The sequence below is a fragment of the Phyllostomus hastatus genome, unplaced genomic scaffold (genome assembly GCF_019186645.2).
Source record: "Phyllostomus hastatus isolate PE091 unplaced genomic scaffold, TTU_PhHast_1.1 phas_scaffold_385, whole genome shotgun sequence".
Lineage (NCBI taxonomy): Eukaryota > Metazoa > Chordata > Mammalia > Chiroptera > Phyllostomidae > Phyllostomus > Phyllostomus hastatus.
This window is the reverse complement of record NW_025334026.1, coordinates 6878196-6950284: the sequence shown is the minus strand read 5'-3', so window position 1 is coordinate 6950284 and position 72089 is coordinate 6878196. Positions and strand designations below refer to the sequence as shown.

Here is a 72089-nt window from a genome sequence, read left to right as displayed (position 1 = left end):
CTATGTCTACTTTCTGAAGGTGACAGTGACAGGGTTCTGGTGCCAGTGGGAGAAGGCCAGGTGTCAACAGGGGATCAGGGAGTGGTGTCTTTGCCAGTGGTGGAGCTTCACTAGCAGCTCCCAGATGGGATCTGGGCTTTTGTTGCTGTTTATAGAGCTTACATCATATTTTCCCTGACCATCCAGGAATTTTGCAAACTATCCAATATCTTCTTAATAAATTCCTTTTCTTTGTAAATTAGCCAAAGTGGATTGTGGTGCTTGCCCATAGGACCTTTACTAATATTGACACTTGAAGCAATTTTTAACTCCAGGAGTTTCAGAGCACAGCACCCTCAGCAGGAAGGGACACCAGTATCTACAAGGATGCTGCTATCCCAGCTAGGGCTAAGGCCTGCCAAGGGGCTGTGGATGTCAACCAAAGAGGCCAAAGCAGGGGAAAGAACATGATAGGTGTTCTAGGGTAGCAAACCTGCTAGTTCTCAGGAACACCAGTGGAAGGCTCCCTTTAAGGGTGGAAGATCCTACAATAGCCAGGTGAGGCTATCTTCATGAATATTGACATGACCTTCCATTTACTGACAAGCTGACACAGCCCCAGGAAGCCTGTTGCTCCACAGCAACCCTCACCACATACCAGAGAACCTGCAGAACTGGCCCTGGCCACTGATTGTAACCTCACAATGAGGGCCTCAAGGCTTATTAGAATGCCTGGGGCTGAGAGGGGAAGGATTCTGGAATTTGTTGTTTGTTTAAATTTGTAATTAATGACTCTCAATCTTTTTAAAAAAAAAAACTTTATCGATTTTTAGAGAGAGAGGAAAGGAGAAAGAGAGAAAAAGTGCTTATTGTTCCACTCATTTATGCATTCATTGGTTCATTCTGGCATGTGCTCTGAACAGAAATCAAACCAGCCACCTTGGCCCATTGGGTAACACCCCAATCAATCAAGCTACCCAGCCAGAGCCAATCATTTTTTAAAAAGCTCTTTTAATGCCTTTATCTATAGCAGGTGATATAAAAGCAAAAGGCCCTGTAAATCCAGCCACCCACATGATACTTGAATTCCCAAAATAACCCCCTACCAAGTGCCTTTTCATTCTATCTGCACAATGAAGTGGTTAGAAATGTTATCCTAGGTGTACGGGGCTAGAAAACATCAGCTGGTAACACTCACCCATGCCCATGCTGGCCCCCTGTAACCTATGAAAACAGTGAAAAAGCCAAAAAATTCCATTCTCTTTAAACAATGGTTAACTGCTTTGATGAAAACTGAAAAGTGAATTGTAAATAAAGATTTGGTCTAATTATTTTTATTTATTTTTATTTTTTATTTTAATTGTTATTCAAGTACAGTTTTCTGCCTTTTACTCCCATCCCAGCCCACCCCCAGCCCTCCCTGCCTCCCTCCCACTTCCACCCCCCACCCCTAGTTTTTGTCCATGTGTCCTTTATAGTTGTTCCTGTAAACCCTTCCCCTATTCCCCTGAAATTCCCTCCCCTCCCCTCTGGTCACTGTCAGCCTGTTCTCTATATCAGTGTCTTTGGTTATATTTTGCTTGTTTGTTTAAATTTTTAAAGTACACCAGAACATGTAGAATGTTTCTGCAATTATTAGTCCACTCATTTTGACAAATAAAACACCAAAGAGCTCCCTAAAGAGATAGACAAATCAAGTTCTAATGAAAAAAGCAGCGGGAGTGTCTAGTATAACCAAAACAAGAGATCAGTTAAAAGTTCAGCAGTTAAAAATTCCAGAACCAAGAAAAATGGTCTAAAAGAAAAGGAAGGCCCTAGTTCTTTACTCCTTTAACATTAGGATATTTTTCACAGGCAATTCCGAATTTGGTAAGAAATATGAACTGTGGCCTGGTGGTTGACAGTAAGCATTTCAGAGTTCACAGCACACTCTCTGGAAGACTGTTGTAGCCAAAGTTGTGGAATCGTGCTTGATCACTCCCTTATTCACAAGACTTGGCTCAAATGACTGTTTATAAAAGTCAACTCTAGCCTCAAAAGGCAAAAGATTGTAGAATTGTAGAAGGTAATTTAGGCTAGAAGGAAGGAAGGAAGGAAGGAAGGAAGGAAGGAAGGAAGGAAGGCCTCCTTTTCTCAAATAGTCCCCCCTCATTTGGGGTGATTACAAGATTATAGAAATTTCTGCGAACCAAAGCATTGCCTGTTCGATTCCCAGTCAGGGCACATGCCTGGGTTACAGGCCATGACCCCCAGCAACCGCACATTGATGTTTCTATCTCTCTCTCTCTCTCTCTCTCTCTGTCTCTCTCTCTCTCTCTCTCTCTCCCCCCCTCCCTTCCCTCTCTAAAAATAAATAAATAAAATCTTAAAAAAATAGACTAGAGATTACATTTAAAAAAAACAATTATAGAAATTTTTCTGTAAGGTCTACCCTGAGGACTGCAGCACTATTTTGGGTGTGTGCTTATTGGAAAACAAATCTTATCAATTAACTCATAGAACAGTCAAGATGAAAGGATCTTAGGGAACATGTGTTCCCTAATTTTAAAAATGAGGAAATTAGGTTCCAGAAAAGCTAAGTAACTCACCAAATAGAGAAGAGCAACTCTTAGGTCAGCCAATCCCACAAGGGAGCCAATATGGAACAAGTTAAGCAACACAGTAATGTCTGTACTTCAGGGAACAACCAGTTTGTCCTTTGCTTTTTGCACCCTCTCCAGCATGAAGTATTTCTCAACTTTGTGTTTGTGGAAACTCTTGAGCAGTGCAAACTCCTAAACTAAGAGACACTCACTCCACATATTTGCAATTGAGGGCAAAGGCTGGGATGATTTGGCCTTGCTCCAAACTCCTTTCTTGGATGCATAAGGTGAAAGAAAAAATTACCTTATTTTCTAGTTAGTTGAGTAGAGACAAAGCTCATCAAGTAAGAATAAAAGTTTACTTTTCTCTTGAGGTAAAAAAAAAAGCTTTCAAACCTGAGGAGAGTATTGACTGATTACTACTCTGTATAAGACTTCACAGCTGGCCAAATGGCAGGGACTACACCCAAGCACATATCTGATGTTAATGATAGTTTACTTTGAAATAATTTGCCTGCTTTTCTATATGTTTTCCTTCAGCCCAAATGAAACTTAACTTTTAGTTCCAGATATAAAGTAAAAAAACATGGAAATGCAATACAGCATTTTGAAAACACCAGAGTGAAAGGAGAAAAGTTGTACCTAGAGACATTCAGTGAAATTTGATACTGAGAGACAAGGAAAGAACATGAAGGGTGAAGAGAGGGTGAAGAGAAGAGTGAAGGTTGAGAGTTGAGCAGGTATTTTTACCAGAAATATTGCTTATTGGACTCTCCTCCATTAAAATACTGTCCCCGGAAACAAGATTAATATTTATTCCCTGTGGTTACCAGAATACAAAAAGGAGCATGGGGGAGGGAAGCAGTGAGAGAAAGATTGAAGGAGGAGAGAGAAATAGAAGGAGGATTTGAGCAAAAACTGGGGAAATCCCCAAGAAAGTTAAGGGATAGTCAAGTCTTGCTTCACTGTTCTCCCTTCCAATTCTATTTTGCTCAAGAAAGGATTCCAAGCCCTATTTCAGCTCTCCCTTATATTTTAAATCCGTGCCTGTTCCTCACATAATTGGGGAGGAAAGCCATGAGCTGGTACAATCTGCTTCCCCACCACTTCCAGGATTTTCCTCATGGAAATACGACACAAAGTTAGGCAATGCAAACATTCACTCCAGAGCAGCCAAGGAAGCCTTTGTTCTGCTGAACCAGAATGAAGCTCAACTAAATATGCTAGGGAACAACTTAAGCAAAATAGAAAGAAAAAATGATTTTCCACTTCTAGATATAGTAAAATGCATTAGCGATAGCTTTGGGGTCTAAGAAAATCCAACATGTAACAAAAGATCGTTTTCATTATGACCTAATGAGAGTGTGGTTGAAGCAAATTAATAATGAATCAAGGTTGACAAAGGTGCCTACCTACATATTTTGTTTTTTTAAAAGCTGTGTCCTCCCCTTTCCACTTTATTATGGTATGATTGACAATAAGGTCTGTACATATTTAATGTACAATGAATTGGGGATAAAACTGTGTCCTTTTGGGTCACATGGTAATTAAATGCTTACACATTTTTAATGTACAGGAATGCTACCTGGATCATTTGAAAGGCAGTGCATAATAATACTAGTACATATCTAAATTTAGCTGTTTTGTAGAGAGTGCTATCTTTGATTAAAATAGTGAGTTTATCTCTCTCAGGTCCTTGCTTCCAATGACCAAATAAAGAAAGAACAGTGGTCATGCCAAAAAAAAAGGCCACGGCCAAGTGCAGCCTATTCACTGCACCCAATATGTGCCCAACAACAAGACCATCAAGAAGGTCATCATTCAGCCCTGGCCAGATAGCTCAGTTGTTTGGAGTGTTATCCATAAACCAAAAGACTGCAGGTTCAATTTCTGATCAGGGCACATATCTAGGTAACAGGTTCAATTCCCCAGTTGAGGCACTGACGGGAGGCAACTAATTGATGTTTCTCTCTCTTGTCAATGATTCTCTCCCCCTTCCTGTCTCTCTAAAATCAATAAACATATTTTTTTAAAAAGAGGAAGTGCCTCATTCAAAACATAGTAGAGGCAGCAGCCATTAGGGACATTTCCATAGCAAGTGTCTTTGACACCTATGTGCTTCCCAAGCTGTATGTGAAACTACAGTACTATGTGAGTTGTGCTATTCACAGCAAGGTAGTCAGGAGTTCTCATGCAGCCCAGAAGGACTGAACACCTCCCTCATTTAGACCTGTGAGTGTTGCCCCGTAACCTCCACCAAAGCCCATGTAAGGAGCCAAGTCTTCAAGGACTGAAGAAAAGTTGTCTGGAAAAAAAATAAAATGGAAATTGTACTTAAAAAAATAGCGAGTTTAAAAGACTCCAATTAGAGCTATGGCAATGCGCTAGGCCATAAATGGTCATAGCCAGATCAAGACAATGATGGTGGGAATGAAGGGGAGGAGAAGGCAGAAAGGAGAAATGTTTCAAAGAAACAACCAAATAGGACTTGGAGAATATGTCGATGTGGTGGCAAGGGTGAAGGGAGAACCAATGAAGGCTCCCAAGTCCCCAGGTGTGGCACACGGTGTGCCAGTCACTGAGTTGGCAGATGAAGAGGGAGGAATGAAAGCATGCTGTCATGCAGCCAGTCAGCATGCTCTCACCAAGTGCCAGCAGAGGACCCTGTGTTTGCAGCTGGCTGCCGGATTGTGGGCCATCAGGCAATCACCAACCCTGACTGCCTGTCTTCTCAATCACAAAATAAAATTGTTTTAAGAATCCAATACCGTCATTGTATTTAACAGTTGGTGTAGATATTCAGAAGTCTTCAGACACAACTTCTGGCCAAGATGGAGGCGTAGGTAGATACACTGTGCCTCCTTGTACAACCAAAATAAGGGGAACAACAAATTTAAAAACCAAAAACAACCAGAACTGCCAGAAATTTGAACTGTATAGAAGTCCAACAACCAAGGAGTTGAAGAAAAAATATTCATCCAGACTAGTAGGAAGGTGGAGACAGAAAGCCAGATGGAGAGGACTCCCAGCACGGTGGTAGCTGGAGGACAAGGTGGTCCCACATTTGTGTGAGGATAAACTGGGAGGAGCAACTGGGGAACGAAGCAGACCACACAACCCAGGTTTCCAGCACGGGGAAATAAAGCCTCAAAACCTCCGACTGACAGTTTTCCTTTCCCAATGAAAGCCTTTAGTTGTATATTAGGTCCTTGGTTGTGCTGATGGCCAGAGGCCAGGGACCTCCTCAGTCCCTTTGGGTTTGCCTCTGTCCTTGAGTGTTTCCTCCTGAAGTTCTTCTTTGGGAGTTTCTGGTCCCTTGAACCATCTCATCTTTGTTTGCCACTCCTAGGGGCAGAGCCAGGGCTGTCAGATGGTTTGTGGATTCCCCACCCAGACTCTGCTCACCATCTAAAAATCCTTTCACTCACACATCATTTTCCAGTACTGGAGGTTTCTGTTTTGCTGTTCTTAGGTCTTTAGCTTTTAGGACCTCAGAGTCTCTGTCTTTGCAGCCAGTACAGCATAGAACCCCAGACAGAAGTGGAGACTTTAGGCCTTGAAGGCTGGGACATCTGTTGGGTGTGAGCAAGAAGCCTGGTATTCACTGGCTCCCCACTGTCTCAAGCTCTTTAAGTGAAGTGAAGACTCAGCACTGGCACTTGGAGGACCCTTCAAGGCCATCTGGAGCAACTAACCAATGAACAGGCACTAAGAGGGGTATTGCCTCACTGGAGGTTACACAGTGAATCAGAGGGCTGGCCCAGACCCAAGGGGCTCCTTTCCCAGACATTTCTTGGTACCAGGTCTTTTCTGCCAGGTGTTTGAGGTCCTAAAGCTTATATCTCCTGGGCTCCCACAGTGTGCTTAGCACAGGGCTAGTGCCTTAAAGGAACTGAGATAACTGGGTTGGTCCCCTCCCAGGAATTCAGTTACAGGGTATATGAGTGGTGAAGAGGGAGGCAGACAGGTATAATTGTATAGTCTGGACCTGATACCACCACCACCCCATCCCACTAGTGCTGCCCTAGTCCTCTCCTCACTTGGGCACCAAGTTAGGTTGATTCCTCCACTTTTCCACATTGGCTCTTCACTGCAATCTCATGGGGAGCTGTAAAATTACTCCTTAGAGAATCTGCATGATTGGTCTAGGTCAGGGGTATCAAACTCATTTTCACCCGGGCCCACATCAGCCTCACAGTTGCCTTCAAAGGGCCGAATGTAATTTCAACTCCTTAACAGTTAAGGAGTAGTACATTTATACAGTACTAAAATTACTTTGACCCTTTGAAGGCAACTGTGAGGCTGACATGGGCCCTGGTGAAAATGAGTTTGACTCCCCCGGTATAGGTAGTGGCCTGTAGGTTGGGTATTTTAAAAACTCCCAGGTGTTTCCAGTGTTCAGTGAGGTGGAGAAACATAAGGCCTGACTCCTGTGACTAAAGTTGTACCTGGGGAGGGGCCAGTTCCTAGATCACACTGTGGTAGCACAGCTGATCATGTGTGTGACCAGGGCTCTGGTGGAGTTTGTCAATTAAAGGAGAGCTAAGCACCAGCGCTGAGGGATACCAGGGAGCCCTGGAGTATGAGGAGCCAGGCCAGGAACTAAGGAAGATGGGTGGGGTGGGATTACTTGGTGTTCTAGTGAGGTCTCCAACTCCTGCAATAGACCCACTCTAGTGCTAAACCAAACCAAGCTTTCATTTACTCCAAGATGCCTTTGATTGCAAAATGGTTTACTTCATGTCATTAAGAAAGAAAACCCAACCTATATGTCATTGATTAAAAGATGTATCCTGAGTTCAGAAATGTTCAAAAGTTGCTTCCGGCACCTGGCCATTGTAAATTGTGTTGCTATGAACACTGGGGTGCATAGGTTCTTTTGGGTTGGTGTTTCAAAGACATTGAAATTGAGAGCAGACTGACAGTGACCAGAGGGGAGAGGGGAGGGAATTATAGGGGAAAAGGGTGAAGGATTTGCAGGAGCAATTATAAAGGAAACATGGACAATAACACGGTGGGGGGAGTGGAAACAGGGGAGGGAGGTGGGGAGGGTTGGGGTGGTGGGAGGGGCGGGAGGAAAAGGGAGAAAACTGTACTTGGACAACAATAAAAAATGTTAAAAAAAACAACAACAAAAGAAATGTTCAAAAGTAAAAAGCAAGTATCTTAAGACCAATGAAATAGAGTGTTCACCTTTATATTCCCCAGTGACTAAATCATGGGAGGTGCTTAATGTTTGGTGAATAAATGGAAGCCAAGGGACAGCTCCCCTGGAGGTCCCACAGGCACCTGAGACTCCACCTATCCAGAGCTGACCTCTCCTTCCCTTCAAAGTCTTTTCCTGTGTTCACCTCCCTGATGTGGGCAAAAAAATCACCCCCTAAAGATGTCCACATCTTCAACTTCAGAACCCATGAATATGTGACCTTACATGGTAAAAGGGGCTTTTGCAGAAATTATTAATGATTTTGAGATAGGGAGATCATCATGGATAACTGAGGTGGGCCCAGTGTAATCACAGCATCCTATAAAGTGGAAGAAGGAGTCAGGAGGGTCAAAGTGAGAGGCAGGTGGAGATGTTACACTGCTGCTAGCTTTGAAGATGGAAGGGTAATGTACCAAGGAATGTAGTGTGGCCTGTAGGAGCTGGAAAAGGCAAGAAAAAAAGGATTCTATCTAGTCTCCACAAAGAAATGCTGCACTATTGATAGGACTTTAGGTCAGTGAAAATAATTTTGGACTTCTGATGGCTACATCTCTAAGACAATAAAATGTGCTGGTTTTAGCCATAAAATAAGATATAAAAGAAAAAAAAAGCAAAATAAAAATAAAACATCTGACTGAAAAAACCTGTGGGGTTTGAGGTGGTGGGAGAAACTCCCAGCCTCACAAGAGAGTTCGTTGGAGAGACCCACAGGGTCCTAGAATGTACACAAACCCACCCACCCCGGAATCAGCACCAGAAGGGCCCAATTTGCTTGTGGGTAGTGGAGGAAGTGACTGAAAGTCAGCAGAGAGCTGAGCAGGAGGCATTGTTCCAGAGGCAATGCTTAGGTGCATTGTTTAACACAACAACATGGGTCACCCTGTCCTGGCAAATACCTAAGGCTCTGTCCTTACTACGTAACAGGCTCACCAAGACAAAAAAAAAAGTCCCAAATGAAAGAACAGATCAAAGCACCAGAAAGAACACAACTAAGCAATGAAGAGATAGCCAATCTATCAGATGCACAGTTCAAAGCACAGTTCAAAACACAGTTCAAACCAGAGTGCTCACAGAAATATTTGAGTATTTGGATATTTGAATATTTGGTCGCAAAATAGAGGAAGATTTGAAGGCTACAAAAAGTGAAATAAAGGAAAATGTACAAGGAACCAACAGTGAAGGGAAGGAAACCAGTACTCAAATCAACAATTTGGAGCGGAAGGAAGAAATAAACATTCAACCAGAATAGATTGAAGAAACAAGAATTCAGAAAATGACTAGGGGCTTAGAAACCTCCAGGGCAACTTTAAACATTCCAACATCCAAATCATAGGGGTACCAGAAGGAGAAGAGGAAGAGCAAGAAATTGAAAACATAATGAAGGAGAAGTTCCCCAATCTGGTAAAGGAAATAGACTTCCAGGAAGTCCGGGAAGCTCAGAGAGTCCCAAAGAAGTTGGACCCAAGGAAGCAACACCAAAGCACGTCATAATTACATTACCCAAGGTTATGGAGAAGGAGAGAATCTTCAAAGCAGTAAGAGAAAAGGAGATAGTAACTTCAAAGGAGTCCTCATAAGGCTATCAGCTGATTTCTCAAAAGAAATCTTGCAGGCAAGAAGGGGCTAGAAAGAAGTATTCAAAATCATCAAAGACAAGGACCTACATCCAAGATTATTCTATCCAGCAAAGCTATCATTTAGAAGGACAGATAAAGAGCTTCCCAGATAAGATAAAATTAAAGGAGTTCATCATCACCAAGCCCTTATTATATGAAATGTTAAAGGGACTGATTTAAGAAAAAGAAGAAGATCAAAACTATGAACAGTAAAATGACAACAAACTTACAACTATCAACAATTGGACCTAACCCCCCCCCAAAAAAAAATAAACTAAGGAAACAACTAGAATAGGAACAGAACTACAGAAATGGAGATTACATGGAGGGTTATCAGTGAAGAGGGGAAGGGCGAAGAACGGGGGGAAAAGGTACAGGGAATAAGAAGCATAAATGGTAGGTACAAAATAGACAGGGGAAGGTTAAGAATAGTATAGGAAATAGAGAAGCCAAAGTACTTATACGTAAGACCCATGGATAGAACTAAGGAGGTGGGGTGCAGGGGTGGAGGGGAATCAAGGGGGGGAAATGGGGACAACTGTAATAGCATATTCAATAAAATGTATTAAAAAAAGAAGCCTTCAGACAATGGACATTTAATTAATTGTATAGCTAAACAATTAGATAAAGTTAGTGAACTCCATGAAGACAACAATTATGCTTTTTGGATATTCCATTCAGTAATCCTTTCTTTTTCCCCACTGTGCCACTTATCAGGCAGGCTGGGAGAGCAGTCCTGGGGGAGGAGGGGACTGAGGACGTGGGCAATTAGCAGAGGGACAGCCATGGTGGCACCCTCTTCTGCCTTGCCACCTGTCTTGTTCATTCCTTTATATAATGCAATCATTAAGAAATGGTTCCCCAAGTATAAAATATTTGCTTCACTCAATAATAGAAGAGACACTTAATGTTTGAATTTACTGGGAAGGGGAACAATTCAAATACCGTTGGAAACTTTAAAAAACATACATAATTAAAAGAAGCCAAAACCAAAAAGCTCAGTTAGAAATATTAGTAGAAGTAAAACTAATTTTAAGGGATTTGGTGGGGTTTTTTTAAAGATTTTATTCATTTATTTTTAGAGAGAAGGAAGGGAAAGAGAAAAAGAGGTAGAGAAACATCGATCAATTTGCCCCCAGCTGGGGACCTGGCTTTGAAACCCAGACATGTGCCCTGACCAGGAATCTGGCCCAGCAACCTTTCATTTTGCAGGATGACGCCCAACCCACTGAGCCAAATCATTCAGGGATGAGACTTAGTGGTTTTATATAGGCAAGCCTGGTTGGTTTTTTAGCCTTCTCCTTTCCCCATTTTTTTCTCCCTTTCAGAGTGCGGATTTCATTTTTAAATGTGGGAAAAGAGGTGTTTGGGGAATTTTCATTATTTAGAAGCCCAATGCTGCTGAAGAGCCATTTTGAGTCACAAGTAAGTCACATCTACTGTGAGCCTGTGACAATGATTTCTGTTTGTGTGACCACCTGAGCAATACACTCCATTCTGTTTGCAATCAAATGGAACAGACACATGAAGAGAGACAGACCACTGTCTCCAATAGCAAAGGAATGAATCAAGATGTTGATTTTGAGGGGCCAAGAATTTCCCAAGAAGCCTCCATAGCCAAACCCCACTGAGCCTCCACAGGCACTAAATGTGGGGATGAAAGGATCTGGGCTTGGCTGTATTTGCCCAAAACTTGGCCTGCAGTGATCAAAAGAAGTTGATGCAATAGTTCCTCACCAGTTGTCCTCTTCCCTCGCTTACCCCTTCATGTCTAGTTTCTTGATAAGCAAGTGAAATGTTCTTTAAAACAAAGATCAATTAATCCTCAATTCCCAACCCTCCAGCAGTCCTCTATAGTTCTTAGAATAAAGACCAAAGACATTTCTAAGAGCTCAGAAACCTCCCAACTGGCACCCATGTTGCCTCTTGACCTCATCTCCTGCCTCTCCCTTCTGGTCTAGCCATGCTGACCTCTCTGTTACTTCTCAAACACACCAGGCATACTCCTTTCTCAGGCACTTTACACTTGATCTCTCCGCTACAATACTCTTGGACCTTCGTTGGCTCTCTTTTTCATTTCATTCAAGTCTTTGCTCAAGTCACCTCCTCGGAGAGGCCATTTCATGTCAAACAGTCTCCTGTCACTCTGTATCCCCTTTCCTTGCTTTATTTTTCTCCATAGATTTATGACATCCTAATATTACATTGTATTTTTAATGTGTATTGCTTGTTTATCCCTACCTTCTAAGAGAAGGAATCTTGTACTTCATGAGTGAATAAACAAATGAATGAGGGAATAAAGAGTGATGACAACCAACAAAAGGTTATTCCCTTTTAATTAGTTCAGATTTCATAATAGGAAATGCCCTAAGACAGAACAGTTCAATCTTAGGTAGGATTTTGATACAAAGGTGGCAAATCACAGAATCTCCCACCTTTGATGCTTGTTTATTCTAATGACATTCATCGTGTGCCTTCTATGTACCAACTACTATACTAGGTTTTGACAAAAAACAAGATGAGACTCTTGCCATATGAAGCTTATGTTACAATTTGGGGAGAAGAAAAACAATTTTAAAAAATAAATAGCAAGCTAATTTTTTAGTGTGATATCTTCTCTGGGGAAGCTAAGCAGGGCAATATGACAGGAAAGAGAGTAAGTTCTTCCTTTAGACCAGATGAGAATGAAATCCCCTGTAGAGGTAGTTCTTGAGCTGAGACCTGAAAGATGAGAAAAATCAAGCCTTGGCAAGAGGTATAGAAAGTACATTTCATGCAGGGAAGAGCATGTGCAAAGGTCTTGAGAAGAAAAAAATACTTGGTGTTATCAGGAGCAGAAAAATAAGTCCATGTGGCTGGAGCACAATGAGTAAGAGGGAAATGTTAGAAGGTGGCAGGCAAGGCTTGATCATGCTAGGATTTAGTTTTTATTTTATTTTAATCATAAGACTAAACTATTAAATGTCAATGAGTGAGTGACATAATATCATTTATGTTTGAAAATCACTTTATGAAGCCCTTGCTGGTGTAGCTCAGTGGATTGAGCACGGGCTGTGAACCAAAGTGTCACAGGTTCGATTCCCAGTCAGGGCACATTCCTGGGTTGCAGGCCACGGCCCCCAGCAACCGCACATTGATGTTTCTCTCTCTCTCTCTTTCTCCCTCCCTTCCCTCTCTAAAAATAAATAAATAAAATCTTTAAAAAAAAGGAAAATCATTTTATGTATCAATTATCTATTGCTATGTAACAAACTACCCTAAGCTGAGTGGTATAAAATAATAGCACTTGTATGCTTTTCACAATTCTGGAGGCTGACTGGACTCAACTAGATGGTACTTGCTCAAGGTCTCTTAAGTTTTTAATTACTCCCTTTAAACAGTGACTGGGGCTGGAGTCATCTCAAGATTCTCTCACTCAAATATCTGGTGGCTAAAATGGGCTCTCTGTGGGGATCTCAGTGGTGCTGTCAGGAGCAACACTTACACATAACCTCTCAATGTGATCTGCGCTCACTTAAGGAATGGCAAATGGGTTCCAAGAGCAACTATCCCAGGAAAGAGAGCCAGGTGAGGCCAATCACTTGTATGACCTAGCCTTGGAAGTCATGGGCATTCTATTATTAGAAGCATGTGATGGGATGACATTGTGGATGCCAGAAGTTGAGCAGCAGACAGCAATTTTTAACTGGTATGCCGCAAGAATTTTTAAAACATGCAATACCTGGATTTCTGGTCAAGATGGTGACAGAGGTAACCACAGCTCACCTCCTCACACAATCACATTAAAATTACAACTAAAACATAGAATAACCATCACTCAGAACCATCAAAAATAGAGTTAAATGGAAGTCTGACAACTACAGAATTAAAGAAACCATATCCATCCAAACTGGTAGGAGGGGCACAGACGTGGAACAGGCTAGTCTCTCACCCATGTGTGGTAGATAAAAATTTGAGAGGAATATATTAGAAATGAGGACTCCCAGCCCCACACCAGCCCCCCAGCCCAGGGTTCCACTGCCAGGAAGATAAGTCCCCATAACTTCTGGCTACAAAATTCAGCAGGGATTGAGTCGGTAGGAGAAACTGCTAGAGCACCAAGCAGTTCCTCTTAAGGAACACACACATGGACTCACCTACTCAGACTCACTCCCTCTCAGCTCCAGCACCGGTGCAGTATCTGGAAAGGTAACAGTGGCATACAGAGAGAACCTGATGTGTATGGCATCAAGGAGAGCAAAGGCCACAGTCCCTTTTCTGAACCCTCTGCCCACAGACCTGGCAAGCTGGTGCCATATCTGAGACTCCATCAACCTGGCTGACACTGTTTGCCACCACTCTGGAGATCATCAGAGACTCTGCCACATCCTACTTACAGACCCACCCAAGCTGCTTTTCCTTATGAGTGGCTGGTCTTGCCTCATGCTTCACAACTTCCTAAATCCTCTCAAACAAGCAACAGCTGGACTCAGTGAGCCCCAGACAAGACAATAGCAGCAGCCAGCCTACATTCACATTTGGCTTCCTCTGGGAATCTCCATACCCAGCACAAGTAGCAGACATTTCAGACTGCTATATAGTATATGCAGGGTGACCTCAGGCAGAACACAGGTGGGGGCTACCTTGGCCTACACCACCTGGGAAATCCCAAAGCCTGCATACCCAGTAGACAACTACAGACAACATTGGAGCTGCACTACCCAGCCCCTGCCTGCACAGCTGATCCTCAAAGGAGGGCACAGTTCGTGGTTATTGGTCACAGCCAGTCCTTGCACCTGACTGGCTGGGTAAATTCCTGCCATTGATCTGCCAACAACAGCCAAGGCTCACTACAAGAGTAAGGCATACTCTTCCCACATGAAGGGTGCATCTTGACTACCTAGCTGGGGTGATAGGTGAGTCTGTGCCACACCCTACAGGACATCTACTACATTAGGCCACACTACCAAGACACAGAGTCAAAGCAGGTCTACCTAATACATAGAAACAAACAAAAGGAGGCTGTCAAAATGAGGAGACAAACATGGCCCATTGAAAGAACAGATCAAACTCCAGAAACAGAGCTAAATAAAATGGAGATAAGCAATCTATCAGATGAAAAGTTCACAACACTGGTTATAAGGATGCTCAAGGAACTTAGCGAGGACCTTAGCAGCATAAAAAAGATCCAGTCAAAAATGATGGATACACTAATTAATATAAAGGACAATTTACAGAAAAATAATAATAGAATGGATGAAGCTGAGAATCAAAGCAATGACATGGAACACAAGGAAACAAAAAACAATAAGAACGACAAGAAGAAAACAGAATTTAAAATAAAAAACGAGGACAGAAACAGCAGTCCAGCCAAGATAGAGGTGTAGGCAGAAATGTTGCATTTCCTTACACAACAAAAGAAGGATAACAACCAATTTAAAAACCAAACAACTAGAACTGCCAGAAAATAAAACTGCATGGAAATCCAACAACCAAGGAATTAAAGAAGCATTCATTGAGACCGGTATACCGAGACAAAAAAAAAATGTGGCCCAAATGAAAGAACAGATCAAAACTTCAGAAGAACTAAGAGATGAGGAGATAGACAACCTATCTGAAGTAGAGTTTAAAACACTGGTAATCAGGATGCTCACATAATTGAGTGTGTTCAGTCGCAAAATGAAGGAAGAAATAAAGGCTATGCAAAGTGAAATAAAGAAAAATATACAGGGAATCAACAATGAAGAGAAGGAAACCAGGACTCAAATGAACAATTTGGAATAAAGGGAAGAAATAAACATCCTACTGGAACAGAATGAAGAAACAACAATTCAAAAAATGAGGAGAGGCTTAGGAACCTCTGGGACAACTTTAAATGCTCCAGCATCTGAATCATAGAGGTGCCAGAAAGAGAAGAGGAAAAGCAAGAAATTGAAAACTTATTTGAAAAAATAATGAAGGAAAACTTCCCCCCAATCTGGCAAAGGGAATAGACTTCCAGGAAGTCCAGGAAGCACAGAGCCTCAAAGAAATTGGACACAAAGAGGAACACACCAAGACACATAATTATGTTACCCAAAATTAAAGATAAGGAGAGAATCTTAAAAGAAGCAAGAGAAAAGGAGACAGTTACCTAGAAAGGAATTCAAATAAGACTATCAGCAGATTTTTCAAAAGAAAGCTTACAGGCAAGAAGGGGCTGGAAAGAAGTATTTGAAATGATGAAAGACAAGAACCTACATCAAAATGACTCTATCCAGCAAAGCTATCATTTAGAATGGAGGGGCAGATAAAGTACTTCCCAGATAAGATGAAGTTAAAGGGGTTCATCATCACCAAGCCCTCATTATATGAAATGTTAAAGCAACTTATCTAAGAAAAAGAAGAAGATCAAAAACTATGAACAGTAAAATGACAACAAACTCTCAACTATCAACAATTGACCCTAAAAAACAAAAACAAAAACTAAGCAAGCAACTAGAACAGGAACAGAATCACAGAAATGGAGATCACATGGAGGGTTATCAGTCAGGAGAGGGAGGGAGAGAAGGGGGATGGGGAGCATAAATGGTAGATACAAAATAGACATGGGACGGTTAAGGATAGTAAAGGAAATGGAGAAGCCAAAGAATTTATATGTATAACCCATGGACATGAACTAAGTGGGGAGGGGAATGCTAGGGGATGGGAGGGTGTGCAGGGAAGAGTGGGGTAGAGGGTAGAGAAAATTAGGATAACTGTAATATTATAATCAATAAAATATACTTTAAAAAATGAGGATAGTGTAAGTAGCCTCTGGGACAACTTTAAGCATTCCAACATTTGCATCATAGGGGTGCCAGAAGGAGAAGAGAAACAGCAAGAAATTTGAAGTCCATTTGAAAATATAACGAAAGAAATTTTCCCTAATTTGGTGCAGGAGACAGACATGCAAGTCCAGGAAGAACAGAGAGTCCCAAATAAGATGGATGCAGAGGCCCACTTCAAAACAAATCATAATCAAAATGCCAAAGGTTAAAGAAAAAGAGAGACTCTTAAAAGCAGCAAGAGAAAAGCAGTCAGTTACCTACAGGGGAATTCTATAAGACTGTCTGTCAGCTGATTCCTCAGAAGAAATATTGCAGGCTAGAAGGGATTGGCAAGAAATATTCAAAGTGATGAAAAGCAGGGACCTACATCCAAAATAGTTCTACCCAGCAAAGCTATCATTTAGAAGCAAAGGGCAGATAAAGAGTTTCCCAGATAAGGTAAAACTAAGGAGTTCATCATCACCAAACTATTATTACATGAAATATTAAAGGAACTTATTTAAGAAACAGAAGATCAAAACTATCAACAATAAAGTGGCAATAAATACATATCTATCAACAGATGAGTCTAAAAAACAAACTAAGCAAACAAGAAGAACAGAAACAGAATCATGGATATGGAGAGCATTTTGATGGTGCCAGATGGGACGAGGGGTGCAGGGGAATGGGTGAAGGGGTGAGGAGATTAAGAAGTACAAATAGGTAGTCACCAAATAGCCACGGGGATGTAAAGTACAGTATAGGAAATGGAGTAGCCAAAGAACCTACAGCACAACCCATGGACATGAACAATGGTGTGGGGATTTCCTCAGGGAGTGGAGTTGCTGGGTGGAGGGGGCAAAAGGGGAAAATTGGGACAACTATAATAGCATAATCAATAAAATATCATTATAAGATAAATATTTGAAATACCAGCATACTAAAATATTAATTGATCTGTGTTTACCTACTTTGGCTCTGTTAATGAATATATCTTGTACTTTATTTCAAGTATGTCTCTTGAAAATATGAGTGTGTCTGCTAATGGAAAAACACCTGTTTCTAAAGTTATGAAATGAATTAATAACAGTATCAGTGTAAAGAATGTTAATTACTTATTTTTAGTGGTCACTAAAGTCAAGGTTTTTAACAATTAAGAATTCTAATTAAGTTGGAAATAAATTATATGGTTTGATAATAGAAAGTATAAAATAAGGAAACACTTGAAGAAAAGAAAATAATTTGTTCTAAAGTTGGTTATTTCTGAGTGAATTGATTAGAAGCAAACTAAAAGGGACTGTAAATTGCAAAAAGATTATGGGCATTGCAAAGAGTTTGTGCCAATTGAAGAAGGTTTTTAAAGAGAGACCTTGAAAGGAAATTATATAGTTACCATATTTTGCTGTGCATGATGCACACTCACATTTTAGTGTTGATTCTCATGTATAATTTGCATTGTATGTGGGAATTAGTACTACCCAAGTATAATGTGCATCCTTATTTTCCCCTCAAAAATTTGGTCAAAAAACTGTGTATAATACATGGTAAAATATGGCAAACTGAATAGTGAATTTAATTAGGTACTTGGATCTAAATATCAAAAGTAAACTAATACAGAATTTGTTTGGCTCTTTTTGCATCTGTTAAAAGGGAAAAAATTCCTGTATCTGCCTAGAAAGCAAAGATTCTGTAATTTAAAAAAAAAAAGTTAGTTATGTGTTGTATTGTGTTAATCAGGTACTTGATTGCTTAAAAGCCCATTTCTTTATTATAAGAACTAGAGCTTTGCTGGCCTTATTTATGTTTCTTATTTTTATTGTAACTTTGAGTAAATAAATAATTTAATATTGTTTCATAATAATGTATATTTTTGACAACATTCTCTGTGTTTAAATTTTAAGTGACTTGTCCATGACCTAAAATTGGGTTTGGTCATTCCAAGGAGTCCCTGGAATGCCATGGGGATTTGTTCTTTCTCCTTATGTAGAAGAAATTTTGAACAAATTAGGCTTATTTGGTGTACTTAAAGTACAAGGGAAGCTTTGTCAAATAAAGAAATAATAACTATGTTCTATTTGTATACACATATTTTTATTATTAAAATGGACATTCCAGAGAGTATATAAAAATTTCCAAGAATCGACAAAGTTCTGATGTACTTTCATTTGTAATTCTGATTGTCACCTTAAAATGTTGTTACTGTCTGGCTGGTATAGCTCAGTGTATTGAGCACCGGCCTGCAAACCAAAGGATTGCCAGTTCAATTCCCAGTTAGGGCACATGCCTGGGTCGTGGGCCAAGTCCACAGTTGGGGGCCTGCAAGAGGTAGCCAACAGATGTTTCTCTCACACTTCAATGTTTCTCTCCATCTCTTTCTCTTTCCCTTCCACTCTCTCTAAAAATAAATAAATAAAACCTTTTAAAAAATGTTACATGAAATCAAATTCCTTTGTCAATTGCATTATAATCAGATCTATGATTATGTAATTTTAAGGGACTTTTTGGTTTAATACAAAATATTTATTGGTAATTCTAAGATTTACATTAATTGGCTTTTAATATTTTTATTGTTATTCTATTACAGTTGTCCCAAGTTTTCCCCTATTGCTCTCCTCTGCCCCTCTCATCCCCTGCTCCCACAATGAATTCCCACACTGTTATCCATGTCTGTGGGCCATTCATACTGTTCTTTCTCTAGTTCCTTCCCTTTCTTTCCACCATTATCACTTTCCCCTCTCCCCTCTGGTCATTTTCAGTCTGTTCCATATTTCCATGCTTCTGGTTCTATTGTATTCATTAGTTTATTTTGTTCATTAGATTCTTCTTATAGGTGAGATCATATAGTATTTATCTTTCTCTGACTGGCTTATTTCACTTGGCATAATACTCTCCAGTTCCATCCATGTTGTCGCAAAAGATATGAGTTCCTTCCCTTGTTCGGTTGCATAGTATTCCATTGTGTAAATGTACCAAAGATTTTTGATCCATTCATTTACTGATGGGAACTTAGGCTGTTTCCAGCAGTTGGCTATTGTAAATAGCACTGCTATTAAGTTTTTTTCTATTAAGTTTTTGTCATTTAGAAACAGTCATTGTTTTACCCTTGTTTGATGCATTTACAAATATGTTACATCTTCAGAAAAATCCGTGGAAAGGACTGTAACTTATTTTAAGTTACATTTCTGAGAGTAAATTTTCAGATCATATTTTTTAACTGGATGAAGATTACTAGAATTCTATGGAATAACTGGGTTTATAGAAATACTGGCTAATAATCAACATGGACAAAATTGATTATGGGACAGAATAAATTATTGCAATTTTTTTACCTTTTGGTGAAATCGAATGGTGACTCAGGTGATGGGTGAGGGGGCCCAGGGGCTCCTCTAGACACCTCCTGACTTGTCATTATTTCCCCACAGGAGCCTCAGATACAATTGACAGTGGGGAACAAATTGATCAATTTTTAACAGATATGAGAGCCATGTACACTGTACTGAAGCCCAAATTCACTAAATAATAATAAAAACCCCACAAGAGTCTCAGTCATAGGGGTAATGAGACAAATGCAGCAACAAGCCTCCCTCCAGCTTTTAGAATGTCAACTCAGAGATCTTAAGTTATCACACAGCCTCCTTTGTTTGCCTGAATGTCACATTCATCTGCTGGGGCTGGACTTACTTTGTAAATTGCCTGCTCAAATAACCTTTTCTGAAAGGCAGCAGCTTTACCTGCAGGTCCCACCGGAATATGCACTCCAACTCCAGATGCTTTTAACCTGTTCAAGGGAACCCAGAAGAGAACTGTTCCCTCCTGAGATGTACAAGCAAGTAAGAAAAACTGTTTGGCAGCTGGGACTCCAGGGTGAGCAATCAATACTCACCTGAATGGCCTGAGATCTCCCCAGAGAAATCACACATAATGACAAATATTTCTTTAGATGTACTCTATTACCCTGGTAGGAAATAACTGAACAATAGAATGTACTTCAGAATCTCTCCAAGACTTTATCCACCATAGCCAATAAAACTGTCAGCTCCCTTGCTAATATTCAGAAATCTCTGGACTCCCTAGCTAAAGCTGTCTTAGATCATTGAATTGCCTTAGACTACATACTAGCAGAACAAGGAGGAGTTTGTATGACCATCCACTTCTCTTGTTGTAGTTACATTGCCACCTCAACTCAGGTAGAAACAAGCATCACCAAAATCAGTCAACAGGCTTCCTGGCTTCAACAAACATTGGGCCAGCCCTGACTAGTGTGACTCAGTTGGTTGGACATTGTCCAGCAAAGTGAGGGGTTGCCAGTTCAATTCCCAGTCAGGGCACATGCTTGGGTTGCAGGCCTGGTCCCCAGCTGGAGCAAGTGCAAGAGGCAACCAATCAATGTTTCTCTTGCACATTAATGTCTCTCCCTCTCTCTCTCCTTCCCTTCCCCTCTCTATGAAAAATACATGAAATCTTTAAAAAGAACAAACAAACATTAGACCACGACATCTCTCTTTTTGAGGGAACTGGAGATTTGTTTGTGAGTCTATTTTCATGGATAACACAAACACTCAAGTCCATATTAGGAGGAATTTAATTTAGGTTTAACCATTTTTTTCTTTATAATGCTTGAAGCTCTTTATTGTTTTGAAGCTCTTTATGGGTTATTTTTTCCATGCTGGAAAAATTGTAACTGCTCAACAGGTACCTCTAAAAAAATCTATCTGCTTTTAACTTATGAAATTTTGTTTTTCAATAGGCTCAGGTTTTTCATTCCCCCAGAAGGTTCAGAGGACATTCACAGATCCATGGATATGGAAGAAGAATTAACAGTGCAAAATCATAACAGGGAATAAAAATGTCATACTACTCTGACTTACTATGAAATGGAATTAGAATAAAACGTACTAACAAACTCATAGAAGATTCATGTATTTAAATTTTCCATATAAGTGTTTTGTGTACGTCAGCAGTTGCAGCTCCCGCTTAACCAAGGAATGACCCTGACCACAAGAAATTGAGCAAACATCAGGGACTCATTTCAGAACCACAGCAGCGTTATTTTCAATAGCCAAGTGCTGGAAAGAGCCTAAGTGGCCATCAGTAAATGAATGGATCATAAAACTGTGGAACATTTACACAATGGAATACTACACAGCAGAAAGAAAGAACTCCTACCCTTCTCAACAGCATGGATGGAACTGAAGAGCATTATGCTAAGTGAAATAAACCGAGAGATGAAAGACAAATACCATATGATTTCACCTATAATAGGAATCTAGTGAACAAAATAAACAAATGAGCAAAATAGAACCAGAGGCATGGAAACAAGGGAGACTGACAGTGATGGGGGTGGGGGGGATGGGAGGATAATGGTGGAGAGAAGGGCAAGGGTCTAGTCAAGGAACATGTATGGATGACCCATGGACATGGACAACAGGCTGTATAACAGGGTGCAGCCAAGAGGGGAGGGGGGACCAACTAGGGATTTGTAATGGGGCCCAGAAGAGCTTGGAGGTGATTGGCTCCACACCACAGGGCCACACCCACCTGGAATGCTAGCAGCTATGGCCAATTGTGGGAGGGGCCATATATGGGGCTGCAGAGGAAAACTGGTGCAAGAATTTAAACCCAGGCACAGCAGTCATTTGCTGTCTTTTCAGGGACCACTTGGCTTGGGCAAGAGTCAGGACACGCAGCTTTGGAAGTGCTCCCTTTTGCCATGTGGATAATGCCAAGAGCCTGAATCATAGACTTCTACTTCTTTTCTGAGATACAGTACCCCAGACTGGGCAGAGGGACAAGGAAGGACTGTGTGTGTTTGCGGGTATTCTAAAAACTTTAGTCTATATAACTGTTAAATAAAGAATAATTCCTTTTCTTTTCACCAATCTCTGGCATTGAGAGACGACTTTCCTCTGGCGGCAGGCAAAATGAACCTAGTATGGGAGAGAACCCCCGGAGAAAAAGGGGGGTCTTTTATATCATTCAACCCCCCCCCATCTGTTCTGTAACAGGTGGGGATCGACTGTGGGAGCAGTGGGTGGGCAAGGCAGGGGAGAGCAGCAGGGTGGGGGAAAATTGGGACAACTGTAATAGAACAACAGTAAAATAATAAAATTAAAATAAAATCCTTTGGTATTATATGAAAAAAAGAACCAGGAGAATCAGTGCCTGCATATTCCATTCCCAGATATCAGCAGTAAAACTGCAGATGGAGTGATGAAACTATATGATGATGAACAGAGGAGATAACATTGACATCACTCAAGAGCAGAGCTAAGAAACTGCACATTGCCAGAAATTCTTTAGTTCCCTTCTTCCCATGGTTCCCCTATATAAACTACAGGATGCCTGAGGTGCTAAGATGAATTTTGAGATAAGAGTCTCCCATCTTCCAGGTTGCCAGCACCCTGAATAAAACCACTTTCCTTTACGTCAGCACCTGCTTCTAGAGTACTGGCTCTCAAAGCATCAGACAGCCAGACCTGCGTTCGGTTACAATTCTTTATTGCCTGGTCTGCAAAAATAAAAATGGTTCCTTTAAATATGTTTTCTTCACCAGCTGGTATGATGTTCAGCTTTGTAAGTAGAGGGTACTGGGGAGGTGGGGAGACGTTACAAGAGGAAGTTTTTCTTCCTGCTGATGTGCTCCTGTTGCCATACTCCTATCACACTGGCCGCTTTTCCAGTCTCCAGCTCTTGCTTCCTATGTGCCTCTTTATTCTGGATGCTGGTTCCACTCAGTCCCATACACTTAGAAACCTGAGAGTCATCTGAAACTTTTGTTCCCCTGCTGTCCCATATTCTGATCACCAGGCCAAGTCAATTCCATCTACTGAGCGTTTCTCATCCTCCCTTCCCTTTGTTTTTACCCCCTTCCCTGCTCCATTCCTACTCCTACTGTTTCAGTTCAAGCCTTGCTTGGAGGGTTCAGATAGCTCCTAGCCTACAGTAAAATGCCAAAACTAGTGAAAACTAGTGTTACTAGTGATCACTTTAGAGTGATTTTACTAAAATCTGATCTGTTCCCCAGCTTAATTCTTCAAATGGGTTCCTGTTGTTTATAATAGTGGTCTCCAAACTTTGTTCTTATACCCCATTGTTAAAATATTTTTGAGCCCTGGTTAGTATAGCTCAGTGGATTGAGCATAGGCCTGTGAACCAAAGGGTTGCTGGTTCAATTCCCAGTCAGGGCACATGCCGGGGTTCTGGGCCAGGTCCCAGGTGAGGGGTGTGTGAGAGGCAACCACACACTGATGTTTCTCTCACTCTCTTTCTCCTTGCCCTCCCATCTCTGTCTAAAAATAAATTAAAAAAATAAATAAGTAAAATGTTTTTGAGCATACAGTCACAATATATGTAGTTTCTCTACTTAAAAATTATAAATATAATAAAATATGTACAGAAAGATAAATGAATATTGGTAAGGTAAATATAAATATAAGTTCTAGTTTTTTTTTCCACATCTCAATAGTTATTTTGGAACCTCCTTAGGAGCATTTGCCTACTATAGGTATTGGATATCACTAATTAATTGGACAAAAGAACAGTTTAGCTTGTCATACAAAACCCTCATGATAACTATTTGACATTAAAATTTGGCTTAAAAGCTACCTCACCTGCCCTGGCCACCAGGATCCATCCATCCTTCCTTCCTTCCTTCCTTCCTTCCTTCCTTCCTTCCTTCCTTCCTTCCTTCCTTTCTTTCTTTCTTTCTTTCTTTCTTTTTTTTTCTCTCTTTCTCTCTCTCTCTCTCTCTCTCTCTCTCTCTCTCTCTCTCTCTCTCTCTCTCTCTCATCAATAAATAAAAAACTACCTCACCTGTACTACCTTCTCTTACTTTTCCAGTTGAAGTTGGAAACTTCTGTCCAAGACCCTGCAGTCCTTTTTTCACTTTTTTTTCCATAGCAGTTTTCACTAGTAACAGCTTCAGAGTCTCTACCTCAGAAGACTTAGAGGCAGACATTGGGTTGGGGTAGTAGAGTGTGAAAGGGTTTGCAACTATCTGACTTGTCTTGAATCTGTGTTTGCATAGCCAACACACTCTTTTTGCTTAGATTGGAGAGATTTTACTTAATGTGACTTTATTAGGAAATGTTGAAGATGATGAGGAAATTAATGCCCCCCAGCACTCACCTGTTGGCAAAGCTGAGGGATTGATGCAGGGCCTTCAGAGTCTATTAATAGGGGACTCATTGGAGGAAAGAGCACCAAGGCGCACATGCCTGGCTCATGAGTGATGAGCCAGGGTCAAGGGAAAAGTGATTCTGAGAGGTCTACTTGATCTGTTCCTGTTTTCATCCTCCAGCAGAGATGCTGGAAAGGCACACCAGGCTGGACCGTGCAAGGTTTTGGAGGCTATGATGAGCCACTCAGGATGTGTGGTGGGATGGGACTGTAGGGCTTAGAGACAGGGAATTATGTGCTCTGATTCACATACACCACACTGACTGTCCTGTGGAAACAAAGGTATAAAGGGACAAGTGGAAGGAGGATTAGCTTTGTGTGGTCCTAAGGCAACAACAGGGCCCCAGGTAGGCCATGGTCCTGGGGCCCCAACAGTCGTTCCTACATTGGGCCCCAACAATGCCAGGAGACACTCCACATCAGAGGAAGATCCAGGAGGATAGCTAAGAACACATGTGACACACACCCTGGGCAGCTTGGGGAATTTATAGGAGATGGAGATCCTAGAGTTTGAGTGGGGTAGGAGCAAAGCCAAAGACATTGTCTTAGGACCATGATTCTGGGTTCAATTTTCACCTTCTGGCTAGCATTAGCATGGCCTTGGAAACATGGGTGACACATTTATTGCCATTTACTTTTCATCTATTATTAAGAATTTACTTTTTGAGTCATACAGTGTGTGTGTGTGGCAAAAATAGGGCAAAAGTAGGTTTACAGTTATAATACAAATAAATAATAAAATAATTAATAAATAATAATGCAAGAATAAACTTTCATGTACTCACAACTGGAAACCTACTTTTGCATATATACACACACTCTATAACTAAAAAAGTAGATTCCTAATGATATATATTAAAATTAATTGTGAAAGACATATCTGAATGCCTAGAAATTGATACGCTTCCTCAGGCTTTTGAAACCACTCTTAAAACAAACACTAAAGCAGTACAAAGTATCATTATTAATGAAAGTATAAGGAGATGACCATGAGTCAACAGCACTTTGCACTTCAGTCACCTTCCAACACAGCATCACAAAGGGCTAGATATATCTGAACCTCAAACCCTCCCACATAGTTCAGGAGATTCCGGAATTACTACTTCTCTTAAGGTATAAGTATGACCCTTATCAGGTCATAATCAGCAACTATTTCCCAAATCATACAGATATTGAGTAACAGCTTTGGTCAGGAAACAAGTATTGCATTTGGCTTGTCATCACAAGTTCCTGGCCTAGGCAGGTGGCGTATCCCAGAAATGTGTGTTTGAACACTCATGGGCACCCAGTGGGGGTGGGGGTGTTGAACTTGATAAAACTAGCAGGAGGCAGGCTGGTAGGAGAGACGTTGGCACTGGCGTCAGGCAAAGTTCTGACCCTGCCCTTGCTAGCTGTGTGACTCTAAAAGATGAGTATTTACTCATGGGCCTGTTTCCTTTTCTGGAAAATGAAGACTGTAATTCCTACTTTGATGAGTTATATGTTGATTAGATAAACTAATAGGTGCAGAATGTTCAATACATAAGACGTTTTGAATAATATTTCCTGTAACTCAGTCTTAATGACTACTTAATTTTAAAAATATTACAATGACTATTGTTTTCCTAAAAATAATTTGTAATTATATAAAATCAAGTCAGATATAAAAGTTCAAAGAAGAAAGCAAATCATGAAATTTCCTACCAGCAAGAAATACTTGTTTTTAGCATTAGGTGATAACCATTTCATACCTCTTTCTGTTTAACTGTAGATAGATGAATAGATTAAAAATAACTTTACATATTTTACATAGAAAATCCTATAAACTCCACCAAAAAACTAGTGCCCATCAGCAAATGAGTGGATAAAAAAACTATAGTACATTTACACAATGGAATTCTATGAAGCAGAAAGAAAGAAGGAGCTTAAACCCTTTTCGACAGCATGGATGGAACTGGAGAGCATTATGCTAAGTGAAATAAGTCAGGCAGTGAGGGACAAGTACCATATGATCTCACCTTTAACTGGAACATAATCAACAAAAGAAAAAAGCACAAGAAATATAACCAGAGTCATTGAAAATAAGAACAATCTAACAATAACCAGAGGGGACAGGGAGGGGACAGAGGGGAGAAGGGTTTTCAGAAACTACTATAAAGGACACAGGGACATAACCAAGGAGGAAGGTGGAAGCAAGGGAAGGAGATGGGTTTGGAGGGGGTTGGGGGGTGGAAATACAGACAACTGTAATTGAACAACAATAAAATAATTTTTAAAAAATAAATAACTTTACATATTTTATATGTACTTTAGTTTAAAAACATGTTAATTTTAAGTTTGCTTGATATAACAAACTAAAGATGAAAAATTTTGTGAACTTCAGATAAGTGCTTATGCACAATATTATTTGTTTTTTCAAGATTCATTGAAGTTATAAGAGACAATAGAAAATACGATGATTCTCTTTTATCTGCAGTTTGCACTTTAGCTCATGTGTGCTTTATTTCTTGAAATGGTACATGTTTGAGTTTCTGTTTAATGCTTTTATACTTGGATGACATCTTTCTGGGCAAAATATTCTTCATTCACTTTCATTTCTTCAGTTCTTCCTTTGAGCTATGACTTTAGTAGCGCTTGGTGTAGGCTGTGGCTATGGGAAGTTCTGAAGGTGGCTGAAGGTTCTTCTTATGTGTAGGTCATGTTTTCCTGCCCAAAGGCCCATGGAATGTTTTCTTCATAGTTGAAGTTCAATAGCTCAGCCAGGATTGGCTCTGGGCCAGTCATTCTATATTAATGTTTTCAGGTATAAGATGTGCCCTTTGACTGCTGATTACATTCTTCTATATCTCTGTGTACTTCCCCTGTTTCATTCTTTAGGTTATCTGCCTCAATGTCATCAGTTGACAAGCTGGAGTTCAATCATCTCTTTCTAATGTCCATAATTGATTTTTTCAGGTACATTAATCTATTTATTTTATCCTCTGAATTTACTATGATTATCTCAAGCATTTTCTCTGTTAATAAGTTTTATGTTTGATCATGTTGGTTCTTTTTTTTTATTGTATTTTTTCCATGATCATTTATCCCTGTATACTCTCTTGCCCCTCCTTCTGCCTTCCTTCCCCCTGCAATCAGCACACTGTTGTTTTAGTCCGAGTCCTTTCCCTTTTTTTGCTCCATCCCTCCACCTGTCCCACAGAGCTGTTAGTGTGCTCTCTACCTATGAGTCTGTCTCTATTTTGCCTATTAGTTTAGTTTGTTCATTAGATTCCACATATGAATGACATCATATGGTATTTGTCTTTCTCTGACTAGCTTATTTCACTTAGCATAATGTTCTCCAGGTCATCCATGCTGTCCCAAAGGGTAAAATTTTCTTTTTCTTTTCCCTTATGGCCGAGTAGTATCCCATTGTGTAAATGTACCATAGTTGTTTTATCTACTCAACTATTGATAGACACTTGGAGCTATGACTTTAGTAGCACTTGGTGTAGGCTGTGGCTATGGGAAGTTCTGAAGCTGGCTGCTTCCGAATCTTGGCTATTGTAAATAATGCTACAATAAACATAGAGGTACTTATATTCTTTCAAATTAGTATTTGGGGTTTCTTTGGATAAATTCCCAGAAGTGGAATCACTGGGTCATAAGGCAGTTCCATTTTTAGTATTTTGAGGTAATGGCATACTGCTTTCCACAGGGCTGCACTAATCTGCATTCCCACCAACAGTGGGAAAAGGTTCCCCTTTCTCCACATCCTCACCAGAACTTGTTTGTTGATGTATTGATAATAGCCATTCTGACAGGTGTGAGATGGTATCTCATTGCAGTTTTAATTTGCATTTCTCTGATGATTGGTGATGCTGAGCATCTTTTCATATGTCTATTGGCCATGTGTATGTCTTCTTTGGAAAAGTGTCTATTGAGGTCCTTTGCCCATTTTTTAATTGGACTGTTTATTTTTTGGGTGTTGAACTTTATAAGTTTTTTATAAATTTTGGATATTAACCCTTTATCAGATATATCAGCAAAAATGTTCTTCCATTCAGTGGGTTGTTTTTTTATTTTGTTGATGGTATCCTTTGTTTTGCAAAAACTTTTTAATATGAGGTAGTCCCATTTGTTTATTTTTTTCTTTTGTTCCCCTTGCCTGAGGAAACATATCAGAAAAAAAAATTGCTACAAGCAACGTCTGAAGTTTTACTGTCTATGTTTTCTTCTAGACGTTTATGGTTTCAAGTCTAATATTTAAGTCTTTAATGTATTTTGGAAAATTGAAGAGAAATCATCTTGAATAACCAACTGAACACCATCTGGGGAGAAGCCTTATACGGTATGATGCTGGCAGTGAGTTTGTCATATATGGCCTTTATTATGCTTATATATGTTCCCTCTAATCCCACTTTGCTTAGCATTTTTATCATAAATGGGTGTTGAATTTTATCAAAAACTTTTTCTGCATCTATTGATATGATCATGTGGTTTTTTATCTTTCATTTTGTTTATGTGGTGTATCATGTTTATTGATTTATGAATATTGTACCAAACTTGCATTCCCAGAACAAATCCCACTAGAATATGGTGTATGATCTTTTTGATGCATTACTGTTGTTCAGTTTGCTAATATTTTGTTGAGGATTTTAGCATCTATGTTCATCGGGGATGTTGACCTATAATTTTCTTTTTTTGTAGTGTCTTTAGCTAATCTTGGAATTAGGATAAAGTTGGCCTCATAAAATGAGCTTGGGAGCCTTCCCTCCCCTTGAATTTTATAAAATAGTTTGAGAAGAAGCAGTATTAGTTCTCCCTGGCAACATTTGGCAAAATTCACCTGTGAAGCTATCTGGTCCAGGGCTTTTGTTTGTTGGGAGTTTTTGATTACTTCTTCAATTTTACTAGGTGTAATCTGTCTATTCAGATTCCTGATTCTTCCTGATTAATTTTGGAAGAATGTATGTTTCTACAAATTTATCCATTTTGTCCAGCTTGTCCAATTTATTGCCATATAATTATAATATTTTCTTACAATCTTGAATTTCTTTGGTGTCAGTTGTTGTTTCTTCTCTTTCACTTCTGATTTTATTTATTTGGGCCCACACTCACTCTTTTTCTTGATGAATTTGGTTAGTTTTGTTTATCTTTTCAAAGAACCAGCTCTTGAATTCATTAATCTTTTGTGTTTTTTAGACTCTTTCAGTGACTTCTGCTTTGATCTTTATTATTTCCTTCCTTATACTCATTTCCTCTGTTAGTAATTTTATATTTGGTCATGTTAATTCTCTTCCTAGTTTCTGATTGATTAGAGTTTAATGGTGTTGTTTTGGGACTTTCTTTGCTTCTTTATCTTTTTATTCTCCTTTTTCATTTTATTGTGTGGTGTCATTTTCTTGTCCTGAACTCTTATTTCCTGATTGATGTATAGTACAAGCACTGATGGAAACATTTTCTTCTAATTTTGGGTTACATTTTCTTACAGATATGGTGCTAACTATTGTAGTATCTCCAGGATTATTCTTCTTCTATGTTTACATCCTTTAGCTAGGTGATCTCTTCTATCATTTGACTTTGAATTCCGTGTATGTGCTAATGACTCACATATTCACATCTTTAACCCACACCTATCTCTTGAACTCAAAGTGAATGTTAACTAATTTCTTGATATTTCCATTTGTATATCTAATATGCATCTCAAAATTCAAATGTCTTATAGGAAACCCTAGATGTTCATCTGCCACCTCTCAGTCACCTGTTCCTCCCTCAGTCTTCTCCATCAGAGTAAATGGCACCAATACTTACCCTGTTGCTCAAGCCAATGGCCTCAGTCAACCCTTCTCCTCATGCCCTAAATACAATCCACTAAAAAGTCCTGATGTTTCTACCTTCAAAATGTGTTCTAGCATTCTGCATGTATTTCACTTCCACTCTTCTGTCATTTGATGCACTGACTCCTTGCTGCCCTCCTTTCTTCCACCGTTGCCCCTATAACCTATTCTCCACTCAAGAATCAGCATGTGGTAGTTTACAACATGTCTGCAAATTCAATACTTCTGTCATAAGGAGGGGGAATCCAGTCCCCCTTCCCTTGAATATGGACCTAGTCCTATTCATGCTTCTTTTTTAAAAATTATATTTTATTGATTGTGCTATTACAGTTGTCCCAATTTTTCTCCCTAAACTCCCCTCCATCCAGCACCACCCACTCCCTCAGGCAATCCCCACACCATTGTTCATGTCCATTGGTCATGCTATAAGTTCTTTGGCTACTCCATTTCCTATACTGTACCTTACCTCCTCATGGCTATTCTGTAACTACCTATTTGTACTTCTTAATCCACCATTTCCCCATACCCTCTCCCATCTGGCAACCATCAAAATGCTTTCCATATCCAATGATTCTATCGCTGTTTTTTGTTAGTTTGTTTTTATAGGATGAATTGTGGATAGATATGTATTTATTGCCACTTTATTTTTTTAATGTTTACTAGTTTTTTTTTAATTTTTAAAAAAGATTTTATTTATTTTTAGAGAGGGAAGGGAGGGGGAGAGACAGACAGACAGACAGACAGACATCAATGTGCGGTTGCTGGGGGCCATGGGCAGCAACCCAGGCATGTGCCCTGACTGAGAATCAAACTTGTGATGCTTTGGTTCACAGCTCGCGCTCAATACACTGAGCTACACCAGCCAGGGCTTATTGCCACTTTATTGTTCATAGTTTTTATCTTTTTCTTAAATAAACCCCTTTAACATTTTATATTAAAATGATTTGGTGATGATCAATTCTTTTAGTTTTTTCTTATCTGGGAAGCTGCCTGCCCTTTGATTCTAAGTGATAGCTTTACTGGGTAGACCAATTTTGGCTGTAGGTTCCTGTTTTTCATCACTTTGAATATTTCTTGCCAATCCCTTCAAGCCTACAATGTATCTTTTGAGGAATCAGCTGACAGACAGTCTTACAGAATTCCCCTGTAGGTAACTGACTGCTTTTCTCTTGCTGCTTGTAAGATTGTCTTTTTCTTTAACCTTTGCCATTTTAATTATGATGTGTCTTGGAATGGGCCTCTTTGCATCCATCTTGTTTGGGACTCTCTGTGTTTCCTGGATTTGCATGTCTATTTCCTTCACTAAATTAAGGAAGATTTCTTTCATTATATTTTCAAATAGATTTCAAATTTCCTGGTGTTTCTCTTCTCCTTCTGGCACCCCTATTATGCAAATGTTGGAATACTTGAAGTTGTCCCAGAAGCTGGTGACACTATCCTCAATATTTTTTAACTCTTTTTACTTCTTGTTCTGATTGTTTTTTGTTTCCTTATGTTCTATGTCATTGCTTTCATTCTCAGCTTCATCCACTCTACCGTTGTTTCCCTGTAAATTGTCCTTTATATTAATTAGTGTATCCTTCATTTCTGACTTGATCTTTTTTATGCTGCAGAGGTCTTCACTAAGTTCCTTGAGCATCCTTATAACCAGTGTTGTGAACTTTGCATCTGATAGATTGCTTATCTCCATTTTATTTAGCTCTGTTTCTGGAGTTTGATCTGTTCTTTCTTTTTTGTATTATTTTACAGATTATGCTGTTACAGTTGTCCCAAATTTTATTCCCTTTGTCCCCATCAGCCTGGTATCCACCTCCCCTCCAGCACCCTCTCCCTTAGTTCATGTCCATGGGTTGTGTGTGTATGTTCTTTGGCTTCTCCCTTTCCTATATTATTCTTAACATCCCCCTGTCTATTTTGTACCTACCAATTATATTTCTTGATCCCTACACCATTTCTCCTTTTCTCCCCCTCCTGCCTCCCAACTGATAACCATCCAAATGATTCCCATACCTATGATTCTGTTCCTGTTCTGGTTGTTTGCTTAGTTTGTTTTGGTTTTATATTTTAGATTCAGTTGTTGATAGTTATGAGTTTGTTGTCATTTTAATCTGCTTTTTGATCTGCTTTTTCTTAAATAAGTCCCTTTAACATTTCATATAATAAGGGCTTGGTGATGATGAACTCCTTTAGCCTTACCTTGTTTTGGAAGCACTTTCTGCTCTTCTATTCTAATGATAGTTTTGCTGGATAGAGTAATCTTGGTTGTAGGTCCTTGCTTTTCATCATTTTGAATACTTCTTGCCATCCCCTTGTTTCTTTTGAGAAATCAGCTGACAGTCTTATGGGAACTCCTTTGTAGGTAATTATCTGCTTTTCTCTTGCTGCTTTTAAGATTCTCTCTTTATCTATAGCCCTTGGCATTTTAGTTATGATATGTATTGGTGTGGTCTTTTTTGGGTCCAACTTGATTTGGACTCTCTGTGTTTCCTGGACTTGCATATCTATTTCCTTTGCTAAATTAGAGAAGTTTTGTTTCATTATTTATTCAAATAGATTTCCAATTTCTCACTCTTTCTCTTCTCCTTATGGCACCTCTATGAAGTGAATGTTGGACATCTTGAAGTTGTCCCAGAGGGTGCTTATACTACCCTCACTTTTTTGTATTCTTTTTTCTTCTTGTTCTGACTCATTGTTTTTTGCTTCCTCGTGTTCCAACTTATGATTTGATTCTCAGCTACATCCACTTTACTGTTGTTTCCCTGTATCCTTTATTAATTAGTGTACCCTTCATTTCTGACTGCATCTTTTTTATGCTACTGAGGTCCTAAGTTCCTTGAGCATCCTTATAATCAGTGTTTTGAACTCTGCATCTGATATATTGCTTATCTCCATTTTCTTTAGCTCTTTTTCTGGAGTTTGATCTGTTCTTTCATTTGGGCCATGTTTCTTTGTCTCCTTGCTTTGGCAGCCTCCCTGTGTTTGTTTCTATGTATGAGGTAGAGCTGCTTTGACTCTGTATCTTTGTAGCATGGCCTAATATAGTAGGTGTCCTATAGGGTCCAGTGGCATAACCTCCCCTATCACCCAAGCTGGGTATTCTTTGTGTGGACTGAGTATACCCTCATCTTGTAGCTGTACTTTTATTGCTGTTGCCAAGTCAATGAGAAGGATTTACCCAGGCCAGTCAGCTGCAAGAATTGGCTGTGACATTTACCAGCAGCCTGCACCCTTTGTGGAGGGTCACCTGTGCAGGGGCAGGGTGGTAGTGCTCCAAAGTGGTCTGTAGTTGTCCACTGGGTATGCTGGCCAGTGTGGTGGTGCAGCCAAGGTCACCTGCGTTTTGCCCAGGACTGTCCTTCCTGAGCTATAAAGCTATCTGAGATGGCTGCTACTTGTGCTGGGCTGGGAAATTCCCAGGGGAAGCCAAGCTGTGAATCTAAGCTGGCTGCTGCTAGTACCAGGCGTGGGGCTCACTGAGGCCAGCTGTTGCTTGTTTGATAGGATTTAGGAAGTTGTGAAGCATGAGCCAAAACCAGCTATTCATATGGAAAAGTATGTTGGGTGGGTCCACAATTTGCATGAGATGGAATCTCTAGAGATCGCCAGGGTGGGAAAATAATATTAGCTATGTTGATGGAGTCTCAGATATGGCACCAGCCTGTCAGTTCTGTGGCTCTATGGTGATAGGATTCAGAAAAGGGACAATGGCCCCTGCCTTCTTTTCTGTATAGGGGAAAGCTATCCTCCAGCACTTAACTTGATGCCAGACACTTCAGTTTCTCCCTATATGCTACTGGTGCTTTTTAAGCTGTTTCCCCGGTGCTGGAGCTGAGAGGAAGTGAATCTGCGTAAGTTCATGTGTGGATTCTTTAAGAGGAACTGCTTGGGACTCTAGAATTTTCTTCCACTGACTCAACCCTGCTGGGTTTTGCATCCAGAAGTTAAGGGGACTTATCTTCCTGGTACTGGAACCCTGTGTTGGGGGCCTGGTGTCAGGCTGAAACTCTTCTTTCCCAAGATATCCTTCCAATATTTCTATCCACTTCATGTGGATGTGGAATCAGCCTGTTCTGCATCTCATTGTCTCCATCTCTCCTACCAGTCGAGATGGATGTGGTTTCTTTCATTATGCAGTTGTCAGACTTCCATTCAACTCAATTTCTGATGGTTCTGAGTGATGGTTGTTCTATATTTTAGTTGTAATTTTGACGTGATATGTGAGGATGCAAACTGTTTTTGCCTATGCTGCCATCTTGACCAGAAGCACAAATATTTAGATATTTAATAATTTTCACCATTTAACCCAGCAAAACTCCAAAGTTCCAAGTCACCCAAGACTCTGGAAAAATCTGTTTAGGTATATATATGTAATTATTACTGAAAAGCTTTATCAAAAATCCTTCATTTTAGTTACATTTATTACTTCTTAACAACTTTGAGATTTTAAAGTCAATTTTTACCCAACCCATTTTCTTGACAAATTCTGTAACAGAGATAAATGATATGAACTTATTCATATAAACTGGGCATAACAAATGTATATTTTATGTTAACAATTTCAAAAAGAATCAATTAAATTTAAAACACTGTAAAATCAAATATTTTTCCAAAAAACATTATCCTGAAAAAGAACTTTTGAGGTCATTCTTATTTTTTAACCATACACATAAACAGTATGTGAATAATTTTAGAGAATTTTTATTTAAATAAAATTTTAAATAAATAAACTTAAATAAATAATTGACAATAATTTTTATTTTTATTTGAACTTGCCAACTTTAAGGAGGCTGAAGGAGAGGCAGGGAAATATCAGGCTTGGGCATAAAGTGGCACTTTAAAAAGAGTGCCATTTTTTTCTCTTCTCATTGAGGAGAGGCAGCTTCCCCTGCTTCTTCTGCAACCTGCACAGAGTTTAGGGAGTGGCAGTAATTGCGCATTATTCCCAGGACCACCACAGCTCCCGAATCTCCAGGAGGAGGATTCAGAGTGTTTAAAACACTCTGCCTGGTGTGAATCAGTGAACTGAGTGATGACCTACAAACCAAAAAAGGTCACTGGTTTGATTCCCAGTCAGGGCACATGCCTGGGTTGTGAACCAGATCCCCAGTTGGGGTGTGCAGGAGGCAACCAATCAATATATCTCTTGCACATCAATGTTTCTTCCCTCTCTTTTTCCCTACCTTCCCATTCTAAAAATAAATAAATAAAATCTTTTTAAAAAGATTTATCTCATTTATTCTTCTTTCTGAATTTACAGTCTGGGAGAGGCATGAGATCTTCCCCCCTGTTTGAACCATCCGTTTAAATCCTTTCTTAGTAGAATCCTTAGGACATAACAATATGAAAGCTTGCACATAAGAGATCTTATGCCATTTGCTAGACCTTTGGCAAAACAATTCTGATTAGTCATTGACTTATAGCTGTAAGTTGACCAGTCAGCTAAAATGCAACCTAGTGTATTCTCTGGTGGGATCAAGACTGAGCCACTCATTTCAAAACAGAAACAAAACACCTAAATTGAAGAGAAACCTCGAGCAAATGAGTACTCTCAAACTAAATCCTCTAAAAAGAGGGACAGGGACATTAGTGCAAATGAACTTGGCAGTTCTAAATGGCACAATGCCTAGACAACAAAGATGGAGGCTTCCCTGTGTAAACAAACAGCAAAGAACAAACTAAGTCCTTCAAAGGTAAGAAAGCAAGCAGAGAACAACTGTAGCCAGTTTCATTTCAGACAGACAGAAGCTCTCACAGAGCTCCCAAACAGGACAGATGAGAGCTTTCAAGGAGAATATTCAAAAATCTAGAAATCAATAAACCAGAATACCAAAAGTGCCCTCCAAATTCCAAACCAGGGAACTGGGAGTTTTCTTAGTCACTGAGCCATACGTACTGCCACGTGGCACATTGATTCCTACAGAATCCCAGATGGTTGAAAGAACCCAGAGGGCAGGGCTGGTGGCTCCTTGTTGTGCACACCAAGGACTGTACCCAGTTTGGAGTCTGTCAAGTCCCTAGAGACCCATTTCCTTTCATCAGCAATGCATTTAAAGTCGGTTAATACCGACAGTGAGAGAGAGAGAGAAACCAAGGAGTGTCCCCAAGATAAATAATTTTCAGCAGCTTTGGGGAAACTCCTGCAATCCCTGCCATGAGGTCAGCCTGCCACAAGCAGCTGGGACCCCAGTCCAGGCTGTCTGGGCCCTAGTGGGGTCCACTTGTCCCATCTTGGTTACCTAAAACTATAACCAAACACAGGTCACACTGTCTGCTGCTAATAAGCCAATACTCGAGAAGCGGGTACTGATGTAAAGGAAAGTGGTATTACTCAAGGGACAGCAATCTGGAAGATGGGAGGCTTTCATTTCTAAGCCCATCTTAGCACCTCAGGCATCCTGTAGTTTATATAGGGGAATCATGGGAAGAATGGAACTAAGGAATTTTTGGTGATGTGAATTTTCTCAGCTCTGCTCTTGGGTGGTCTCAATGTTATCTCCTGCATGTGTCATCATGTAGTTTCATCGCTCCATCTGTTGTTTTACTGCTGATATCAGGGAACAGAAATATGCAGGCAGCTTTACTGTTCGTTCTGACATGAGTCGCTGACACTTGCCCAATTTCTTGTGGTCAGGGTCATTCCTTGGTTAAGCGGGAGCCACAACAGCTGATGTCTACAAAACACTTGTAAGGAAACTTTCAATATATGAATCTTCTATGAGTTTGTTAGTGAATTTTATTATAATTTCATTTCATGGTAAGTCAGAGTAGTATAAAGTTTTTATTCCCTGTTACAGAATAAATTTGGAGCTGGGAGGCAATAAAGCAATAGCCAGCATAATCTACCCTTTTAGCTTCTCTGCTTCCATGAGAGGTTGTCAGTTTCATTTGGGTCCAAATACATGTTTCCAATCCAAGTTTTAGGATCCCATTCTATACCAGTTAATTCCCCAACTTTCACTTGAGAACCTTGGTGAAATTCTTGAGTTCAAATCTTGTGATTTAGCAGCCCACATACTTAAATTTGGGTTTGATTTTCAATAATAATCTTGTGGATATAAGAAATGATTTTCTTAGGGCTGTCATGGCAACTCTCTGGTTCTTAGACCATGACTTAAACTGAGCTTTGTTTAAAAGGCTTAAACTAAAGGCTTGAGCTTTGTTGTTTTTCCTTTGTAAGTGCTCAAGAACACTCACAAGGATCCATCTCACACCACTGTTGGGAACCGCCCTGCCTAGTTTCAGGAGCTGTAACCCCCCACAGCTAAGGCTGAGTAGAAAGGCCTTAGGGACATAAGCCACTAAGGACACAAAAACCTATCCCCTCTCTCATATCCCCTTGCTTGACCCTGGGAAGATGACTGAGTAGCCAATGACAGGTAAGATTCCTCAAGGGAGGAACCTAAGACAGGTACAGGTTGCAAAGGGTCCATCAGGGAAGGACTTAAGGGACTTTAGAGAAGGGGTGACAAACCTTCACCCCTCAGCTTTGTTATAGCCTGAGTCCTCATTCTATCTCTAAGAAGTCTCCCAATCTCTTGGCTGCCTTGCTTCCCCCACCTGCCACCTGACTCAGGCCTGAAACAATGCCTCCGGGGGGGGGGGGGCGGGGCGCCCTGTGCTGGAACAGGTGGTTCCTGGGGTAATCAGGCCTCAGAAAGAATGCATTAAATCCTGTGAAACCTGCTTTGCTAAGAATGCCCTCAAGCTATGCATACTAAATATTTAGGGTCTAAGCACAAAATGAGTTTGTTTCCCAAGGTTTTATAGCCCTTTAGTGCCATTCTGTCTACCAGACCCTGACTCAGAATAAGCCCTTCTGATTCTTTTAATGTTATCTGTTAACCATATCTCCCTTCCTTGATCATTATACTGATTGATGAGCTTTATGTATACACTCTGTATCTCTATGCAACCTAAGCTCAATAAAAGCCCAGGAAAAGAGGTGCTCAAGGCTCTTCTCCTCAGAGAGATTAGCCAACCTTTTCTCCCCAAGCAGATCTTGTCTTGGTAATCTTATTTCACACATGACACTGGGGGACGCTGTGGGACAGTCTCCCTCACACCACAATCTTCATAAAATCATCATTACTGTCATAACTGTCAAATGCAGCAGCCACTTAGCATCTAAGGCATGTGCTTCAGTTGGCATTTCACCATAATAAGTAATAGCTGGATTGATTGATGTCACTTCATGTCATAAAGTACCACATTCCATTTTCCATTGATAAAGAGCACTGCATTCAAGGGCAAAATCCTGGCCAAACCCATTCCAAATCCCATCTTTGTGTGTTTATTTCCTGGTACCACTCCTGCTACCAATTCTGTATTTCTCAGGGTCTAATTAGGAGACATAAAACGCATGAATGTTGAACAGGTAAAGTTTAACATAAAGAATAATTATAATGAAGGATCAGAGTAACAAGGAGCTGGCTACTAACAATAGGAGATTTTGAAGAATATAAGAATAACAGATAGAAGGAGTAGGTACTATCTATAGGCTGAGATAGAGTGCCCAAAGAAGGGACCTCTACCGCCTCCCCAGGGCTGAGATTCAAATCCTCCTTAGAGGGGGCACAGTCAGGGGATATTCAATGGCAGAGAAATCATTATGCAGCACTGGCTGAGGGTGCTAGAAATCCACCCTCTGGAACTTCCTGGAAGTCCAGGTCCTAGATTAAGCTGTTGATGAAGAGATGTCTCACTAGAAACAGTCTGCTACAAAACCACCCAAGGTGGGTGCAGGGGGAAACTGCTGGCCAACATGTGTTGCTAATCAGCATGCACTTCAGGAGCCTGGTACTGGGAAACTGTACCTGTGAATGTCAGTATACCAGAAACTGAAAGAAAAGCCCCTCCCTTTTGCATTGTCACTCTAGCGCCCTCTACTGACAATGTTTGATTTGCATCAGCTGGCAAAGGAAACATTTAAAGGACCCATCTCTCTTTGCAGAGCAGGCCATGAAGGGTGGATTTGGAGCCGAGAGGCAATTGATTGATAGCTGGCAAAAGATACATCATTTTCACCTGCTAAGAAAAGAAATGGAAGAAAGAAGAAAAGGAGGTTGGAAAGAAGGAAAAGGAAGCTGGTGCCTCCAAATCTACAGACCCTGTCTCAGAGGGACAAAAGAAAGACCCTGCTTGGGGCCACTAACTTCTAGAGTGCCACCCTCCACTGAACCCTGGATGCTTTCAAGGAGTTGTGTGCATGTCTTGAGCCAGCCTTTTATTTCCCAGGTTCCCCAGATGCTTCTCTATGCTTTTTGTGTCCCTTATTTCAGGCATTTGTCCCTCACTTGCAGTCAGTGACCCCCATCTCAGATTTCACAAAAACTCAGAAACCATCAGACAGAAACTTCCTCAGCTTTTTGCCTCCTGAATCTGCATACTATCCTATATTCCACCTTTCCTCCCTCTTTCCCTCAGGTTACAAAGAAAGTGCTAATTCCCCACCTGGGGGATCTACTCTCCTCCTGCCTTCTCTGGAACCTCACTTAGCAATTTTCTTTCCATTTTCCTGTATATTTAACCTGTCTTTCTGTTGTAGTTTCTTTCCATTATCATTTAAACTACTGACAGTTCTCCAATTTTATAAAGACCTTCCTAAACTCAGTGTGTTCCCCTACAGCTACCTGACTCTTTCCTCCACTTCAGAGTAAAATTTCTTCAGTGAGTTGCCTGTCTTCACTGTTTCCACTTTCTTACTTCCCATTCCCTTCCTTCTCAACGGCTCAGTCTGATTCTCACCAATTGATCTCCAGGACTTGACTCTATCAGACAGTTCCTAGAATTTACTCTGCTTGCTCCCTCTGTAGTAGTCAACACTATTGACCACACCCTCCTCAATGCATTTCTTCTGGTTCCCACTATGCATACTTCTTTGACTCTATCCTGTCCCTAGTCCGTCTTGGGTTTTTTCTACAGTTGTCCATTTATATTCTACTATATTAAGAATAATTTCTCCCCCCTCTCATTTATTTTTATTATTAGATCTCTATGGACTTATGAACTCCTATATTTTTCTATTGATTTTAACTGATTATTATTATTATTTACTTTGATGGTCAAATTATCTCAGATTTGCAAGTGAGAGTTCCTTTAATTCACAATGTCTTTTGACATGTTCTCATCATTACTTGAACACTTTGTTCACAACAGAATTTTCCAGATCCATTTTATACATTCTCTGCCCAAGCCTTGTCTGAAATTAGCCATTTTTCTAGCAGTCTTGGTGTCTTTTAATGAGGAGCAGTATTTAGAAGCCAAGATATGGGTGCTAGACATGTTCATATATTCATCGTCATTAGGATGTCACTGTTCCCAGGTCCTCTCAGTGGACAGAACAGAGAGTAAATGTATGTATACACCCACCCACATACACATTTTCATATCTATACCTCTCTACATTACAAAGCATGAATTTATACACACCATTCCAATTCTAAGCCAATATCAAAGGGCTCATTCTAGTTTCCCCTTTCCACCATATTTATACCTCTCTTCGTTAACAGTGAGAAACCTGGCTCCCATTATCCTTTCTCTCCTCTCTCTCTCTCTCTCTCTCTCTCCATATATATACACACACAAGGGAGTGAATACATGTGTGTGTATATATACATATATATGGCCAGTCACTTGACCCCTCTGAGCTGCCCCAGTCACCCCACTCCTATGCTGTCCTCACACAGGCAACCATTACCACCCAATCTGAACTTGTCAAGCTTAATTTTGAAGAATTAGAATGGAAGAAAAGAAAGGAGGAAGGGAGAGAAAGCAACGAAGGGGAAACAAGAGAAAGAAGCAAAGAAGGGAGGAAGAAAAGAAGAAAGGGAAGAAAAGAAGAGAGGGAGGCTGGAAGAAAGAAAGAGGAAGAAAGCTGACCCCTCCAGTTGCAGGAGGCCTACACTGCCCTTCCAACCCCTGCAATGGTTGTGCCCCTTACCCTGTCACCTCTTGTCTTTTTATTCCACACCCTCTCCTTGGGTGAAATCATCCCCTCACACGGCTTTCATCTATTTGATGGTCACAGCAAAATATCCATCTCCATTCTATACCCTTCCCTAAGCCTGTAACTTACATATTTATTTGTCTACTAGAGTCTACACTAAGATGGCCACAAACACCTCAAATTTAACATGTCGAAAAAGCATCTTATTACAATTCAGCCCCAATGTGACCCTGTTTCTGCATTTCTGCCACTGTGGGAAACGCAAACAGAAACAACTGTTGCCCAAACAGGAACCCAGACATTACCTTTAACTCTATTCACCAATCTTCATGATTCTGCTTTCTGAGGATCTCCTGCCTTCATTCATCCTCTCCATCTTTCTCCTTCTCTCCTGCTTTGGGTCTCCAGCAATCCCATAAACGATTTGCTCCTGCCACTGCCTTCTCTGCACAGCTGCCTGAGTGATGTCTATACTCCACATACCTGGTTACGCCAATCCCCCATTTATCAATAATATTCCATTGTATATAGGTACACTTTTTTCAAATGATTTAGATTTATTCATGAGAAGCAAACAAAATGGAAAGCTTACAATAGAGAAGAATTACATGTCAGTGACTTCTGCAAACTGAGCTGGGACAGAAAGGGCCTGGGGCTGCCCTTCAACCTGACCCCTTCAAACAAAGGCATCCACAGTGTTCCTGGCAGTCTGGCTCAGGGAAGGCGGAAATTGTTGGCTCTGTGTGTTGAAGCCACCTTGCCTACCACTCACTCCTGGCCAGCATCAGGAAACCCACCTTGCCAGCCCTCGTTATTGCCCATCTTTGTATGGCCTAAGACAATGCCATCAATCCACAGCAGCATAACTGCCATCTCCACTGCTGTCTTATGTCTGCAGCTTCACAGCCAGTGGTTCCCAGATGCCCAGTTCTTCATGTTCACCTGTCTCACCCTTTATGCCCAAGGTCTCACAGTTGTCCTGGTGTGCTTGGCCCAAAGGGAGGAAAATAGACAGAAGGGGCTTGCCCCCACTATTCTGGATAAGGGTATGAAGAATGACCTCTTGGGCCTGGGCAACAGCCCTGTATGGCCATTACTCTATACTAGTCATGGCCTTGGACTTTTCTATCATGGCATGAGCCACAGCCATCTCACAGGCCCCACCTCCTGGCACCAGCTAGGGGTCCAGGATAATGTTGTGGCACATTTGCATGGCATCCTGGAGGTTGCATTCTACTTCCAAGAGGATCTTGATGTTGTACTCTTCCACCTCACCCTCAGGAGGAGAATGGTACAAGACTTGGGGTCTTTACACTCAGTGATGAAAGTAAAATACTCATATCCAATTTTCTTGATTTCCAACAGGCCTGCTCCTGTCCCAATATCATCTTTTCTCAGTTCCTCCTGTTAGCTGACTATCCAGGCCCCACAGGCTCTAGCTATGTGAATAGTCTGTCTGTCTTCTGGACTCTATGGATGGCTGTGATGTTGGCCCACAAGAGGTAGTGTTGAGCTGCATCTGATTTGCCCTTTTCAGTGAGGACCACATTGGGCTTCATATGGATAATGTCCTTACAGAGCCAATTGATGTACTCTTCTTCCATTTGGAGGATGCAGGTGAAGTCTCTCTCTCATGTGATTTCAATGTCAGTTTGTCCTTTTCCTTTCTGTTTAGAGAATGTTTAGAGAAGAATCCAACAACATAATACGAGGGTTCTTGATATAGCATTGTATTCATGGATGGGTCACATCTTTGTTAATCATGACTCCACATAAGACACACGAGTCTTCAACGATGCTCCCAGGCATCTTTTCTACCCTTGTATATTTGTTGATGTCAATCTCCTTCCATTCATTCGCCTCAAACTGTACAGTTTCAACAGCATCCATGGCAATGTTGCAAGCCAAAGAAGACCACCAACTGCTTGCTTTAGTAGTAATATAGCTGTTAATAATGTTTAGTAACATATCTTGGTTGTTGGTGTCAATGGGTGTACTGATTTTCTTAAGGGTGCTGATCATATCATCCAATGCCTTTGGCAAGCACTGATCATCACCATTAGGTGCATTTTCTGCTCTAGGAAGTGCTCAGCCACAGACAGCATCTCCCCTGCAAGAATTACTACAGATATGATCCCATCTGCAACCTCTTCATCCTGTGTCTGGCTAATCTCAGTCATGGACTGGGCCACTCACTGGATGCTGAACTTGAATCTCTTGAAGAATGGCATTGCCATCTTTAATCATGACAGTGCCTCCATTTGGGTCCAAAAGCATCTTCATCATGGACTTAGGTTTCAAACATGTTCAGATGATACCTGCAATAGTCTTGGCTATATTGATATTTCAAAGTTGAACTTTTCTTCCAGATTCTGTGTTCAGACTGAACACGACCATGGAATGATGACCCATAATGGCTGCATGATGCAGAATGAAGTACCCAGAGCTGGGGAAACCCACAGAAGCTTCTGGAAAGCTGTACTTCTTCTGCTTTATCCATCTATTGATGGACACTATTTCCATCTATTCTTCCATATCTTGACTAATGTAAACAATGCTACAAAGAACAATTGGATACATATGTCTTTTCAAATTAGTGTTTTGGGTTTCTTAGCTAAATACCCAGAAGTGAAATTGCTGGGTACTTCATAGTCTCTTGTTACTGCCTTTCTTTTAAAATCTAATTTGTCTAATATAAGTATTGCTACCTCAGATTTTTTATTCATTTCCTCGTTCATGAAAAATCTTTTTCTATCCCTTTACTTTCATTCTATGTGTATCTTTTAATTTGAAGTGAGTCTCTTATAGGGAACATATGTGAGGGTCTTGTTTCCTTCCCATTTAGTCATTATATGTCTTTTGATTGAAACATTTAATCCATTTGCATTTAAAGTAGTTGTTGATAGTTATGTTGTTATTGCCATTTTATTATTCATAGTTATGTCCTTTTCCTCCCTTCATCTTAAAGAAGTCCCTTTAACATTTCTTGTAATACTGGTTTGTTGTTGAGGAAGTTCTTTAGATTTTCCTTGTCTGGGAAGCTCTTCTTTTCTCCTTAAATTTTAAATGATAGCCTTGCTGGGTTATCTTGGGTGTGGGTCCTTTTTTTTCATCACTTTGAATATGTCCTGCCAAGCCCTTCTAGCCTGCAAAATTTCTGTTGAGAAATCAGCTGACAGTCTTTTTTTATATCATTTTGTATTGTTGTTCAAGTACAGTAGCTCCATTTTCCCACCACCACTTTCCCCAACCCTGCCCAACCTCACCTCCCACCCTCAATCCTTCCCCTCTTTGGCTTTGTCCGTGGGTCCTTTATACATGATCCTTCATGACCCTTCCCTTTCTTTCCTCCATTATCCTTGTTCCCGCTCCCCTCTGGTTACAGTTGACAGTCTTTTGAGAGAGCTCCCTTGTAAGTAAATAACTGTCCTTCTCTTGCTGCTTTTATGATTCTTTGTCTTTAACCTATGCCATTTTAATTATGTGTCTTGGTGTGAGCCTCTTTAGGTCCATCCTGTTCAGGATGCTCTGTGCTTCCTGGATTTGTATGTCTATTTACTCTGCCAGGTTAGGGAAGTTTTCAGTCATTATTTCTTCAAGTAGGTTCTCAATTCCTTTCTCTTTCTCTTTTGCTTCTGGTATCCTTATGACATGAATGTTATTATGCTTGATGTTGACCAAAACTTCCCTTAAACTATACTCATTTTTAAGTTCTTTTTTCTTTTTGCTGTTCTGATTGGCGTTTTCTGCTATCTTGTCTTCCAGGTTGCTGATTCAATTTAAGAAAGGCTGCAGGATGGGCCAAGGCCTGGCACTAGTGCTCTAGGCTGGGGAACCCTGTCTGGGGAACCCTGTCTGGGGCTGGTACTCCTCATTTCTCAGGGGGTACCTCTGCAGCTAATATATTCTTCCCAATTCTCAACTGTCATACATGGGTTTGGGGCCAGCTCATCACATATCTCCACACGTCTGACAGTCTTGACATGGCTTATTATTTATATCTTTAGTTACAGGACTTCTGTTCAGCTAGTAAGCAGATGGTTCTCCAGGTAGCTTATTGTATAATTCAGATGTAATCATGATGTGGTCATGAGAGGAAACAAGCACATTTATTTATGCCACCATCTTGACCAGAACTCCACTCTCATATTTTTTTTAATTTCTGTAAGCTTAGTGGTAATGTCCCTATTTTCATTTCTGATTTTCATACATTTAGTCTTCTTTTTTCTTAGTAAATTTCATTAAATGTTTGTCAATTTTGTTGATCTTTTCCCAAGAACCAACTTTTGATTTTATTTTTATTTACTTTTTATATTCTCTTTTTTATTTATCTTCACTCTAATCTCTAATATTTTCTTCCTTCTACTAGTTTTCCTTTTCTAGTTCCTTAAGATCTAAAGTTAGGTTATAGACTTGAGATCTTTCTTCTTTTTTAAAAAAAAATATTTATTTTTAGAGAGAGGGGAAGGGAGGAAGGAGTGGGAGAGAAACATCAACACAAGAGAGATACATTGATTGGTTGCCTCTTACTCACACCCCAACCAGGGAGCGAACCCACAACCCCAGCATGCACCCAAAATAGGAATTGAACCAGCAACCTTTTGTTTTGTAGTACAATGCCCAACCAACTAAGCCACACCAGTCAAGAGATCAAAAATGAATCTCTTGTAGATAGAATATAGTTGGATCATTTTAAAAATCCATTCTGCCAATATATGCCAATATAAACCAGTCAGGGTTTTCTTCTTTTTTAATGTAAATATTTACAGCTATAAATTTTCATGTTAGCACTGCTTTTGCTGAATCCCATAAGTTTTGGTATACTGTCTTTTTGTTTTCATCCTTTCTTGAGGTGTTTTATAATTTCCCTGTGGTGTTTTTCTTTGATCCATTAGTTGTTTAAGACTTTGTAGTTAATTTCTACACATTAGTGGGTTTTTCCATCTTTCTTCTGTTATTCACTTCTAGTTTCAGACCACTGTAACTGGAAAAAATACTGTGAATAATTTCAATCTCTTTAAATTTATTGTCTTTTTTGAAAAGTTACATGTGGTCTATCCTGGAGAAAGATCCATGTTCACTTGAGAAAAATGTGTATTCTGCTGTTGTTGGTTCAGGTGTTTTATACATGGGTATAAGGTTCAATTAGTGTATAGTGTTGTCAAGTCTTCTACTTTCTTATGTCTGGTGGTTCTATCTATTACTGGAAGTGGGGTATTGGTGCCTTCAACTATTTATTGTAGAGCAGTTTATTTCTCCCTTTAATTCTCTCAAAGTTTCTTCATATGCTTTGGATCTCTAGTATTTAATACATATACATTTATAGTCATTATATCTTCTTGGTGAATTTACCCTTTTATCAATATAGTATCCTTCTTTTTGTCTTGCACCAGTTATTGACTGAAAGTCCATTTTGTCTGCTATTAGCATAGCCATCCTAGCTCTCTTCTGGTTACCATTTACATGGAATCTCTTTTTCCATTCTTTCATTTTCAATCTATTTGTGTTCTTAGATCAAAAATGAATCTCTTGTAGATAGAATATAGTTGGATCATTTAAAAAATCCATTCTGCCAATATATGCTTTTTGATTAGTGAATTTTATCATTTATGTTTAAAGTAACTACTCAGAGAAGTACTTACTTCTGCCATTTTATTATTCACTTTCTGTATACATTATAGTTTTTGTGTCCCTCATCTCCTTCATTACTGCTTTTCTTTATATTTAGTTAATTTTTAGTAGTGACAGTTTTTATTCCCTTCCCCCTTCCTTTTGTGTGCATTCTATAGATATTATTTTGCAGCTATCATAGAAATTACATATAACACCCTAAAGTTATAACAACCTATTTTGAATTGATACCAACTTAATTTCAATTTTTAAAAGTCTGCATTAATATACAGCTTGATCTCTTTCTTATCATGCTGTTATTACAGATCACATCTTTATGTATTGTGTACCCATTAACATAGACATAACTTTCATGCAAATGTCTCTTAAATCCCATAGAAAATAAAAAGCTGAGTTACAAATCAAAATTATAAAAATACTGGTTTCTATATCTGTATATTTACCTTTGACAGAGATCTTTATATCTTCATATGGCTTCAATTTACTATCTAACAGTCTTTCATTTCAACCTGAAGGACTCACTGTAGCATTTCTTACAGGACAAGTCTAGTGGTCAGATTTTATTTATTTATTTTTTGCATTTTATTTTATAGATTAGCTGGATATAGAATTCTCAGTTGACAGGGTTTGTTTGGTTTTTTTACAGCACATTAAATATCTAATTTCATTCACTTCTATCCTCCAAGATTTTTACTGAGAAATTGGCTGATAATCTTTTCTAAGATTTATTGGGGTGGCATTAGTTAATAAGATTATATAGTTTCAAGTGTGCAATTCTATAACACATCAGCTGTGAATTACATTATGTGTTCACCACCCAAAGTCAAGCCTCCTTTCACCAGCATATATTTGACTGCCTTTACTCTCTTCTACCTCCTCCCAGCACCCACACCACCACCCCTAGGTAACCGCCATACTGTCATCTGTGTTTTATAAGGATTTTGTTATTTTTATTCATTTGTTGATTTCTGTTTTATACCCCACAAATGAGTACAATCATATGGTTCTTGTTTTTCCCTTCTGACTTATTTTGCTTAGGATGATATTCTAAAGATCCATCCATGTTGTCACAAATGGCAGCATTTCATCTTTTCTTGTGGCTAAGTACTATTCCATTCTATATATGTACCACATCTTCTTTATTTAATTACCCACCAAAGAATGCTTTGGTTGTTTCCATGTCTTGGCCACCATGAATAATGCTGCAATGAACATAGGAGTGCATTTATTTTTACAAATAAATGTATTCTAATTTTTCGGGGAGATATTCAAAAGAAAGAAGACTGGGTCATATGGTAGCTCTACTCTTAATTTTTTGAAACTATCTATACTGTTTTCTATAGCGACTATACCAATCTACATTCCTGCTTCTGTTGGCTCAAGTGTTCTATACATGTCTGTTAAGTTCAATTGGTTTACAGTGTTGTTCAAGTCTTCTACTTTCTTGTTGATCTTCTGTTTCTCCACAACCTCCCCAACTATTGTGATTTTTTGTTTTGTTGATAATAACCATTCTAACAGGTGTGAAGTGATAGCTCATTGTGGTTTTGATTTGCATTTCTTTTACAGCTAGTAAAATTGAGCATCTTCTCATATATCTGTTGTCTTCTTAGGAAAAGTATCTGTTTAGGTGCCCTGCCCATTTTTAATTGGATTGTTTACTTTTTGTTGCTCAGTTGTATGTTTTTTATATATATTTTGAATGTAAGCTCCTTATGGAGGTATTTTTTGCAAATATATTCTTCCATTTGACTGATTGCCTTTTTGTTTTGTTGATGTGTTGGGGGGGTGTTGTTTTTTGGAGTTTGGGAGTTTTTTTGTTGTTGCTGTTTTTGCTGTACAGAACCTTTTTAATTAATACACTCTCATAGATCTACTTTTGCTTTTCCTTCCTTTAACTTTGGGGGCCAGATCGATCAAATCTTCTGTCCGTAAGTTTAGTACCTATATATTTTTATGTATTTTATTGTTTCAGGTCTTATATTCAGGTCTTATATTTATTTTTAATCCATTTTGAGTTAATTTTTTAAACATTTTATTGATTATGCTATTACAGCTGTCCCATTACCCCCCTTCACTCTCCTCCACCTTGTACACCCTCTCCCACCCACGTTCTCCCCTTCTAGTTCATGTCCATGTGTCATAAGTTCTTTAACTTCTACATTTCCCATGCTATTCTTGCCCTTCCCCTGTCTATTTTCTACCTACTATCTATGCTACTTATTCTCCATACCTTTTCCCCCCTCTCCTCTTCCCCCTCCCCTGTTGCTAACCCTCTGTGTTCTCCATTTCTGTGGTTCTGTTCCTGTTCTAGTTGTTTGCTTAGTTTGTTTCTGTTTTAGGTATGGTTGTGAATAATTGTGAGTTTGCTGTCATTTTACTATACATGTTTTTTATCTTCTTTTTCTTAGATAAGTCCCTTTAACATTCCATATAATAAGGGCTTGGTGATGATGAACTCCTTTAACTTGACCTTATCTAGGAAGCACTTTATCTGCCCTTCCATTTTAAATGAAAGCTTTGCTGATAGAGCAATCTGGGATGTAGGTCCTTGCCTTTCATGACTTGGAATACTTCTTTCCAGCCCCTTCTTGCCTGCAAGGTTTCTTTTGAGAAATCAGCTGACAGTCTGATGGGAACTCCTTTGTAGGTTACTGTCTCTTTATCTCTTGCTGCTTCTAGGATTCTCTCCTTCATTTTTACCTTGGCTAATGTAATTATGATGTGCCTTGATGTGTTCCTCCTTGGATCCAACTTCTTTGGGACTCTCAGAGCTTCCTGGACTCCCTGGAAGTCTATTTCCTTTGCCAGATTGGGGAAGTTCTCCTTCATTATTTGTTCAAATAAGTTTTCAATTTCTTGCTCTTCCTCTTCTTCTTCTGGTACCCCTATAATTCGGATGTTGGAACATTTAAAGATGTCCCGGAGGTTCCTAAACCTCTCCTCATTTTTATGAATTCTTATTTCTTCATTCTTTTCTGTGTGGTTGTTTCTTTCTTCCTTCTCATCCACTCCATTGATGTGAGACCGAGCTTTCTTTCCATCACTATCAATTCCCTGTGTATTTTTCTTCATTTCACTTATTGTAGCCTTCATTTTTTTATCTAATTTGCAACCAAAATCAACCAGTTCTGTGAGAATCCTGATCACCAGTGTTTTGAACTGTGCATCTGATAGGTTGGCTATCTCCCAGTTGTTTAAAAGGATGGCTTCTGGGGCTTTCATTTGTTCTTCTGTTTCAGCCATCTTTTTTTTTTTTTTTTTGGTCTGCTTGCACCTGTTATGTATGAGGGGTGGAGCCTTAGGTGTTCACCAGGGTGGGGCAACCCAGTGGCTGGGTCATGACACTGTATGTGGGGATGGGGTCTGAGAGGGAATGATGGCGCTTGCTCCGCACTCTGCTGATTTCAGTCCCTTCCACCACTTCCCCCAAGCAAGCTGGACCTTTCTGGTGCTGATTCCCGTGTGGGTGGGCTTTTGCACCCCGTGGGACCTTCCAACAACCTCTCCTGTGAGGCTAGGAGTCTCTCGCTGTGCCTCAATCCCCACAGGTGTTTTCAATCAGTGCCCCGAGGCTCTATTTCCCAGCACTGGGACCCTGGGTTGCGTGCAGTGCCTTGCTTCACAATTCCCATCTTCCTGGGTCTGCAGGTTGCCACCCCTTGGCCGGGGTTTGCCAGCCGCCGCTTGTGCACCCAGGTCCACCTGCTGCGGTCTTACGTGCCTGGGATGCCTTACCCCAGTCCCAACGCTCTTTGTTCTGAGACCCCTCTCTGCCCAGCTTCCCAACTCCACCCCTCTTACCAGTCTGGATGAACATGTCTATTTTAACTCCTTGGTTGTCCAACTTCCATACAGTTAAATTTTCTGTCAGTTCTGGTTGTTATTCTATTTCTAAATTATTGTTGTCCCTATCTTGGTTGTGCGAGGAGGTACAGTGTCTACCTATGCCTCCATCTTGGCCGAAAGTCTCAAGTTAATATTTTTATATGGTGACAAATAGTTGGTTTTACTCATTTGCATGTAGCTTTCCAATTTTCTTAGCATTATTTATTGAAAAGACTTTCTTTTCTCAATTGTATGCTCTTGGCTCTTTTGTCAAAAATTATTTGTCGATAAATATGTGTATGTATTTCTAGGCACTGAATTCCATTGCTTTGGTTTATGTGTCTTCTTTTCTGCCCATATCATACTGTTTTGATTATTGTCACTTCATACTATATTTAGATGCCAGGAAGTGTGAAACTTCCACCTTTGTTCTTTTTTCTCAGGATTGCTTTGCCTATTCAGGGTCATTTGTGGTTCCATACAAATTTGATTATTTTTTTCCATATCTTAAAAAATGCCATTGGGATTTTGATGGAGATTGCATTAAAGCTGTAAAATGCTTTGGGAATTATGGCCATTTTAACTATGTCAATTCTTCCAATCTATAAACACATACTATCTTTCTATTTCCTGGCATCTTCTTTAATTTCTTTTAATAACATCTTGTAGTTTCAGTGTACAGGCCCTTCATGTACTTTATTAAGTTTATTTAAGGTATTTTATTCTTTTTGTTGTAATTCCAAAAGGAATTGATTTTTCTTTTCATTTCTTTTTATAAAATTTCATTATCAGTATACAATGATTTTGTATCCAGCAACTTTACTGTACTTTTGTATTGTTTTTAATAGTTTTGGGTGGAGTTTTTGTGGCTTTCTGTATAAAGAATCATGTCATCTGCCAAAAGTAACAGTTTTACTTCTTCATTCCCAATTCTAAGCCTTTTATTTAATCCTCTTTTCTGATTGCTCTGGGTAAGACTCTAGTACTATGTTGAACAATGGTGGTGAGAGAAGGGATCCTTGTCTTGTTCCTAATCTTGTAGGAAAAGTTTTCAGTTTTTTAGCCATTGAGTAGCATATTAGCTGAGGGTTTGTCATACATGGCCTTATCATGTTGAGATACAGTCCTTCTATACCCATTTTTTTTTAGTATTTTTATCTTAAATAGATGTACCTTGTCAAGTGTTTTTCTATATTTATTAATATTATCATATAACTTTTATATTTTATTTTGTTAATTTTGGGTATCACATTGATTGGTGTATGTTGAACCAGACTTGCACCCCTGAAATGAACCTCACTTGATCATGATGTATTATGTTTTTAATGTATTATTGTATTTGCTTTGCTAGTATTTTGTTTAGGATTTTTATACCTATATTCATCAGAGATATTGGTCTGTAATTTTATTTTGTTCCATTATCCCTGCCAGATTTTGGTATCAGAGTAATGTTGACCTCATGAAATGAGTTAGGAAGTACTATCTTTTCTTTAATGTTTTGGAGAAGTTTGAGAAGGATAGGTATTAAACCTTCTTTAAATGTTTGGTAGAATTTACTAGTGAATTTGTCTGATCTTGGACTTTTAGTTTTTTGGAGGTTTTAGAGGACTGTTTCAATTTCCTTACTGCTGGTCAGTCTATTTAGATTTTCAGTTCTTCATGATTCAGCCTGAGAAGGTTATGTATTTCTAAGAGTTTATTTATTTCTTCTAGGTTATCAAATTGGATGGCATATAGGCTTTCATAGTATTTGTATATAAACATTTATATTTTTGTAGTGTCTCTTGTAATTTCTCCTCTTTTATTTCTGATTTTGTTTGAGTCTTTTCTCTTTTTTCCTTAGTGATTCTAACCAGTGGTTTTCAATTTTATTAATCTTTTCACAGAACCAGCTTTTTGTTGAATTATTTTTTCTATTATCTTTTGTTTTCTATTTTGTTTAATTGTGCTCTAATTTTTATTAAAGTGAAACCTTGGTTCTCAAACTTAATTTGTTCCAAAGGCTGTTCAAGAAGCAATTTGTTCAAAAACCAAATCTCCTTTGTTTATCTCCTGAGATATGAAAGACTGATCATAGAGATGTCAACATGAAAGTGTTGTCAGGTCAAGAACTGAAGTGTTTTTCCACAGCTGAGACATTGTTTTCATGAACAACTTGGTTGAGATGGGAGACGTTCCAGAACCAGGGTTTTACTGTATTTCTTTTCATCTACTAATATTGGGCTTCATTTTGGGGGGCTGGGTATAGTGAATTTTATTGATGGTGCATGACAAGATAGGGCTCCCTAAGCACCTCCCCTTATTCAGGGGATCTGGGATAGAAACTGTGAAGTCAGGAGATTTTCAGTGTTGGGGAATTGATTTAGGGCAAGGTCTCCCCAATAGCTGAGGGCCTCTCTTCCTCTCACTGTGGCTGATGGTCCAGGATACTCTTACTCCTTGGAGGCCTTGTGGACCATAATGTCCACCATTCTGTTGCGGTAGCCAAATTCATTGTCATACCAGGAAATGAGCTTGACAAAGTGGTCATTGAGGGTAATGCCCACCCCAGCATCAAAGGTGAAAGAGTCGGTGTCACTGTTAAAGTTGCAGGAGACAACCTGGGATATCCTCAGTATATCCCAGGATGACCTTGAGGGGGCCCTCTGATCCTCCTTCACCACCTTCTTGACATCATTGTATTTGCATCTTTCTCCAGGGGCAGGCCAGATCCACAATGGACACATTCAGGGTGGGGACATGGAAGGCCATGCTAGTGAGCTTCCCATTCAGCTTAGGGATGACCTTGCCCACAGTCTTGGCAGCACCAGTAGAAGCAGGGGTGATGTTCTGGACAGTCCCTTGGCCATCACACCACAGCTTCCCAGGGGGGCCATCCACAGTCTTCTGGGTGGCAGTGATGACATGGACTGTGGTAATGAGTCCCTCCATGATGCCAAAGTTGTCATGGATGACGTTGGTCAGGGAAGCCAAGCAGTTGGCAGTACAAGAGGCATTGCTGACAATTTTGAGGGAATTGTCATACTTGTCATGGTCCACCTCCATCACAAACATAGGAGCATCTGCAGAAGGGGCAGAGATGATGACCTTCTTGGCTCCAACCTTCAAGTGAGCCCCAAACCTTCTCCAAGGTAGTGAAGAATACCAATGGGCTCCACAACATATGCAGCACCAGCATCTCTGCATTTGATGTTGACAGGATCTCACTCCTGGAAGATGGACTTTATACTGATGATACATTTTGTGTTCTTAGTCTTGACTCTGCCTTTGAACTTGCCATAAGTAGAATCATACTAGAACATGCAGACCATGCAATTGAGGTCAATGGAGGGGCCATTGATGGTGACAATGTCCACTTTGCTAGAGTTAAAAGCAGCTCTAGTGACCAGGCACCCAATACAGCCAAATCTGTTCATCCTGAACCTTCACCATGGAGTCTCAGGGTTGTGGCTGGCACTGTGCGGGAAGACGCAGCTGTCTGTCGAACAGGAGGAGCAGAACCTTCTTTGTTCTTTTTCTAGTTCTTTAAAGTAAAAGGTTAGGTTGTTGTCCTGGCTGGTGTAACTTAGTGGATTGAGTGTAGGCTCCAAACCAAAGGGTTGCCGGTTCAATTCCCAATCAGGGCACATACATGGGTTGCAGGCCAGGTCTCCAGTAGGGGATGCATGAGAGGCAACCACACATTGATGTTTCTCTCCCTCTCTTTCTCCTTTCTTTCCCTTCTCTCTAAAAATAAAAATAAAGGCACTGGCTAGTGTGGCTCAGTAGGCTGAGCACAGGCCTACAAACCAAAATGTTGCCGGTTTGATTCCCAGTCAGGGTACATGCCTGGGTTGCAGGCCAGGGCCAGGTCCCCAATAGGGGGCATGTGAGAGGCAACCACACATTGATGTTTCACTCCCCCTCTTTCTCCCTCCCTTCCCCTCTCCCTAAAAATAAATAAAATCTTTAAAAATAAAAATAAAATAACTTACAGCCTGAATCACACTTTAAAAAAGTAAAATAAAATAAAATAAAATAAAATGTTAGGTTATTTTGAGATTTTCTTGTTTCTTGGAGTAGACCTGTAATGGTATCAACTCTGTTATTACTGTTTTTGTTGTATCCCCCAAATTTTGATATGTCATATTGTCATTCTCATTTGTTTCTGTGTACTTTTGATTTCTTTTTTATTTTCTCTCTGACCCAGTCTTTGTTCAGTGGCATGTTGCTTAATCTTCACTGAGGGGAGACCCAAAAATACCAAGAATTTACTTATTAAACAATTGTGTATTTATTCTTACATGTTTAAACTTTAGTCATCTTCAAAGTACTCTCCATTTGATGCAATACACCTATTGAGATCTTTTTTCCACTGCTCAAAACAGTTTTTAAACTTGTCAATTTTGATTCCTTTTTGTGCTGCCATTTTTTGTTTCACCTCTTCCACATCAGCAAAATGTTTCCCTTTGAGGACTTTTTTCATCCAGGGAAACAACAAAAAAAGTTGTTCAGTGTGAGATTGGGTAAATAGGGAGGGTGGGGCATGGGAATTAGGCCGTTTTTGTCAAAAACTGCTGAACACTCGGCATGGTGTAGACAGGTGTGCTCGTGAATCACCCATCATGAAATGGGCAAATGTGCTGAAAGTGTTCAAAAAAATTCACTGAAGTGAAACACAGCATCTAACAACAACACGAGCTGGTGCACTGATACAGATGGATTCCTAGAACACTCACTTAGTGGGGGAAGCCTGTACTACCAGGGTCCCATCATCCAGAAGATAATTCTATTTTTTGGGTCCCCCCAAAAGGTAACAAGAGATAGAGATGGGCATTCTATAATGATAAATGGGCTGATGTGGCTCAGTTGGTTGGAATGTCATCAAAAAGGTTGAGGGGTTAATTCCCAGTCAGGGTGCTTAACCTAGGTTTCAGGTTTGATCTTTGGGTCTGTATGGGTACAGGAGGCAACCAATTGATATTTCTCACATCAATATTTCTCTCTTTCTCTCTCTCTCTTCTCCTCCCCCTTGCTCTCTAAAAGCAATGAAAAAACGTCTTCATGTGAGGATTAAAAAAAAGACATAACACATTCATATATATGTACCCAATCTGGGAGCACCAAAATATGTAGTGCAACTATTAACAGAAGTAAAGGGAGAAACTGACAGAAATACAATTATAGGGGACCTAAATACCTTATTGACAGCTATAGATAGATCATCCAAAAACACAGTAAGAAAATGTCAGCCTTAAGTCACACATTAAACCAAATGAATATACTCAATATCTACAGAGCCTTTCATCTCAACATCAGATTATACATTCCTCTCTGGTGCACATGAAATATTTTCAAGGATAAACCATATGCTGGGACACAAAACTAGCCTCAACAATTTAAGAAGATTAAAATCACACCAAGTATATTCTCTGACCACAATACTTTTAAAATTTGAAATCAACTGCAAAAAGAAAGTGAACTCCCACATACACACACAAATATGAGGGGGGAGTCTCCAAAAACAAGAATTATTTTCTGGAGGGCAAGCACCTTGTAGTACAGGCTTCCCCCATTAGATAAGTGTTCTAGGAACCCATCTGTATCAGTGTACCAGCTGGTGTTGTTGTGAGGGGCTGTGTTTGGCTTTAGTGAGTGTTTTTTGAAGACTCTTTCAGTGTGTTTGACCATTTCATGATGGGTGATTTACAAGCACACCTGTCTACACCATGCCGAGTGTTCAGCAGTTTTTGACAAAAACGGCCTAATTCCCATGCCCCACCCTCCCTATTTACCCAATCTCACACTGAACAACTTTTTTTGTTGTTTCCCTGGATGAAAAAAGTCCTCAAAGGGAAACATTTTGCTGATGTGGAAGAGGTGAAACAAAAAATGGCAGCACAAAAAGGAATCAAAATTGACAAGTTTAAAAACTGTTTTGAGCAGTGGAAAAAAGATCTCAATAGGTGTATTGCATCAAATGGAGAGTACTTTGAAGATGACTAAAGTTTAAACACGTAAGGATAAATACACAATTTTTTATAAATAAATTCTGGGTTTTTTTAGTCCCCTCTCACATAGATATGACTACACCTACTTTACTCTGGATGCCATTTGCTTGAAGGATCATTTTCCACACCTTCATTTTGAGTCTCTGTTTGTCCTTATGGCTGATATATATCTCCTGAAGCAGCATATAGTTGGGGTTTTTGATCCAACCCACTACTCTGTGCCATTTTATTGGTAAGTTCAGTCCATTTATGTTAAGGTGATTATTATATGGATATTTCCTATAGCCATTTTATCTGTTTTCTGATAGCTCTGTTTCTCTTTTGCTTCTTTTCATTTATGTTTCTGTCATTTTCATGTGGTTTTATTCTATGATTTTTTCTGCCCTTTACTCTCTTTTTTTGTTATGTGTCTCAGTTCTTGATTTATTTTTAGTTCACAGGTTGGTGCTCAATCCACTGAGCTACACCAGCCAGGGAAGTTCTTGATTTATTTTTATTGTGGTTACCATTAGGTTTAGGGGAAAGAAAGTAGTCCTTTTTCTTCTGATTGCATCTATTTTTCACTCTCCTGTGCAAGTTCTATCCTTCCCACACCCCTTTTATGTTTTTGTTGTCATAATTATCTCTTTTTATGCAATGAGTTCTATTTCCAAATTGCAGGTGCTATTGTCTTCTTCTTGTTTTTAAAAATGTTTTATTTCCTTTAACCTTATCTTATATTCACATTTATATTACTCTATCTAAAGGAGGATTGCCATTTCCTGCTTCTCTCTGTTAGTCATCTTACTCATAGTTTTGTGTCCTTTTTTTATTTTGTTTTAGGTAGAAATCCTTCAATATTTCCTGTAATGCATGTCTTGTGGTGCTAAATTTCCTTAGCTTCTGTGTGTTTGGAAGTCTTCATTTCTTATTCATATCTAATACATAACTTTGCTGGATATATTAATCTTGGATGGTGATTTCTTTCTTTCCATAATTTGATTATTTTTTTCAACTCTCCTGGCTTGAGGATTTCTGCTGAAAAATCCAATTATAATCTAAAGGGATTTCCTTTATAGGTTACTGTCTTCTTTTCCCTAGCTGCCTTGAGGATCTTTTTTGTTATTAATTTTTAACAATTTCTTTATAATGTGTCTTGGAGAAGGCCTTTTTGGATTGAGATAATTATGTGTTCTATTTGCTTCTTGGAATTGAGAATCCAGTTCTTTCCACAGGTTTTGGGAAGTTCTGTCTGATTATTTCTTTGAATAAGCTCTATTTCCTTTTCTCCCTTCTCTTCTTCTGCTATACCTGTTTTTATGTTGCTCTCTTTGATGAAGTCAGCTCTCAAAGAGTTCCTTTTGTTTTTTTACTCTTAAGTCTCTTTTCTTATATTTGCATCATTTCTAGATTTCTATCTTCAATAGCACTATATTTACTTCCATCTGGTCAGCCATATATTTTTAATCTGACTAATTCATTCTCTATGTCTTTCATTGAGTTCTTCAACTCCGGAATTATAGTTGGCTCTTTTTCATAGTTTCAATCTCTTTGGTAAATTAGTCCTTTTGTTTATTAATTTTATTTCTGAGTTCATTCAATTGCCTTTTGAGTTTTCTCATATCTTGTTGAGTTTTTTCAGGCCTACAATCTTGACTGTCATTTATCAATAATTACATATTTCCATGTCTTTAAGTTTATTTTATGGAGATTCTTCATATTCTTTCTGAGATACCTTGTTATCTTGGTATTTATTTATTTATTTACTTACTTACTTTTCCTGTGTCTGTCACACACATGCCCACTTTCTGCTTTGCTAAGAAAGAGGTGTTTAGCTGTGTAACAATTTGTTTCCCACAGAGGAATGCCACAGCTGCCACCATCAGAACAGCTGCAGACCAGTAGCTGTGGAAGGTATTTTTTTATTTTTAATATATTGATTTTATTGATTAAGCTATTAGAGTTGCCCCCCCCCTTTATTTCCCTCTGCTCTGCACACCCCCTTCCACCCCATGGTATTTGATGGATTATTTCTCTGCCTAGGCATTTATGGGAATGAAGTCTGTTTTTTTAAAGAGTAATACTTTTCTATTTAGTAGGTAAATAAGGAGTCATGTTCCTTTTTTTAAGATTTTATTCATTTATTCTTAGAGACAGGGAAAGGGAAGGAAGACAAGAGAGAGAGAAAAACATTGGTGTGTGAAAGAAACATCAGTCAGTTGCTTTTCGCGCGCATTCCAGCTGGGGACCAGGCCCACAACCCAGGCATGTGCCCTGACCAGGAAATGAACTGGTGACCTTTTGCTATGCAGGATGACACCCAATCAACTCAGCCATGCAGGTCAGGCCAGGAGAGGTGTTTCTTTCGTTTTCCAGTAATTGGCACTGAAGCACAAGTTTTTTGTTTTTTCTTTTTTTATTATTTATTTGGGGACAAAAAAACCCACTTCACACCTGTCAGAATGGCCATCATAAACAATTCAACAAACAAGAAGTGCTAGTGAGGTTATGGAGAAAAGGGAACCCTAGTACACTGTTGGTGGGAATGAAGAATGGTGTGGCCACTGTGGAAAACAGTATGGAATTTCTTCAGAAAACTAAAAATGGAACTGCCTTTTGACACAGCAATTCCACTTTGGGATCATACCCTACGAATCCTGAAACACCAATTCAAAAGAACCTATTCACCACAATGTTCATAGCAGTGTTATTTACAATAGCCAAGTGATGGAAACAATGTTAAGTGCCCATCAGTAAATGAGTGGATTAAAAAACAACAACTGTGGCACAATTACACAGTAGAATACTATGCAGCACAAAGAAGGAACTCCTACACTTTATGACAGCATGGATGAAACTGGAGAGCATTAAGCTAAGTGAAGTAAGCCAGGCAGTGAAAGACAAATACCAGATGATCTCACCTATAAGTGGAACCTAATCAACAAAACAAACAAGCAAGCAAAATAGAACCAGAGACATGGAAATAAAGAACTGACAGTAACTAGAGGAGAGGGGTGAGGGGGATAAAAGGGGAAAGAAGGGGAAGGGTCATCAAGGAACATGTATAAAGGACCTGCAGACAACGTGGGAGGATTGAATGTCGGAGGATTGAATGTGGGAGGTGGAGGTGGGTCAGGCAGGGAAGAGCAATGGGGGGAAATGGGAACAACTGTAATTGAACAATAATAAAAATATTTTTAAAAATATTTCTAGTAAGTCCAGTGCATGTGCTTCTTTAGGGATGGTTTCTGCCAATTTACCTTCATTTGAATGGGCTATTTTTCCCTATTTGTTTGCCTTGTAATTTTGTTGTTGAAAATTGGGCATTCGAAAGAATCTATCTCTCTTAATCTTTACAGACTAGCTCTTTGCTGAGCAGTCCTTCACTAGTTTGTTGGGTCTTCTGAGTCTTGGGGGCTCTAGGTGAAAGCTTAAGGTCTTCCCAAGTCTTTTTTTGAGTGTGAATCTTCCCAGAGCTTGTGTGGCTTTATCAGTTTCCCCTTATACATAGCACCTTTAGAAGATCTTAATTTTCCAGAGTCTTATCCAGCTTCTCCTTGGTGCCTTAGATGGTCTATTGTATGTCTCCACCTGTAATCACTTGCTCCAGGAATCTGTGGGTCTGTTTCCCCCCTGCCACTTTCCTAAGCAGTGTCCACTTGTTGGGAACCACCCTGCCTGGTTTCAGGAGCTGTAACCCCCCATGGCTAAGGCTGAGTGAGAGACCTCTGGACCAGGAGACACTAAGGAAACAAGCTTATCTCCCTGGCAAGAGCGCTGCCTGCTCCTTGCCTGGCCCCCATTGCTTGGTCAGTTAGCCAGTGATGGGTAAGATTCCTCAGAGGAGGATGGACCTAAGACAGGCAGGGCAGGAAATGAATTTAGCCCCCTTAGTTCTATAGTTTTTTAGGTGATAAGTCCCCAACACAGTGTGAGCCCTTTTTAGCTCTTTGAACATTATCTATTTGTTTGATCCTCACCACCAGACAATGGTTAATAAGCTGTATCCATATTCCTACCCAAAACTACCTATTAAAAGCCTGTTCAGGCAAGATGGCAGGGCACTCTCCTTTGAGAGAGTGGCCAGGCCACTCTGAGGCACCCTCCCCTTGAGAGGGTAGCTGTGCCATCCCTATTCCTTCACAGGACTCGGTAGTCCATGTGTATTTCTCTCATATCTTGATCATCCACAGCAGCCGCAGATACTGTTGGCCGGTATCTGCATCATCAACCACTTTTCACCTGAGCTTCAAGAGATACAAAACATATAGCAGTCCTTCAGCTCCAAACAGGTTAGAATGTTATAAATAAGGCCAGCTCTGCTCCCTCTGGTTCAAGAGAGAAAATTAGGAACTAGGCTACTGCCTCCTTCAAACCAAGACCATTACTGTCTATGGAAGAGGATGGTCAAGAGCAAATAAAAACATCACAAAACTTCCTACTGTTTTGAATGGAACCTTTTCCTGAGTGCATACTTGCTTGGTTGCTATAGATTTCTGACTGTTTTCCAGAGCTCCTATAGGGTTACTTTCTGAGGTTTTTATGTTGTGTGTGGGGGAAAAAGGCTTAGAGATTCCTCACCATTTTGCTCATGTCACATCTGCTCTCTACATTTAGACTGTTCAAATGCTACCTCCTCAAAAAGACCTTCCAACCCCTCTGTCTGAAATATTACATTTGTGACATTCCCTGCTTCATATTTCTTAATTTCACTTACCACCAAAAGAGCTCATATATTACATACTTTTATTGTCTGCCTCCTCCCACTAAATATAAACTGCATGAGATCAGAGAACTTTATCCAATAAAGTCTAAAACAATATCTGGACATGGTTCATATTCAATACATTATTTTGAATAATGAATGAGGCTTAAAGAACTATACAAATGTTGGGCTTCCAGCCAAGATGGACATGTAGGTAGATAACCTTTGCTTCCTTGCTCAACCAAAAGAAGAATAACAACCAATTTAAAAACAAATAACAACAAGAACTGTCAGAAAATCAAACTGTATGGAAGTCCAACAACCAAGGAGTTAAAGAAGAAACATTCATCCAGACTGGTAGGAGGGGCAGAGAATGAAAGCTGGGGCAGAGAGGACATGAGGCAAGGAAGCAGCTGGTGAACTGGGCAGGTGAAGCAGTGGCTAGCAGACCAGGTAGTCCCACATTTGCATGTGGATAAACTAGGAGGAACAACTTGGGAGAGAGACCACACAATGCACAGTTTCAGCACAGGAAATGAAAGTTTCAAAACCTCTGGCTGTAAAAACCTGTGGGGGTTGCTGTGGTAGGAAAAACTCCCAGTCTCACAGGAGAGTTCATTGGAGAGACCCACAGGGTCCTAGAATGTACACAAAACCACCCACCTGAGAATCAGCACCAGAAGGGTGCAATTCACTTGTGGGTAGCAGGGGAAGTAACTGCAAGGGGCCAGAGCCAAGCAAGTGGCATTGTTCTTTCTCTGACCCCTCCCCCACATACAGCACCACAATGCAGCAAAGTTGATTGCCGTGCCCTGCAGAATGCCCTGCAGAATGCCCTGCAGAATGCCTTATAACATAACAAGTGTGCAAAGACAAAGAAATATGGCCCAAGTAAAGAACAGATCAAAACTCCAGAAAAAGAACTAAACTACATGGAGATAGCCAATGTTTATCAGATGTGGAGTTCAAAGTATCAGTAATCAGTATTCTCACAGAAATGATTGAATACAGACACAGAAGGAAGAAGTGAAGGCTATACAATGTGAAATAAAGAAAAATACACATGGAACCAATAGTAAAGGGAAGGAAACCGGGACTCAAATCAACAATTTGTAATGAAAGGAAGAAATAAACATTCAACCAGAACAAAATGAAGAAACAACAATTCAAAAAAAATGAGGAGAGGTTTAGGAACTTCCAGGACAACTTTAAATGTTCCAATATCCAAATCATAGGGGTGCCAGAAGGAGAAGAGGAAGAGCAAGAAATTGAAAACTTATTTGAAAACATAATGAAGGAGAACTTCCCCAATCTGGTAAAGGAAATAGACTTCCAGGAAGTCCGGGAAGCTCAGAGAGTCCCAAAGAAGTTGGACCCAAGGAAGCACACACCAAGACACATCATAATTATATTACCGAAGATTAAAGAGAAGGAGAGAATCTTAAAAGCAGTAAGAGAAAAAGAGATAGGGACCTACAGACGAGTTCCCATAAGACTATTGGCTGATTTCTCAAAAAAAATCTTGTAAGCAAGAAGGAGCTGGAAAGTATTCCAAGTCATGAAAGGCAAGGACCTACATCTAACATTGCTCTATCCAGCAAAACTATCTTTTAGAATGGAAGGGCAGAGAAAGAGCTTCCCAGATGAGGTAAACTTAAAGGAGTTCATCACCAAGCCTTTACTATATGAAATGTTAAAGGAACTTATATCTAAGAAAATGAAGAAGATCAGAACTATGAACAGTAAAATGACAACAAACTCACAACTAGCAACAACTGAGCCTAAAACAAAAACAAACTAAGCAAACAACTAGAATAGGAACAGAATCACAGAAATGAAGATCATATGGAGGAATATCAGCAAGGAGGTGGAGGGGGAGAAAGGGCAAAAGGGTACAGGGAATAAGAAGCATAAATGATAGGTACAAAATAGACAGGGGGAGGTTAAGAATAGTATAGGAAATGGAGAAGCCAAAGAGCTTTTATGTATGACCCATGGACATGAGCTAATGGGGGGAATGCTGGAGGGAAAGGGGGTACATGGCCATGGGGGATAAAGGGGAAAAAAAATGGGACAGTTGTAATAGCATAATTAATAAAATATACTTAAAAATAAAAATAAAAAAATTACTGTTAAGGAAAAAGGGCTATACAAGTGTTTATTCTCATTAATAATTTTAATGGTTTGGTTCTTTATATCTATACATGTATTTATTTAACAAACATTTATTTTACATCTACTGTGAGCTGGAGATGAAGGGGCAAAGGTGTGTTTGATCTTAAAAGGAACTAGACAAATACCCAGATAATGCAAAAGCATGAATAAATGGGGAAGACAGAGAAGTGTTGAATGTAAACTATAGCTAGGCCTGAGTTTGAAAATGAATATTATTCATCTTCTAATATGAAGGACCTCAGAAAAAGCAACAAGTTCTGCTAAGGCCCAAATGCAGACACAGGAAATCACTGCACCATGGACCTTGGGCAAGCCATATGACCTAAATGAGTCTCCATTTCTTTTTCCATTACCTCATGAGTTAGTTGCAATGATTCATTAAGAAAGTAATAAGACAGAACTTTATAATCTGTGCGTAGCTATGCTAATACAAAGAGTTAAAGTCTACTTCTGAAGAATGATTGCTATTTGTTTATCCTGATTCTAGAGTTAAGAAACCATAAAACAAAATGCAAAGTCCATCTTAAAAATCTTATTACAGTGGACTTCCAGTTATCAAATGGCAGATAAAGAGCTTCCCAGACAACAAAAACTAAAGGAGTTCATCATCAACAAACCACTATTATATAAAATGATAAAGGGGCTTTAAGAAAAAGAAGATCAAAACTATGAACAATAAAATGGCAATAAAAACATACCTATCGACAATTGAAAAACTTAGCAAACAAGAACAGACAGAATCATGGATACAGAGAGCATTTTGATGGTTGCTAAATGCAAGGGAGCATGGGGGGATAGGTGAAGAGGTGAGGGGAGTAAGAAGTACAAATTGGGCCCTGGCTGGTGTGGCTCAGTGGACTGAGTGCAGGCCTGCAAACCAAAGGGTAGAAGATTCTATTCCTAGTCAGGGCACATGCCTGGGTTACGAGCCAGGTCCCCAGTAGGGAGTGCATGAGGGGCAACCACACGTTGATGTTTCTCTCCCTCTCTTTCTCCCTTCCTTCCCCTCTCTCTAAAAATAAATAAAATCTTTTTTTTTAAGAAGCACAAATTTCACCCTGGCTGGCGTAGCTCAGTGGATTGAATGGGGGCTGCGAACCAAAGCATTGCAGGTTCGATTCCCAGTCAGGGCACATGCCTGGGTTGCAGGCCATGACCCCCAGCAACTGCATATTGATGTTTCTCTCTCTCTCTCTCTCTCTCTCTCTCTCTCTCTCTCTCTCTCTCTCTCTCTCTCTCTCTCTCTCTCCCTCCCCCTCTCCCTCCCTTCCATCTCTAAAAATAAATAAATAAAATCTTAAAAAAAAAAAGAAGCACAAATTGGTTGTCACAGAATAGCCATGGGGATGTAAAGCACAGTACAGGAAAAGGAGTAGCCAAAGCACTTATACACATGACCCATGGACACAAACAAAGGAGTGGGGATTGCCTGAGGGAGTGGGCAAGTGCTTGCTGTGAGGGCAGAGGGGGAAAATTGGGACAACTGTAATGATCAAAAAATATAATTTAAAATAAAAAATATAATAAAGCCCTGGCTGGCGTAGCTCAGTGGATTGAGCGCGGGCTGGGAACCAAAGTGTCCCAGGTTCGATTCCCAGCCAGGGTACATTCCTGGGTTGCAGGCCAGAACCCCCAGCAACCGCACATTGATGTTTCTCTCTCTCTCTATCTCCCTCCCTTCCCTCTCTAAAAATAAATAAATAAAATCATTAAAAATAGATAATAAAATTTTTAAAAAATCTTATTACAGTGACTCATTGGCATTAGCTTAGAGTCTTCAGGTAGGAAAGCAAGACAGATAGCAGCACCTGCTTTTAAATATCGTCTCAGAAGCCAGAATGTCAGGTATGTTTAGCAATCTGTCTATGAACTGAAAAGTAATGAGTTCATACCAAGAAGCACAGTAAAATGGAAGAAACATTACCTAGGTGTCAGATCTCACTCAGTCTAGCTCTGCTTTTTATGTCATATAACCTTGAGAAAGCTGTGAAACTTTTCCTCATCTAGAAAACTGGAACAGTAATATCTCATAGGGTTCTTGTAAAGATCAAGGGACATAATACACTTAGCATTAACACTGTTGTCTCTAAATCCATTTTCCACACTAAAAAGATGAAGGACTCCTTGGAGAAATGGCTGATTCCAGATCTGGGGCATAAGATGTACAAGATGAGCCTGGACATCTTAGTTTACCAGAATACATTCTTCAAGACTACTAGCTTAATGCCAAAAGTACAGAAGAATCATATGAAGGAGCTCCACTGGCCAAAAATGGAAAAATTGGAGTTAAAACAGAATAAAAATGAATGAAATTGATTGAAACACATGGACTGTGTTTTTAAAAGGTCCATGAGTTCATAATGATTCTCAAGAAAAAAAGTTAAGTCCATTGGAACCCCTGGAAACCCACCTTTAAATGAAAAGAATTAAGCATTTGTCCTGCTTTTTCTTGTCAAAATGTATTTCATGAGGGAAAGAATTCTAGCTAATAAATGTGAAAGGAATGATTGAATTAGAAAATTACTATTTTACAACCCCTGGCAAAATAAGAGCAAATGAATATAAGAGCACATAAAGTAATGAAATACAAATGAAACCATAAGAAAAAAGTTTCATGTGAAACTTTACAATTACAGGGACATGTTGTCAACACCTGAGTCCACTGATTAGTGATGGCATTACTAAAACTGGGACAATGAGCCATTGTAAGTCTTGTGGTGTGCTGCCAAAACTCACCACTTTCTAGGAAGTTTTCTTGGCCCCAAAACTGAACCTGAGTATAAACAAGCTTCTAGATCAAACTTCAATTTACAGGAAATATGGGAGAGAAAAGAATAAGTTAAATGAGACCACAGGAAGCAGAACTATCCACATTTTACATGAAAATTGACCCAGTTTCTGCTAATAGGCAATGACAGAAAACTGAAAAAGGCAGGGGGACTGCTCTGACATCATAGACATAAAAGCCATACAAGCAAATTTCATGTGTAGATTTTGTAAGCATTCTAACTTGTATGTATTTCAATGACTGTTTGACAAATTTGATTTGGGCTGGGTGTTAGATAATAACAGGAACAGTTGATTTTTTTAATCGGGTATAAAAACGGCATTGCAGTTATATAAGAAATGTCTAGTTTTTTTAGAGCTGTATGTTGAGACATACTCAAATACGGGTGAAATGACATAAGGTCTGCAATTTGATCTAAAATGCTGAAGCAGAGGAAAACAGAATGTGGTACATAAAGCAAATGTGACAGGATCTTCATAATTGCTGAATCCTTGTGATGGGATATGGGAGTTCACTGTTCTTTGCACCTTTGAGAATGTCTGAATATTTCCATAAGGACAAATTCTAAAGAGATTTTTTTTAAAGAGATAATGTATGGGAGAGTTACTTAGAGATAAATATTAGTTTCTCTTTTTCCCAGCAGCAGATGTAAGACATGTGGGTGTAAGAGAAAATCCCCTCCGGTGTTTAATTAAAAACATTCTCCTGGGACTTGTTCCTTTAAGGTACCACCAAAAGTGCCCTCAGAGTGAGGTATGTAGGCCACACCCCACCAGGAATAAGGCTTCATAATGCAGAAGAAAAACTCAAATCAGCAACTTGGTCACAGACAAACTCAGCAAGATCAGAGAATTATTTTTAATCTATTAAATTAGAGAATTTTAATTAGAGAATTATTTTTAATCTATTAAAAAGAAAATCCCCAAAGGGGTGACTATAATTTGGTGGCAGTTGTCAATGTAAGAAAATTCCAAACCAGTAAAGAATGTTTATATGAGTTTATTTGAGACAAACAGACATCTGCCAGGGAGCAAGATTTTAAATGCTCTGGAGAATAACAGTTTTGCAGATTATTTTATGCATTTGAAATTAAGGAGTGAATTTAAGGAAGATTACATGGAGGTGGGAGAAGCAAGGCTCTCTTGCTTCTCATGTGCTCTCTTTAGGATGGTTACAATTTATTTCAAAGGTATGTTAACTAATCCAAATGCATAGAAACAATGGACCTGGCTTGTTTAAAACAAAGATAAGTTTTGTACTAAAAAGTTGTAAGCATGACTATCCACCATGACCTGCCCAGTCAGAAAAGTAACCTCATACTTTTTTTGTCCACATAGTTAAACCAAACCAAAACAAAGGCCTTCTTCTCAGTAACTAACTCTCAGCATCTACTGTTCTCAGTTCACCTGACTAGACTCTTCTAGCCTCTGATGCTTTCTGGAGCACCCTCCGAAATGCTGCAGCTCAGGAATCTCAGCCCTCACTCCAAGTTGCCAACAGATCAAGTCATCAAACTTAGCACACCTGGGATGTTGGCACCTGAGGATAACCCGAAATTGTGCAGGTTCTGGGCCTTGCAGCAGGCAGAGTGCTTTTCCTTCTCATCACTCTCTTAATACAATTAACTCTTACTCTTCAAAAATATAGATTTGAGGAAAGGAAAAAGAACTAATATATAACCCTACCCAGTCAGAAATACTTTTAGCATTTTGATGAATTTCCTTTCAGTCTTTTATAGACAGATGTATTTTAAAAATACGTTCTTGGGATACTGGAGGCATTTATTTCTTCACAAGATAGTTTTTCACTTATTAATGAGCGCTTTCTGCTGACATCAAATAGCCTAACAAAATGTTTATTACTGATAAGCTACCTCCGGGGGAATACGTAGGCCACATTTTCTTTAAGCAGTCCCTTTGGACACTTGGATAGTTTACTTTTTTTTCTTAAACAACAGAAATTTGTCTCACACTTATAAAGGCTGGAAGTGTAAGATGTCAGCAGGGTTGGCTTCTCCTGAGGCCTGTCTTGCAGATGGCCACATTCTTGCCGTGTCCCCACGCGGCCTTTCCTGTCTGCATGTTAGTTTACCATTTTTTGACTAACACAAAAGAAATGCTCAGTCGGATTTTGCCAACCACCCCTTCTTGGGTCACGGTACACAGACCTGGGAACCGGAAAGGGTCAGGGAGGGTTTCCCCCACTGGAGCGCAGAGATCCAGAGGAGGGCACAAGCCGGGCTCTGTGATGTCACGTCTAGGCTCCGCCTCTTAGGCGGAGCCAATCGCGGCTCGGGGAGGGGCCTCCAAAGGGGCGCGCCTGCGCGCGGCCAGGCGGGTGCGATGGACCCAGTCCATCCCAGTGCCCGTACTCAGGCTCCGCCGCCACCGCCGCCGCCAGCGGTGTGGCCGCGGGTAAATTCTGAGGAGGAGCTCTACGACTGCCTTGATTACTACTACCTGCGCGACTTCCCGGCTAGTGGGGCCGGGCACTCCAAGGGTCGGACGCGGCGCGAGCGGGAACTGCGCACTAATTGGCCAGTGCCTGGTGGCCACGAGCGCAAAATCACACAGAAGATCCTCAACGGCCAGCGCAAGCGTCGCCAATGCAAGCTGCTGCCCCGGCCGCGGACTCGCCTCACCTGTGCGTAGTGGCTGCGACTGATCAGGGTCCAGGGAAGCCCCGTGAGCGCGCACGCGGGCAAAGTCAGTTGGTCCCCTACGACTCGACCCGGGCGTAGTCTCCCCTTTCTGAGGCGGTCCGCGTTAGCGAGTGTTAGGTGGCCCCCTTTAGCCCTCAGGTTATCTTCTGACTGCAGTTGGACTGGTAGAAGAGGTTAGGAAACGTAGAAAACATCTTTTTAAAAAGTGAGGGATTAACAAATGAGGGATTTATTTCCAGTGCTGATACTCGGGCTAAAAAAAATAATTGATTTTTGTTTTTTGTCTGATTTTCTGCAGGATACCGAAAGACCTGATAAAAGTATTTTCTCTGACTCCAGCTGTAACTGTGGTCCTAAGCGGGAGAGAGAATCCATGTTGGTCAACAGATTTGTTTTCGACATCGCTTAAGTTTAATGCTTCAGTATCTTTTCCTTACTGGTAGTTAATTAAGTGACATCCAAGTGGGTATGCCTTTTTAGAGTTTTTAATTAAACGAGCAGCAGCAAGAGTGGCATTTTAACTCTTGGGGAGGGGGTTGGTTGCTATGGCAACTCGTTTCACGTCTAAAAATATTTGCGTTCTGTGTAAAGAAAAGATCACAAACATGAAAGGTGGGAGGAGAACAAAGATAGGCATTTGTACAAGATTTCAACTCAAGTATCAAAGGCTACTGTGCAGGTTTAATATTTGTTTTCCAAGAAAAGGAGTATTTTCAATTGTAATAGTGTCTGTTGAACATAGTTGCTAGGTTCTCTGCACTGCAGATCCCACAACAATCCTTTGAGGTAGACGCTGTTATTTCCATTTTATTTTATAGAGAGGAATCTTTTTTAAAAGATTTTATTTATTTTAGAGAGGGGAAGGGAAGGAGAGAAGGAAACATCAGTGGGTGGTTGCCTCTCCAGCGCCCCCTACTGGGGACTTGGCCTGCACCCCAGGTATGTGACCTGACTGGGAATCAAACCAGTGACATTTTGGTTGGAAGGCCCGCACTCAATGCACTGAGCCACATCAGCCAGGGTTATAGAGAAGATTCTTGAGGATCAGAAGTTCTCACAACTTTCCAGAGATCACGCAGCTGGTTAGAAAGAAAATGGATATAACATACTTTTGCATCACAATTTTCCTCAACTACATACAATCTTCTGTGGTTCAGAACCACCCACAAATTCCAACTCCAAGGATAAGAGCTGAGTTTTAGTTTTAAAATTATGCAGAATATAGCAGGGTAGCTTTCTTTTTATCTTCAGTCCGCCTACAGTCAGGCCTCTGCACCCAGTTTTGAGTCCTTGGAGAGAATAGTGTGAACTGGCAGGAGCAACCTTAGTATTAATCCCAACTATGACTGACCACCGCACTGGTGGTCAGCAAACTTCTGAGTGGCAACTCCTTTCAACTTTCACCAAGCTTTAGGTTTCTCATTTGTAAAATGGGAGTAATACTGGATTACCTTGCCAAACTGGATTATAGATAAAATATAGGAAACATCCAATAGAGTTAAGGGTCTGACACATAATAGGTGCACAATAAGTGGTAATTATTTTTAAGTTTACAGAACACAATGCCTCTTCCTTTCTCTCTGGGCACAGTCTTACATTATATTTCATTCACTACATTAATTCTTTTAAAACATCTCCAACATCAGGCAGTACAGTATGGTAGGAATCCTGGCTTTGGAGTAAACTACTGACGGGCAAGTTGCTTAAACTTGGATCTACCTGAAGACTGTTTTAATCATATAAAATCATCAACCTAACAGGATAAAAGGCCTAGATTTCTCACATTGTGCTGGTATTTCTTAAATTTTGACCAACAATTTCCAAAAGCACTGACTCTTAACATATCCATCCTCGCCATAATTCTGATTTTTTCATTTGAATCTGTGCTGTCCTATTTAGCATGCCCTTCCCCCTTTACAATTTTAATCTTGAAACTAATTTCACCTATATTTATTTAAATGGCGCTTTTTTCCTGAAGTTTTCACCACATTGAAAGTCCATTCCTTTCAAATTCTATAGTACTTCATGTAAGCACCATTTAACTACTTTTTCGTATAGTATTTTGTATTTTTAGGTGAACAGTTAAAAAATGCATTCATTCTTTTTGTCTGATATGTGCAAGGCACTGTATATAAGTATGTCTTAGTTATTTAAAAAAATCTACATTTAGAGTGTAATATTTCAAACATTCTCAGTTCCTACACAATTCCTGCTGTGTAGCACACCCAGACAGACATAAGCCATGTTAAAGCAATCCTAATGTGTTCTAACTATTGGGTTGGCCAAAAAGTCTATTTAGCTTTCTCCATAAAGACATGTTTTTCATTTTCTCCAATAACTTTATTGATTTGGGTATTTTTAGTATGTCGGCCATCTCTCCCACATGGTATGACATTGATTGTTCTCAATGTCTCAATTTGATCACTATCAACTTTGACTGGTCTACTTGACTGTGGAACATCGTCCAGCAAGAAATCTCCAGCACAAAACTTTGCAAACCACTTTTGACACATTTCAATAAGTCACAGCACCTTCTCCATACATTGCACAAATCTTTCTTTGCATTTCAGTTGCGTTTTTACCTTTTTTGAAATAATAAAGCATAATACACCAAAAATGTTGCTTATTCTATGTTCAATATTAAAATGGCTACACAAAAAGTCACCAATTTGGTTTTTTTAAATGCATTCTGATATGGCAGCTGTCACAATCCAACCTAACAAAATTGTTTCAAATGAAGTTAAAGACAACTAAGTGCTACTAGAGCCATCTGACGGGAAAAAAGCTTTTGGCCAGCCTATCAATTTTTCTCATTTTTAGATACTATAATGTTTACAATTTGAAAAAAAGTAACTAGAAATTGCGGGTTAGTTATTTATTGCTGTGTAATAAATTATTCCAAAACCTACTGGCTTAAAAGAAGAATTAACTCAGTTTCTGTGGGACAAGGATTCAAAGTAGCTTAACTGGGTGGTCCTAACTCAGCCATGAAGTTGCAATCAAACTGAGACCAGTCATCAGAAGGCTGCTTCCAAGTTCGCTTATTCACGTGGTTGTTGGCAGGTCTCACTTCCTAGCTACATGAGACTCCATAGGCTGCTTGAGTGTCCTCACATGTGACAGCTGGCTTTCCCCAGAGTTAAGTGATCTGAGTGAACAGAGGAAGCCACAATACCTTTTAAGACCTAGTCTCCAAAGTTGCATACCATCACTTTTGCTTTTTTTTTTTTTAAGATGTTATTTATTTTAGAAAGACAGGA

General features: G+C 39.8%; 1 protein-coding gene, 1 non-coding gene and 3 pseudogenes across 2 annotated transcripts; 2 read left to right on the top strand and 3 right to left on the bottom strand.

The window, feature by feature from the left end:
• Nucleotides 1–4266: 4266 nt before the first annotated feature.
• On the top strand, nt 4267–4832 carry LOC123806464 (annotated as a pseudogene).
• A 37007-nt stretch (nt 4833–41839) lies between these two features.
• LOC123806481 lies at nt 41840–43516 on the bottom strand (annotated as a pseudogene).
• Nucleotides 43517–52962: 9446 nt separating this feature from the next.
• LOC123806437 lies at nt 52963–53946 on the bottom strand (annotated as a pseudogene).
• A 4333-nt stretch (nt 53947–58279) lies between these two features.
• LOC123806538 lies at nt 58280–58412 on the bottom strand. Its single transcript, XR_006783507.1, has one exon. It is a non-coding gene; the product is annotated as a small nucleolar RNA SNORA41 (small nucleolar RNA).
• A 10061-nt stretch (nt 58413–68473) lies between these two features.
• On the top strand, nt 68474–69336 carry NUPR2 (nuclear protein 2, transcriptional regulator). Its single transcript, XM_045819583.1, has 2 exons — nt 68474–68810; nt 69128–69336. Coding segments are annotated over exons 1-2 (303 nt in total). The 5' UTR covers nt 68474–68509; the 3' UTR covers nt 69130–69336.
• Nucleotides 69337–72089: the final 2753 nt, after the last annotated feature.

Coding starts and splice junctions, on each gene's coding strand:
- NUPR2 (XM_045819583.1), top strand. CDS start 68,510: ATGGACCCAGTCCATCCCAGTGCCCGTACTCAGGCTCCGCCGCCACCG.